Here is a 72,089-nt window from a genome sequence, read left to right as displayed (position 1 = left end):
CACATAAAACATTTATTATTCCTCATAACTAAAATAATATTGACAAATTATTTTGATATTAAAATTCTGGAGTTAACTGCTTTCTGTTAAGAATGGATCAAATAATACTTTTGGCACCCTGCATTAATGAGATTAGTGTGTATCTGATCTGGCAGTGTTGTTTAACAGATATGAAATTAAAATTAATTCTTATCCAACACCGACTCCTAATATAACTCAGGTGATATTCTACACTTTTATGCTTGCATACTTGAGTAGCTACTTTACACTATCAATTCCTTCTATCAGCATAGCCTAGCCTAACATAGCATATTCAGTGGTTTCATTACACTCCTTCGATGATAATGGCTCTGAAAGTAATAAGTCAAACATCAATCTTGACAAAGACCCAACCTGATCCTAATTCTATCCTTATACTTCTTCTATTCTGAAGCTAACCGTTATCGTGATTGATATCTATTTATCAATACATGTAAGAGAAATAATAGTAACCTACATATCCTCATGTAAATACAAGCTGACCGGGTTTCAGTTTTGTGTTCAATGTGATATAATCTCCTATGGTTATAGCACATTTCCATACTGAAAATAAATATAAATATTCTTCATTAATCTAAACTATACAAAACCAATGTTAATGAGTTTAAAAAGAAAAAAATGTTATTTCAATTTTCGAGTAAATTTCCATTCAAATCATGAACACGTAATGGTCAATGAACTTTGTTTTATTTTATCAATCAACTCCATGATACGGCATACTCAAAAGTCCCTGATGACGATCAGATCAACCAATCAACTTTCTCATTACTACCCCGCCTTTGTGACGATAATTGCTACCCTTGCCATTTAATTAATAACTCTCAAACCATTTCTAAGCAGAACAGAAACCATTCTTTTGTATGAATGATACTAATTCCAATTGATTTTATATCCCCTTAATAGTCAAACTGCATGCTCCTCCCCCATTGCATGTAATATTTCCATTTAACATGAAAGAAGACAACTCAAAGGATTACTGACCGTGAATTTCTCATTCACCGAAGCATGAAATGGGAAACAGAGAATGGTCAATGAACTTCGCAGGGTCAATCAATATACGTTACAGCTATCGGTGTTACCACTAGCCACTATCAAATTGGCAACTATTTATCTACAAGCCGTGAGAACTTGAACATGTGTGTAACAAGCTTGGTTGACATATACAGAGAAGTGAACAAAATGGAAGGTACTAAAGGGTTTAATAAGACAAATTGATTTTCAAAATGAGGACATGGTCAAGATTTTCCCACTGCAAGTGTCATTTTCTTTATCAAAAGTGCACCTCTTTCTCTTTACCCTTCTAAACTCTGCACCCCCCCCCCCCCCCTCCTTTCTCTCTCTCTCTTTCTCTCTCCTTTCACTTTCTCACTACTTATCTCTCCCCTCTCTTTCACTAATCTTTTATTAAAAGAGAATGTCATAATGTAACTACATCCATCACAAAATGCACCACTCATCAATTGAAAGACTACATGATATTAACACAAGGCAAAAGCGGTTTTGTGTCTCCCCCACTTATGAAAATAACCAGAAATATCGTGATTTGCAAGGGCATGCAACAGAATTGTATCGAAACTTCATTGTGAAATGATTGGGATGGAATAACACTTGTCATAAGAGCCTTGCATGTAAACTTTAATGTTGACCTGAAAATGACCTTTGACCTTACCATGTGACCTCCCACTGCAGCAAAACATGCAGGTCGCCCAAGTACATCTACCATCCAAGTTTTGTTGAAAAGTGACTTATGGTTGCGGAGTTAAGGCCTGGTCACACCGCCCGAGCGTTGTTGGAGCGGTTGTGGAGCAGAGAGAAAAAAATCATCACTGCTCGCTACCGTTCACCATTTTCGATTTCGATTGGGTTTTTTTTTCTATTTTTCCCCCCAATTTTGTGAGCGAAATTCGACTCTCTTTCCCTTCCACTCCACGACCGCTCCAACAACGCTCGGGCGGTGTGACCAGGCCTTTAGGTGTCATAAGAGAGTCTTGTTTAACATTGACCTGAACATGACCTTTGAACTTACCATGTGACCTCCGACTGAAGCATCACATGCAGGTCCCCCAAGTCCATCTACCATCTAAGTTTTGTTGAAAAGTGACTTACGGTTGCGGAGTTAGGTGCCATAAGAGAGTCTTGCATGTAAACTTTAACGTTGACCTGAAAATGACCTTTGACCTTACCATGTGACCTTTGACTGCAGCATAACATGCAGGTCCCCCAAGTCCATCTACCATCCAAGTTTGGTTGAAAAGTGACTTACGGTTGCGGAGTTAGGTGTCATAAGAGAGTCTTGCATGTAAACTTTAACGTTGACCTGAAAATGACCTTTGACCTTACCATGTGACCTCCCACTGCAGCAAAACATGCAAGTCCCCCAAGTCCATCTACCATCCAAGTTTTGTTGAAAAGCGACTTACGGTTGTGGAGTTATGTGTCATTAGATTTGTGACGGACGACATTTGGATCCCTAAGTCTTGCCTTCACCTCTGGTGGGTGAGACAAAAAAAACTGAAGCTAAATACTATCCTACATGTACCATAAATGAAAATGCAAAAAGAAAAGACTTCTACCATCTACCATGCATATCTGTATGAATACCAACACTAATAGTGACTATCATTCTATATTCGAATACAGAAAACAGGAAAATGCACTGGGGAAGAATCAGGAAAGAATTTCATGAAACAAATAGTGATTTTCAGTGGCTACATGTTATAAGCTACTGAAATCCTTGCATCTGATTGGCTTAGAGCAATTTTGTCAGAGAAAATCACTGACAAGATGCTTGATGAAACACTCCAGAGAACTCTACAGTGAATGTCCATCAAGTGCTTGAGCTATTGTATTCTCAAATCATCTTTCAACAACTACTAAATCTATCTACAGTGTGTATGTAAAATCATATATAAAACTATGAATCTAGACAAATGTACAAGAACAAAAATATAGTAACTACATGTACTCTTTTCTCAGAGCAATAAAGACATTAAACCAGAGTTAATGGCTTTCTGACATTCAGCAGGTGAACAAAGAAGGCTGTCTACACATAAAGAGCAGCTGTACCTCAACATGTTTCTTTTTTCGTCTTCTTCTCCTGCGGTATCTAACAAGTTTAGCTGCGTTCACATCTTCATCGGATGACTTCTCAAAGTACTACAAGAAACAAACATGTCCATACTTTACTTTAGACACAAACACACATGGATTCATTCATCCTGAGCCAGGGATAACAGAAGCTGCAGAGTTTAACTTACTGCATCTCTATAATTTTCCATTCCAAAATTTTACAAAAATATTGACATAATAAACATTAAAAAGAACATGATGTGTAACACTCTACAACAGTAGGCGTACATGTAATTGTTTCGAAAGAGATATTTATTCAATCATGATATGAAATTGTTGGTAAATAGATCCAGTCAATCAATACTGCTTGATCACTACATTGTAAGCACAGAAAATTGATGAAAGCATATGATTTCCCAATGTTCATTGCAAAGCGGCCGGTTTTTACATTATACCATTGATAATTTTTTCATGCATGCAGCATTGTCAGTTGTCATACACCATATGTATTAGTGTTTTTATAAGAAATGAAAAAAGCATATGAAATACAGGCAAAAACAGGTAAGCAATACATTGTGTGTGTTTTTTATTGACTGGCAATTATTGAGAAACTTTAATCTTTGCAATAGAAGGATAAACATGACCTGAAATGGGAAATGTCCCATATCCTAAGTGTACGTCCAGGGCGGAATTTCATATTTGCTCTTTGTAAAATTACGTTTTGACTTTTATATTCATGGCTAGAATATGAAGTCCCAAATAATGAGCTGAAAGTGAAGTTTCTATCAAACTACTTTGACAGTATTTCTTTTATTTTTTTATATATTACTAAGAAAATAATAAAATTTGCCTTGAAATTGAATTTAAACCCATAATGATATAAATATCAATCAATACAGATTGGTATTTCAATTTCAGCAACTGGGATTGAGACACACAATTGGCTTACCATACTTCACGTCATGGCACAAGTTTACAAACAGCTTTATGAAGCAGCCACTGTGTGATAATCATCACATCAAGTCTTTCCTAGTAATGTCCCCTATAATAATATGAAGAATATATGTTACCTGTAGATGGGGTGTAGCACAGTGTTGATTATCAGCGGGATGAGGCAGTCGACAAAACGACAGAAGATACGACCAGTATGCTGTATCATCAGGATACTCCGCCATTCCACAAGTCTAACTTCATCTCGCCAAATACTCACTTTGACAAAGTTTTTCCACAATGTATACCGACATTTTGAAACAAGAATCTAGCAAAGCACTTCACAGGAAGAATTGAGGATCCATCATTTATGGAGAAACATGGTGTCAAGTTAGACAAGTTACCATGGCAACATCACAAGCCCTATGGGAAAGTCACTTCCATGAATAAAATGTGTCTGATGGTGATTTTGCTCACATTAAGCTGGGAAGAAACTCGTCATAAAATTTGATTCTTGTTACTTTCAATGAATAAGGTTATAAGACAAACCAATATCCATGTGAGAAAAATCAGATTATGTGAAGAGATTGGAAGCCATAGAAAGTTTTAATTCCTTCTTTGAAACCATGACAACCGTATCATTCATCTCCTTTCCAGCTTGCTCTTCTACAAATCACATAGAATGATCTTGGATACATTTACTGCTCAACATTACTACGGAACATCAATGCACCAACACCATTCACTATAGACGGGACTGCATCGATCGTTTGCACAATCTCCAATTATTGGATGGTAAGCTAATCAAACTTCAGCACAATTTCCTCAAAATTGTTTACTGAATAGGCAGCTCTGGTCCTTTGTTCGTTCAGCGATGGAGGCTGAGGCAATGGCAATGAGGGTGAGAGGAGAATGGTCGATGATGAGGAAGGGGAGGGGGGAAATGGTTGAATGCTGCGACCTGGTTAATTGTCACCTGACGAAGTAGATATAATCACCTTTGTGCTTGCTAACCTGGTATCATCATCATGTTTTTGTCTTTGTATGAAATTCTTATTTCTTTTGCAGATATTTTGTCTTCCCTGCAGAGTTCCTTCTTGATGATTGTGTGCTGATGGAAGCAATTGTGATTTCTGATGAAAAATTAAATGAAATGGTGACACACTTCCCCTATGCTTCTCATTCAACTAAAATTGTCAAGAAACTGTAATACAATATGAGTATAAAGCCATCATTTTCCTAGTTTACAAATAAAATTATTTCTCCTTTTAAATTTGCCTGGGTTTAAAGTTTCAGAAAAGTGTTGCAGAAGGAAACAAAATCCAAGTTAATTCCCATTCCATTGTGTCCTTCAAACACCTAGGAAATATAAAATTGCAATTTATTTATCCAGCAATGAACCATTGATGAAAAAGATGAAAGAAGTAATTATCAGTGTGACCAGAAAATGAATGAAATATGACGTCATTCCTCTCAAAACTATCTTGGTTAAAACAGGATCAATCCATCAGATGAGATATGAGGAGTGAGTCAGAACTTCTTAATGAACTCCAAGAATCCTCATCTGACCTATTGGTAGGAATCTCCAAGAATATCACACATTTCTTTGTCTCCAAACATCTTCCATTGCAGGAATCCCAGCCAGACGGAAATATGCTATTCAGAAAATAGTGGAACTTTTATCAATTCAATGATGACTGGATCAAAATGGCCAAAATGATCCACAAGCAAAGTGAATTGTATCTGGAAAGAACTACTCCATCATCCAGTACCGTTTTTCTAATAGTTGAAGTCTGAGATGAATCGCAGGGGAATGAAAGAAACCTACAAAGCCTTCTCTAGGATTGATGGGATAATAAGCATTTATCTCACAATGACCAGTAATTTCCAAATCATCTCCATTTTGGGGCAGAATTCTGGCAATGATAGATTACCCTCCTGTTCAATCAGTACCTATTTAGGCAAAGTGCATCTCCAGGTCTTCTCTTGCAACCAAAATAAACAATCAGGCGTCCAGTCCCCGCAGAGAGAATGGGAACGCATCAATTTGTGTCTTTGACCTCAATTTCAGGACATGAAGGAGATATCGCTTACAACAACAAGATACTACTGAAAAGATAAAACTCAAATATCATATCATTCTCTACAGAATACAAAAGTTGATAGTTAATGTTGAAGTGCTCTGCCTGACTAAGACCCCTGATTACATATTTCAAGTGGTATTACCAGAAATTATCAAACTTGATACCAGGTAGATTTAATTGGATGAGACACGATGTCCTTCATTCATCATCTCTTACTCACACCATCGAGGGAGGGGGAGGAGGAGGGGGGTAAAGTACTGACCAGCATCCATCCAATCATCTCTTATCATTACCCTTGTGTTTAATCAATATCATATTTACGATGGAGGAGGAAATTGAAGGCTACAACCAGACCAATAATCCAACCCTTCCTCCTCCACCAATCACACCGAGCCCTCCTACTCCACTTCATTTAAATGACAAAGCCATCGGCCATCCTCCACTCGTGACGATATTTATCTAGGGTCGGCCGGTCTGCGTTACCGGGGTGACTCCTCTTTGTCACCTAGTAAGTCGTTTGCTCAGTTGGAAGGCGGCTTTTCATCCTCAAACGATCTCTTCTACTCTACTGGGAATTGGGGGCATGCATGAGTGAAGCAAAGCCAATAATTTGATTATGAAGCCATATTTCTATTCTCACTTTTCGTTCTCATTTTATCTATCATAGCTCTCTCATTGACCATCTCACTCCCTCTCTCTCTCTCTCTCTGCCCCTTACATGTACCTCTAACGTTCTCCCCCCCCCTCTTTATCCCCTGACTCACTCAATCTCATATCAATTCTAAGAAGAGGAGAATCCGCTATCATCTTTTCAATCCTATTAAACCTAACAGAGCAAATCAAAATGTTTTACACACACTAATACCCTCAAACATTCCAATATGAATAATCCTATTTACCTATTTACAAGTCATGTGACACAAATCTTCCTTTCCTATTGATTTTACCATGAAACCATGTTTGACCGTCTGGTTATTAAATGCATATTTCTGTAATTTATTCTGCAATATTACAATTCAATGACCACCACCGGTCTTTCAATAACATTCCTAAAATGACATTTAGAATAAAAGCTGCAATCATCGTAGATGTATGTAAAAATAGAACCAACAAAATTTAGTGATATGCATATCATTGAGCCAGATATAAAATGAAAAAGAAGCAAAAGTATCCATTTTTATTTGGAACAGGCCTACTTTAATCTCATTGTAGCAGAAAAGTAACTCATGTCAGACAAAAATATAATCTGACTAACTCAACAAAATCACTTCATAAACATTGACACATGTACACATTTATCTTGTCCTGTATTCCATAAACCAACAACTGCATTCATGAGCATATCCAGTTAGCCTAATTGTTTGGGGTAAATTTCGGATTAATGAAACGGTCCTCAGATCAGATGACCTTTAACAACAGATTAGCTGACCACTTTCACAAATTGAATTTTGCAGGTTTTAATTAGTCTGACAACAAGCAGTTGGTATCCTGATCACTTATCACATCAAACCAACCATACACTGTTCAAACTACAGGACATAATGGATCATTCACACACAGAGAAATCAAGGTATTAGACATTTGATCTACGTGTATTAATACTACAGCATGCAGGCCTCATAGGGGGGGGGGCATAAACAATAATTACACAATTTTATTAAAATAGAAGAAAAATTAAATTGGTGACGACTGCAAAAGGACTGAAATGTCTCACCAGAAATATTGAAAGTCAGCAAAGACTCAGCATACTATATATCTCTGATTCTATAGCATTTAAATTTTAGGAAATATTATACAGCTGAACAAACAAAACATCACACAAACAGAAACTTCAATTTCATCAGAAATAATGTATGCTTTTAAAATAGATGCAAATCCCTCCAGCATAACAGGTATTTGTTTAAAAACTTTATCATCTTTATCTTCCCACTTTTAAAAGGAATTCCTTTTTGCAAAGTTTTGCAAATTTTAGGATAAATTCTACAGCTGGACAAACAAACATCACACAAACAGAAACTCCATTAATTTCAGTTTGAAATGTCATCAGAAATAATGTATGCTTTTAAAAAAAGATGCAAATCCCTCCAGTATAACAGGTATTTGTTTAAAAACTTAATCATCTTTATCTTCCCACTTTTAAAAGGAATTCCTTCTTGCAAAGTTTAGACAGAATAAATGGCAATTCCAATGTTGATTGAAATAATTATGTAAGTTTTTTACTCTGTACTCAGATACACAGTGTACAGGATAGTATGAACATGGACAGCTCTAAAACCACCATCCCTAATCAGATTTTATTCTCTCCACCTTTGCAAAAGGAGGAGGGAAAGTTCCTATGACTCATACACTCAGTCTGACATAAATTCATCATTAAACTTCATACTTAGAGGAAAAGAAAATTTACTCCAGAAAGAATCTCTGAGGCCAAACTTGTAGATACCATATTTGGCCTTCTCATATAGTGGGTAATATTTGGTTACAAATCAAATCAATTAGCCAATGAACCATGCAGACCAGAACTGCCTAATATTTCCTTTCCTCTGAAATGTCATCTTAATTTCATAATTCAATTAGAAAGAAATCTACCTACATCAACACAAGTATGGACTGCCATGTATTGGAATTTGCTTCATTAAAATATCATGATTAAAAAATCCTCACATGGACGTATGTTTGTAAATGCTGTACTTCTACGTAGTACACACATTTTAATTGGAAAGTAATTATACTCAAGTAAATAGCCTACATGTATAAACAATATACATATGAATGAAAATTGATTTCTGTTAATTATGTTTAGCCCATATTCAGAATATATCCACTTCATTAATTTCCCTGTATATAATTTGTTATTTTGTATCAACTGTACAATTGTAATTTTCAATATTTACAAATCTTTTATTTATTCCTAAAAGATTGGCATTTTTCTACAGTATGTTAAATAAATGAATTTGAATTTGTATAATTTAAACAATTATTATCTCCTTGGTCACTCCGACCTTGACATGAAAAAAACAAGAGTAAGATACTCTAAAGTAAAAACCACATGTAGGCCTACATGTAGACAAAAAAGTAGTCTCAGAGCAGACACTAAAATTTAGGGTATACTTCAACAGGAATCTATTCAAATCTACATGCATGCCCGAATGATGAACTGCTTCGGCCTCAGTAACATCGTTAGCAATGGTAAAATTCAAACACAAGATGGCAGCATACAACTCTCATCTGCAATAATTTTCACTTTCACCTACACTGAAGTAACCATCTAAACTAAGGCACTCTCTTCTGCTTTTATTGTGATATCACTCAGATGGAAAATTATCAAGATACCTTGGTAACTAGAGATATCAGATCATGTGATCAACGGGTTGGGGAATCCTGTCATTAGTTATTGTGTCACATGATTCAAGGTTTTTATACCAACACACATGGTGGCGAAGCATTAATTCACGTTATGTGCCACTCTCCACCCAGGTACATTATCACAAGGTATATACAAAAATTATTTACCTACATGTATCCAGGTTTTTACTTGCATATTGCACTCTCCTTTTATTGTAAAATAGAGATCTTCACTATTACACCAATCTTTCACAACATATTGCAAAGTTCATTCCAGTTGAGCTGTTTGGAGCTGCAAGAGGAATTATCGCATCAAGTATCAAGTAATTGAACAAACTGGGAAGAAGCCTGGAAAAAGACTGGGAATGTAAATATTATGGTAGTGTGCAAATATATCCCAAACATGGCTTCCAGGGCTTTAAGCAGTGGGTCTACATGTATATGTATTAAAGGGGAATCCAGCCTTGGTTATAAAATGTTGTGTTGGGAAGGAGAAAAACAATAAGGAATGGTGAAAGTTTGAAAGAAATTGGACAAGCATTATGGCTGCTTTAAAATTGAGATCACTAAGACTATGTACATTTCAAATTGGCAATTGGGTAAGTAGCTTATGACAAGGGACTAGGACAACTTTCCCCAGTAGGCCATGCACAGGTAGGCCTACCATACTAAATTATCAGGGATTTGTGGTTTTCTCCTTAGTACCCATTCCCCTGGGGCAGTAATCTGTATATAACCCATATACTTTATTGTTTTGTCCTCATAAAAGAGTAGTCCCTGCCTTACATCACCATGACATCATATGCAGCCAATTTGAAGTCTCCATGGGTAAAGTGACTACCAATATTTACAACTTTTAAAAATTTAAATCTATCTTATTGTTTGTCCGATATTGTTCAAACTTTCATAACTTTAATCAACTTGAACGATTTTTCTTTTTCCTCTAAAAACAAGTTTTTATTTGGGTTGGATTTCCCTTAAAGGTCAAGTCCACCCCAGAAAAATGCTTTAAATGATTTATTAAATAAATAAATATCAATGAGCGTAATGATAAAAATTTCATCAAAATCGGATGAAAAAATAAGAAAATCAGTTATATGACATCTTAAAGTTTCGCTTAGATCTATTTTCCACAAATCAGTTATATGCACAACTTGGTGAAATGCAAATGTGACAGTCGATGACGTCCCTCACTCACTATTGCTTTTATTTTACATTATGAGAATAATAAACAATATTTCATTTTTTTTTACAGATTTGACAATAAGTGCCAACTCGATTAAACATATATTGAATATATATAGTATTAGAATAATTTAAATTCCAGGTGTACTTCAAGTGAGGAATTAGGGCCTAATCTGTTTCACTTGAAAATGAGGAGGAAATTAGAATATTTCAAATTTTTATATAATAAAATACAAAAGAAATAGTGAGTGGATGACATCATCAGTCTCCTCATTTGCATACCATCCAGGATGTGCATTTCTTGATCGGCCATTTTGTTATGATTCATAACAAAAATGGCCGATCGAGACTGGGGTAGGAGAGAACTTTTTCGTTTTTTTAGATTCCAGTCTGAGCCCCGATGTCAGGAAACTGCCACTCGTTAGACCTTCATCTATATAATCGTGGTAAGTGCATAATTTTCACAATTGCTTTGGAGAAATATTTAGACCATAAATCACGCTAGTCCCATGGTCGTGAGTATGGTCAAATACATGGTAAGCCCCTGGGCAGGCGGTAACCCAGGGAACTCCCGCCTGCTAAAACGAAAAGTCCTCTCCTTCTACCCCTGTCTCGATCGGCCATTTTGTTACAATTCATAACAAAAATGGCCGATCAAGACGGGGGTAGGAGAGAACTTTTCGTTTTTTGAGGTTCCAGTCTGTGCCCAGATGTCAGAAAAACTGCCACTCGTTAGACCATCATCCATATAATCGTGGTAAGTGCTTGATTTTTGTTATAAGTATATATTCGGAGAATTATTTTGACCATACTTCACGCTTCTCCGTGAGGTATGGTAAAATGCACGTACGATCCTGGGCTCCCGACCGCTACGCGGCCGGGAGCCCCCTGGGTTAGGCGGGCGGGAGCTCCAGTCCTTCCTTGGGCTTGGGCATGCCGGACGCTGAGAGCTCCAGAAACATTATTTAAATCAATAACTTTGCCTAAATTGAACTGATGTTACCTGACCAATAACGTCTACTCAGGATAGAGATCACTTGTTTCCTTATCTGGCTTCATCATGAGAGTCTTGTGACATTAAAAGCTGGATAAACTTCGAAGATATAGATTAGATCTAGTCTAAAGTCTGGTTCACGCAAATTTTACACGGGGGCCGGATTGTTGTCAACATAACAAAACACACGTGTATCTCGATTTCTATTTTTTATTTTCATCTTTCCAAACAATAAATGATGTACCCCATCTACGGTGACTGTCAGTATAGCTATTTTTTACGTTTCTCCACGATCGATTTTTTCTTTCTTCAGTAGTTAGTGTGGTTTGTATACATGTGTAGAACATTTGACCCTCGTAATTAATTATTACTTACTTATTACATATAACTCTAAAAAAAATGGAGTAACATGATTATTTTGCTGGCCTTAATCAAAGTTACCACTCTCATTATCAATTGAGGCGTCTTTCTAGAATTATTAAAGGGCATGGAAAAACATAGGCCTATTTACATCTAGGCATCATCGGTGTGTACAAGACTCTATCCTGTATTTTGTCAAATAAAGTCAATCTACATAATCTATTTCACCTTTCTAGTCTTATAGAAAATATCATGTCACACATCGTTACCCCCAGCTCCCCCCCCCCCCTTAATATTCTTGATATACCATGCAGTGGTGACGAACGCCGAATGTCTGGTGTTCCCGCTCGCATTTGACTACGCAATGTAATTTCCTTGGATCATTAGTTCTTCTTGCATTCTTAAACGCTCATCCAAACATAACGATGGGCTTAGCAGAGATCATTAATGTCACCTAGAGGAAGTAGTATTAACATGATATGGTACACGACTGGATGGTCGAGATAATTACTGATAGGGTCTACCATCGCATATGAGAGTTCACGATGAGTGCATAAAACAATCCTCATGTGAACCTGAAATGGATCCCTATTGATTAGATTAAACGGATTGTGAGAAATTAAATGTGTTCGCAACTTACAAACTATATAATACATGTACGTTATAATGGCAATGAAAACTATGAAATTGATATTACATCACCCAAATTATTCTGAGACGTTGTAATGTTTAATAATACGTAATTAAAAACGAGAACAAACAAACAGTTAAACAAAAATATAAATATAAACTTTATTGCAGGGAAGCCAAATCTTATGATAGTCAGCTTTGAATTTGCGAAAAAAGTGGTTATAATGTCAAGACTGTAATTTTAAAAGGTGTTTATTTTAAATCTCATAAAATCCCAAATAAAACACAAATGGATGAGCGGATGATAAAAAGTTAAATGTTATGGAAAATGATAATGGGACAAACAAAAAAAATATTTGAAAATATTGTGCCCTTTTTTAAAATCAATAAATAGGCGTATAAATAAACCGTTTTGTAGAGGGAGCTGGTCCGATAAATAATGATCGCTTATTCCCCCCCCCCCCAAAAAAAAAAGGAGTGGTCTTTTGGCACTTTGTTAGAGACCATTATATATATTTTTTGTAAAGATGGAGAAGTAAAGATTTGAGTGGGAAATTGGGAACAAATATAATTTATACTACTTTTGGTAAGGGTACGAAGTTATACTATACAATGTCGATCATGACGTCATAATCATTGATTTGACCTGGGAAGCCAGGGCAATCCTTTCCTGACGATCAATCATTGAAATTAAAAGGAGCAGAGAAAGAATCGTCATTCATAAAAACTGCGCTCAGTAATGTGTGGTTTCTTTTAAAGTCTTCAAACTGAGGAGGCGGACAGAGCAGAGAAAACGACCTTTTGTATACGTTTACATATTTTAAAAAGATGAGGAAAAACATGAGAAAATGATGACATTCCAAACCATATCTTGTCGCATTTCGGTCTGAGAAAGTTTGACAAGTAATAATTAGAATGGTAATGAATTTATGTATTTCACTGTTGCCATGCTGGGCCGTTGCAGTTATGGGGACATGGACAATAATAGACAAGATATAGTAAAACGGCAATATTTTGAGGTACACAACAAATATTTGATAATAAAGTATCATTTTTAGATGGGTTTCTAATTATGTTACATTGCATGAATGATTATTGTTAAAGGTCAAGTTCACTCCAACAATAGAGAAAAACGAAACGTGCGCAACGCTGAAAATAAGAAAGTTAAGACATTTTATATTTTCATTTATTTAAAAAAAGTTTATAGATTCTTAGTCATTATATGAAGTATAGAAAATTTAAATTTTAGCAGATTTGTTAAGAAGCAATATGGAAGATCATCTTCAATTCATCCCAATTTATGTCGTACAATGGCAATCCAATATGTTCAACGACGAATCAAATCTGGTATCACATAAAACATTTTCATTAAACAAATGAACTTCACCCAATATCATCCTTGCATGGTAAGATTTAAAAAAATAAGCAGCTTTTACTTAAGAATGGGCAAAGAAATTCATCACACTAGATAAATAAAAATGCGCAAAAGAAATGCCCAATGTTGGTTGGACACATAATTACCCTTCTGGAGCAATTTTACAGAATCATTTTATAGTGTATATTATCATCGCTCCTTATTGGGTAACTTTACTATGGAAATCATCGTTGTCATGGTAACCCATTCAATGCGTACACGTACAAGCCGCAATCACATAAGATAGATTCGAAACACGAAGTAAGGGGAAGAGGGCAAAATATTCAGATATTTTGAATTTTAATTTTGAATTTCCCTGGAATTGAGCATGTTGCAGATCCGACGTCTGTTTTTCCCTTTAAATCTTTCGTTGCAGCTTTGAAAGCTCCATGTTTTCAGACCCCCATGTCTAAATCATTGATGTCAATTTGGTAAATTTAGGGGAGAACTAAACCAAACATCAAGGATGTTGAAATTATGCATTGGCACTATTTATTTGGGGCTAGCTCAAGCATTTTGCTATTATGTTTGCTCCAATTACCAAATGTTTTTTAGTAAAAAAAAGAAGATGTCATATACTTTTATTGTAAATGTATTTGACAATACGATATGGTCATTCAATTTAATAAAATTTATTTCTGTTTTGTAAGTGACACCCATTCCTACATGGGGGTACGCTTTTACCCCTCCCAATCATTATTGACCCAAATCCCCACCCCTTTGATAGAATAACTCACCCCTGTGAAGGCAGCACGACTCTGTTGGTAGGTGGATGAGAAAGGGCCTACTGTGGTATGTAATCGAGACATGATGATACCTTTTTTTTTCTTGGCGGGAAGTTAAGAAATCAAGTTAAATGATTACTCCAGATAGAACAAAGACCAAGTGATGGTATCTCCAAGAATCTGACGATTTCACGGAACGAGGAAACGTTGGTGGTAAAGCAAATGCAACCAACATCAGCTTGTTGTGTTATGTGCGCATTGTTCGTTGAACGTTGACGCTGTGGCATGCGGAGACCTAGTTCACAATTCTATAAAGTTATGATTTCATTATTGATGAATAAACATGTTTGTTGTCAAAAGACCAAAGATTTGCCTAAAGACATAGGTCTCGTTTTAATGATTTCCTGTTAACAACCATCACCGGTCACCACTAGATTGGAGCAGAAAATATTCCCTGATTGGAAAATACTCATGAAAGTCAGGCATCGCACATCCGACTTTAGCAGATTAATAGATTGTAGGATCCCCCCCCCCCCTCAAAAAAAAGGAGAGAAGAACGAGTATATAGCATCCGTCAGGATATTATTTCAGAACTTCTATTAATCCACTGATCATTTCTGTCATAAAAAAGGGTTGATGAGATTGCGTAACGAATTAATTCCGTTTGTAAAATCAAACTTTCTGAAAGTATCTCAAAGAGTTATGCACCTCTCGGCATTACAGGCATCCACTACCAATTATTCGAAGCGCGGAGAAAGATTACGGAACAGTTCATGGGCGAGGTCTATCCAATATTAATAAGCATCGATGAAAAACAATAAGAGATTCTGGATGTATCCATTCAATATCACAGTTCTGATGAGGAGTTCCAACGTTCCACATCCCCTTCTCTTCCTGTCTGCATCTCACGAAGGTACACTCACTGGACAGCATCATACACGAGACATCTCACCAGCAACCCTTCTCACACGGACCATGATGAAAAATAATCATCCCTATTACACTCCAATCCATCCTTACCAACATCAGCATTCCAATTGACTAAATAATCCTCTCCTGTTTCTTAGATCAACTCCGAAAAATATAGGCCTTGTATTATAAGCCCTTGGTCGATTATTACACAGGCGACAAGCTACCTCTCTTCAAAGTGAAAAACGAAATAGTTGGGAGTGTAATCTACTACACGTGTACTGTATTCATATCACACCCATGCTCGGTAAGTCGCTACTCGCACCCACAGTAATAAAGGCCGAGTATGTTATTACTTTGGTTGTTCAGTCTCGATTCGAAACCAAGTTCACAAGGGCAAATAGTACTACAAGCCCTTTGCACATTATAGAGACTGCTATAGGCATGCAAACATCCGCCAACAGTGATGTGAGAATGGGAGAGAGGGAGTAAGGAGCCCCTTGGGGGAGTGATTGGTGTTAACACTGCATACAACCAAAAATAAAAAATAAAATATCTGACATGCAACTTGTGGTCTGTCATGATAATTAATATTTTTAAAGAGATATCCTCTGAAACTATTTCGTTCGGTGTTATCCCCCCTGAGGCCCCAAAACAATTAATTTGAATAACTGAAAATATACAAAATCATTTCACCAGCCCATTTTCTCTTATACCTATATGATTGGTCAGTATTTGTGCATAGCAATTCAATGACATGACGCCACCGCTCTCTTAAGACTTTCTCTATAAGTTACCATAGCATGTAAAAACATATATGCCAATATTTATTGTAGATTTTGCTTTTTAAAAGTCCTATAAATTATGAAATATTGTATGTTGGGAAATTCCTATACCTGTATGTATTCACACATTAGCTAGTTTCATGTTACCATAGTCTTTTATCATGGTTAAACAAATAAAAAAACAATGTGCCTAGATGTGAATCATTTATCAAACTTTTAAACGTGATCTACTTTAAAGATATTGACAGTATCTTCAATATTCGGTTTTCATGGCGCGCGCAAACTAAAATCGTTTTCGCGCGCTTTTCTTTAACCTGGTCTTGAGCTATCAGTCGTTTCAACATTTCCTCTCTCAAGACGTTTCTTATTGAAGGCATTAACCTCTGGAGGCTCTAACAGGGCTCCATTACAATCACAGCATTCCATAGTTAAAGATAAACGAGGCCCTTCGGCTATTACTACACACATGAGGAAACAGGGGTGTTTGGATGGAAAGGGGTCCGGGAAAGGAGCCCGGGAAAGGAGTCAAGGGGCGGGGCACCAGTGGGAGTGATGTATGGCACGGTATGGGGTGAGGTTCACGTTCATGGTAGTATGAAGTGGATGGATGGGGTATGGAATCGTCATCGGTTAAAGATGATGGTGGGAACGAAGTAGTCGGGAAAGATTGGGGATGCGTTTAGGGTGTGGTATGGGAGTGCTCTACCAATACAATGACGGGATGCGTGTACTGTTGCCGGGTCGGGCAAACCAAACAGAGTAATCATGGTAGTCCCCAAATCGAATATTTTTTTCTCCATGTTTCCCAATTTCATTTTGTTTTCAATTGATTTTGCATCCACTTGTATCGATCAAATCAAACAGGGCTAGACCATGAATAAATAATTGAAAGTATAAGGCACCAGCGTACCTGGGGCAGGGGGGGGGCAGACTGCCCCCAACGAGTCACAACCCATGCGAGGGTCCTATCCCTGCCCCCCCCCCCCGCCCCCCCCCCCTGACGAGAATTTGAAGACCTTTTTTTTTTGCTCGTCAATTTTTTTTCTGACACGAAATCCTTTATTTGTGGTTGTAGGCCTTTTTTTGTCAATTTTTTGGGGGACGATTTTGCCCCCTGTGGAAAATCATAGGTACGCTACTGGTATAAGTTGATAATGAATACTACATGTACATAATATTCTAGAGTATATTCTCACCGATATGTTCAATGTATCCTTGTTATCCCTCTATCTATCTTATACTTGCCCTCGGACGACCCCATCCACCAGCTTTATCTAACTCTTTGCCATGTCTCTGAAACCAGGACATTATGATAATAACATTATGTATGTGATATCTAGGCCATCAGCTGTGCCATGTTTTGCGACACGCTAAGGATTGTAATCAAGATACTCAGAAAACATTGATATTACACCGAGGCTATAAGCATCCTCTATCATGCCTATGTTATCGAGGCATCCATGGCGTATCGTGAATACTTTTTTGCACGGTGCAATTTATATAGCACCACTAAAGAGTTAACTATTGTACTATAATGACAATTTGCCTTCTACTCTGGGCTGTGATTATTTTTCTAAAGTAATGATAACTGGTGTTAGATTTCAATGATAGAATCATTGTTTCAATAATTCATTACGAGTAGGTGTCGTACTTGCATTTATCCTATAGTCATTAAACAAATATTGTTAAAGTCAATTAGTAAGAAATAAATGAAAAACTCAACTATAAAGTAAGAAAGAAATCAAGAATAGACACGATTATTGAGGAAGAGAGAAAGAGAAAGAGTTTTAAAAGACAAGGCGAGTGGAAGTAATTAAAGAAAAATACGAAAGAAAGAAGAAAAGGAATAAAGCAATATGAGAGAAAATGGTAAAGGGAAAAGAAAGAATAAAAAAGGAGAAGAAAGTTAGAAGGGAATATATAGGCCTAAAGACAGAAATGTAGTAATAGGACAGTAACATTTTGCAATCTGGTTTCAGTGGTCTTCAATAAACTTGTCCCCCAGTACCAATGGTGTCAGGTCTGTTGACTTTGGTCAGTGACCATCACTCTATTGGACAGTCTGATATATCGTCTTGTTGAAACACTCCCTTTTCTGGTTCAAGTCCAATCCGAGTGCAAGAGTGCTATAGAGATGCATCCTCAATCCAATTAGGACATCGTGACATTTCTAGAAAAGAGACTGTTACATGAGATAGAAAAGACAATAATAAGAACTGGTGACTCATCTTGTCATCGGAGGAGGAGAGGTGGGAGGCGATGTGGAAGATACGTCGGTGGAGGGATGAAAAATGAGGGAGGGGGGGGAACAATAATTGGTAATACTCGAAGAATCGTAAAGGGCGCTATTAAATAATAATGATATTGGTAGAAAATATGTTACATTTTGGTTCAGCCCAGTGACCCCTCACATAAATCCTCACTCATCAAAGGAGGCTAGAAGTTTTGAGACGGGGAGATACTTCCAAATGATATACCATCAACCGGGACCGCCACCCCTTGCTATTTTAACATACCTTATCGAGTGGTGTTTAAATAACAAAATCGTGCTCAAATTGAAGTAGATGTCAATCTGATATACTTTTGTATTTATCATGTTTATATTGGTTAGCTAAATTGTTGAATATTGGTTCGGGATATGGGTGCCACAATATTTTAGTTAGACCAGCAAATTCTGAGTTTTCTCGTTAAACTGTCAATGTGCGATTCAAGAGATTTTTGGATTGAGTTTTTTTTTCTTTCTTCAGACAGTGGTATCCATGGCAACAAGGTATACTATTGTTATGAAACACACTCCTTTTGGGTTTGGACTGTTTGCATGTCTGGCAATGGTGGAGAAAAGTCGAAACTGTATACCCATAAGGGTCAACTCATCTATGATGAGAATGATAATTATCTTAGCCGATGTCGTGAGTAATTAAGGATTAAAGAGGATGATCAATACATGGCCTGTTGACCGGTAGAAAGGTCAATGAAGAGAGAGGTTTGTGGTGTGATGATGGATAGGGATAAGGATAGGAGCTGATACCAGAGAGGGGGTAAGGAAAGTTTGGTGGTATTGGTAGGAGCGGAATGGAGATACCAGAGGAGGGGTTGGATACCGAGATGACGTGGAGGAGGACAGATCGAGAGTTTATTAAGGCTATTTTAGGATAATTGTTATGAGTAGGTTTGCACATGGAGCAGAGACAGGTAGGGGGGACAGAGACGAGAAGGGGGGGGGGGTCGCGACGGAGAGGGAGGGGGGGGGTGAGATAGGGTGTGGTTAAGATCAAGCAGAAGCAGTACAAGAAAGGCAAGTGCCTTTTGAGGTCTTTCTCATTCAAACGTACATGCGTCGATTTGTCCATGGAGATATAATGCAAAAGAGCTTACCTGGTCCCTGATCATCGTATACTCTCAGAGTGAGACGAGGGACCAGTGATTTTAGAGTGGGATTTAATCTTTTGAGAGTGCGCTATAGCTCCTTCTGGAGTGAACAGTGTATATTTTGAGACATTTTCACTCCGGAAGGAGCTACAGTGCACTCTCGAAAGATCTAAATCCCACTCTAAAATGACTGGTCCCTCGATCGTCTCACTCTGAGGGAAGTGTGATTAGAGAGTTATTTTGCTTTATAGTGATCCTTAATCGATGCATGGCTGTAACTTTACACAGGTAATGAAAATCATGTTATCAATCTAGATGATTGATGTTCTTGTTTTTTTTTTCCAAAGCAAAAAATGTTTAGCAAAAATGGTTGATGCAAATTGGTTCTACATTGCTCAGTATTCATGATGCCATCCTGATTTCCATGCTCCATATGAATTGTGACCATGACTGTGATTGTCCGTGTTGAACTGTACGATGAGGTGATATCTGAGAGCTGATGTAATCCTGCATGGTTACAACGTTTGGAATGTTAGTAGACCCGGCGGGAATAACATCCAGGGGCCCCTTTAATTAGCACATATTGATACATGATGATATGTTTTCATATCGACTTACATCACATGAAGCCCTGTAGCTGCACTGTGTATACTCAGCATGCTTTACATATACATGTAGATCGAGCGGAAGAACAAACTTGTGTTATTGGAAGAAAGCATTATTGATATCATAATTAAGAGTCTCAATCCGGGGGGGGGGGGCACTCAGTATATAATGCATAGGGGGTATGTGCCGCGGAGGGGACCCTCATTTTTACACCCAAATTTCCCTTACAAGGCATAGCATTTTTGTCTTATTGAGAAAAAAACAAAACAAAATAAGAAAGCCGCTCCAAGGCATAGAATTTTGTTCTTATCGAGAAAAAAGAAGAAAGAAATCCGCTCCAAAGCTTCGCATAGCCTGTTTTTCGTTACGCCGTTCCGGTCGCATTGATCTGCTGCACTTTTGGTGAAAAGCGGCCGCCGGCGCCGACCGCCGAGTGCTGTCCGACCATCGTCTCTGCGCGAGCGCACCCGGCGGAGGCCGCGCTAGCTGCATCATGCACGCATGCCCGTTCCATAGGGTGCTTACGCACGTATTCACACGCTGGCGATCCGTTCCAAGGACCCCCGTTTTCTCAAAATTGTAGTTCCGAAGCCCGTTCCGAGGACCCTCCTTTTTACAATAAGCCCGCTCCAAGGCCCCCGCTTTTTGTCCGATTGCCCGCGGCACACCCCTACCACTTTTTTGGTCGAGTGCCCCCCCCCCCCGGGGTCTCAATACACAACACACCAATGTAGTGGCGTATCTGGGCAAGTTGCACCCCATGGCCCGTATTCTGAACTCGGGTTTAAATTAAAGTTGTGGTTTAACTATGGAGAGCCAATTGGGGCACAAATCCTTAACAGTACACATCTAATTTATTAACTCATATGACACCCAAATTGTCTGGGAATGATAACTGTAAAAGTATTTTTCATCATTATGAAAGCAAAAGGAAACAAAATAGTAAACATAAAGAAATATACAATATAAACAGAATGTTAGAATATTTGGCTCCCCATAATTTTAGCACAGAGTTAGACCATGGTCTAAGTTAAACCTGACTTCAGAATACGGGCCCATGCCTTCACAATATCAATATACGAGTCTCTATTTTGGTATCAACAAGGGGGTCAAATAGCGACTAAAATTAGAAATTAAATTCAAATTGAATCCCTAAAACTTTTTTTGAGGGGGCAAATTTTGCACAAGAAGTAAAAACACCTGAAATGGAGAGAGAGGATCATTATTTTCATGGGGGGGGGGGGTATTGAATCAGAATTGATTTCTAACAAACGTAATTGTATGTTTTAATAAGAGATAAAAATCAAATAATTGTCATTGATGGTCCGTTTTCTTACTTTTACTTAGTTTAAAACATCGGGAGTTAAAAAAATACGAAATCCTTGACAAACGGTCAAGATCTAATCCGTTTTACCAACAGTAACAAAAAAAAAACGCGTTACGAATTGTGTAAAATATTACGACATCCTGCAAGGGAAATGTTTGTACGAGAAGGCGAAGTTACAGAGCTCCAGAATATTGTGAAATTCTCACGCCTCTAACTTCATTTTTGGTGTATTTAACTTGTGTATTAATAAGCACATTCTTAATTTCCCATTTCCCTTTTCCCTTTTTTCAACTGCGCCATATCGGAATCCTTTTTTAAATGAATGTGTATCTTTGCCATGTTTTATGAAGTCTGCAATCTCTAGACCCCTATAATGCTACTGGATAAGGTAAATTCAGAATTATCATAGAGACGAGAAATTCGCAATTATTTTAGTTGGGCAACACATCTCCTTTGATATGTTTGGGAGGGTGATGGACATTAAAGCTTCATGTGTGAGTATTGTTAGAGACATTGAATTATCATCTTAAATTGTTGTAACCAAAATATATAGCCAAAAAAATGAAAAAAAGAAAACCGAGTGTGAAATTGTGATAACAGAATATACTTTTATTGTTTGCTCTGCCTTTTCATCCTAACATTATAATGGTTTTGTCGTAGATGGCGCCTCAAAAATGACTGCCTGAGCTGACAGTTGCATGGTCGACATGGTCGATGATGTCCAGGGGACCCGGTGGTATTCTGAGATCCATTTTATCTCTTGTATTTTATTCCCCACCCCCTAAAAGTGTCAGTGGGTCTAAACCATAGAGATATATTACTAGTTTGTACTTCTTCACATTTGACTAGGCAATGATAAGGCTATTGATCATTGTTTTGCTGCCCATGCAGGGACTAAAATGGGTGGGGGAAATTAATTTAGATCTCTCATAATAATTCAAATTTTGATACAAATATACTGTGTTAAAAATAATTAACTGTTTTTGGACGCATGTTTTATACATGGCTACTTCTATTCTAGAAACTGCAGAGGCTGACTATAGCAAGAAAATGCCTGTTTTCTGGGGCAGTTTGCTGTACGGCGAAATTATTTGACCGTTTTTCATCATAATACCCCACCCCCGGTGCCAAAAAGAATAAGTTATCCAGTATTGTTATTGAAACATATTTTGTGCACTTTAGGTTCGGAAGCCAGTCATGTATTGCATTATTTCAGCGTACATAATTATAAAAGGCGTTTTTTGTCCTTCCAGTCTTAAAGATGGTGTCGATAATGATGATGAAGTTTTTGATGATAACGATGATGGTGGTCAAGATGTAGATGATAATTATTGTGATGATAATTGATGATAATGATAAAGATTGATGAAGAAGAAGATGATGATGGTAATGGTGATGATGACGACGACGATGATGATGGTGATGATGATGACGATGATGATGATGGTGATAATGATGACGATGATGATGGTGATGATGATGACGATGATGGTGATGATGATGATGGTGATGATGATGACGATGGTGATGATGATGATGGTGATGATGATGATGATGATGATGACGGTGATGGTGATGGTAGAGGAGGTGATGATGATGATTATGAAGTTACCCTGTGGTAATCGAGATGATATTCTTAACAATAATTTTTTGTATGTAGTTTTCCCCTCTACTGTTCATTCACCTTATTAAGTCAAACATAAAGATTAAAGACAAACCACATCAGGGCATCGTAACTCAAAGGTTATCGATTGATCGCGAATCTTTGTGTTACTGTACCCAGGAGATGGAAATTAATTATGTTGTATGAGAAAATAGTTCGTCATTTTTAAAATTTATAATCAATTACGTATGCATGGTTAAGTGTTTGCATGTTGAGTGACAAAAAGGCCATGAATTGCTATTAACGAAATTTTTGCAAAACTTTCCTGAGCATAGTTTGTTTACTCTATTCAGACCGATTTGAACATCCTCTTGTGACACAACGGTAAAATCACTTACAATTTTTTTGTGTTGAATTACTGATATAAATTATCCTAATAAAGTTCTTTAGTTTGTGTCAAACTTTGAAAAGGTGCGTCAGACAAAATTCAGTATAGCGCCATCTAGTGCTTACAAAAAAACAAATTCGAGGACTTCCGAATGCCATGAAAAAATTCTGGGGGAAGACAATAGTTTCGATATTCATTATGTTAATTCTCCCTCTCATCTTTTCTTTTTATTCTTCATCACTTAGTAAAATACCCTTCTTCATTCAATCAAACTCTTTCTCTTCTCCTCCTGACCTCTTATCACTTTTGTTGGTTATGTTCGTGTTGTAAATTATTAGACGGCTATCAGAGGAAAATGCTTTCTTTGGTTACTTGCAGGAATATTTTAATCATATCATATGTGTATTCTTTTGGTGCCTGTTGGCCTGACATAGCAGCAATATGGGTTCCATTAACACAAAGGTTAGCAATTAAGCGTACGCTCAACTTTCATAATTGAAGATGGTTGCCAAGCTTTGTGTTACCGGCCCCAGGTTTAACCAAGGATTCTGCAGACAAATACATGATCACTGGGGGATCCAGGGGGGGGGGGGCACAGTCGGCCCATGCCCCATCCACCCCCCTTTGAGAGGCACAATTAAAATTTGTAATGTAAAAATGCTGTTAAAACAGAAGTATGCCCCCTTTCGAAAGTGAAGACCTTTTTTATTTATTTTCCAAAACAATTATTTACTTGTCAATTTTTTTTTTTTTTGACGAAATCCCCTTAATTTTGGGGCTTTTTTTCCCTCGGGAAAATGTGCCTTTCCCCTTTCAAAATCCTGGATCCGCCCCTGTACATGATCAAGACATCCATCATTCACATTCAATATATTCAACTGAAACAAAAAAAAAACACAGAGAAAGCAGACAAATGTGATCTAAAGCCTCATTTTATTTTAAGACTGCTGGACAAAAATCTCACAGACCACTACATATCTACACAAATAAAAAAAAGATAGAGAGGCAGAAAGAGAAAGAGAGTGAGAGAGAAAGGGATTTACAACCGACTATTTGTAATGAGACTAATATTTTTTTAGATATTAAGTAAGACTCATTAAAAAATGTCACAATTTTCTCACACATTAGTCTACAAATATTTTCATTAAAAACTAACCAATGGTATTAGAATCTAATATACAGATACAAAAGCGGCAAGTTGATTTATTCACCAATACCTAGTGTTTTTTTAAACAAAAGTTCATTTGCCTTACTTCAGCAAATGACAAGTATCACATTTATCATTTCTTACAAGTTTCATGATTCATCATTGGGTACAATGAAAAAAAAAGAAGAAAAATTATGAATAACTTTTTTTTTCAAAGGTATACATGATTAAAAATGACTCGTCAGTCATTTTTACAAATACAAATGAAAATAATTAAGTTTTCTACCATAAGGAATGTGAAACGGTGATTGTCAAGAATTTAACGACTTGAATATATTAACTGATAAAGAGTATATTTAACTAACATGTGCATTATTTATTTAGTGCAATTTATAAACATACTTTTAAACCTGAATTCAAGCTCATTAAAGAGATTTATCAATCATGACCAAAATTTATGATAACAAATTATACATTTGTTTTGATGCATTTTTTTTTCATTAGTATTTTAGTGTAATCAGAAAAGGCCAACATAACAAGAGTTTTTTTTTTTAGTATACCTTTGACAATAACTGCTAGGTGATGAGGATCCACAACACCTCTCATGATCATATGTATGTTAAAACACCTAACAGCAATACAAGAGAATGAACAAACTCCATTACAATACTTGTTCTATTTATTTTCTTGAAGACCAAAATACTTGGGGCATTTTTTTTAGGGGTACTATATTGAGATGATTGCACATCTTCAAGGAGCATTTTATGCTATATTTTTATGCAATGTCAAATGAAAATGCCAAAAATAAACTGAATTCAGAAAAGTTTTGGCAATTTACTACTGCAAAGGTATTCAACAAATATTGAGTTGAGACAGCATAGTCACAGCTAGGGCTGCTATTAGATCATGATTCATATAATTTATCATCTAAAATTTAAATGGACAATTTATTATATCTAAATGATAAACCTGAAGTTTGAAAAATAAGACATTGTAATTCATTTCAACCTTTGCAGCAAAAAAAAATATTTCAAATACAATAAGTAACCCAACAACTTGAAATAAAAGAGTGATACAGTTTAAAAATTCTCATCTTAAAGTTATTCAATGAATGAATTAATTTACAAACATGTTTAACAAACAATGACATTGATTGATCTACAATAATGTAAACAGCACATCACACTGGAGAAGTTTAAATTGGGGGAGAAACATTTACACACCAACATCAAATCACAAGATACAGCCAAGCTCATATACAAACATAGTAAAACACTAAAAAGTGCAACAGATTACAGAAAGTAACAGTAAGTTTTGCATTTCTGTATGTTTTAACAAAGAGATTACTCTGAGTTTTACCACTTTGTTGACACCACTTGGCATTCAATGATAGGTTAACAGCCTTAAAAACATACAAAAACAAAACCAAGTGTTTTGTATTTGCAGAGTTTATGCAGCACTTAAGTGTCAAATTGTGAATGCAATAATAAGTTTTTGGAGGACAGTTCGAACTAGAGATGACCAGGAGAATGCCATATCATGTTATGTAATTTGTACAAAAATATCACTTGGAATTGAAGAAAAGGTAGAAAATCATCTAGAATGGGCCATTTTGTACAAGCACCCACAAAACATATTTCAATTGCTGAAAGTATATCGAAATAGTAGAAATGCTGGCATTGTCTGAAAAGTCACATCGCTAAAAACACAGAATGCAATTGATTCATAGATAACTTTCATTCGGTAAAAACCCAAGCGGCATATTAGCCTGTCCAATTAAAGATGAAATTGCAAATACAATAAGAAGAGCGCCTCTGGCAGTCTCACCTGCATCACGTGATTCAATATAGCAGCAGTGTTGACTTTGAAAACTACTATGAAATAATTATTCACAAAAAACACCATTCATATGATACAGTACTACATTCATTGACAATAAATGACATTTGACCTTGATCATATGACCTAAGACTTGTCAGTGATACTTGATTACCCCCTTTATCCACATTTTATACTACAGAGCGTATCAAAAAAAGTTTACACTTTGAAAAAGCCCTGGGGATTGAAAAATATACAACATGTGGGTATTTTTTTCACATATAATTATGGGTTTGGGTCTCATCTATCAAATGAAAGTAAAATTTTTGACAGAATGTTACACTTGAGTGAGCACTGTCCATTTTTGTAAAGCTCGAAGAAATCTGTTTGTTTTCACGCTGTGTCAAGGGGAAAGGGCGAAATCAAACTTACCCTGCAAAGCATTTCTCATAAATTTCCCTAGCACTATTAGCCAATTGAAATAAAACGGATACATTCAAGCATTTTGTAACAATTTTGCCACCCAAATTTGAAATTTCAACAATTAGTAAGCACAACCTTCACCCTTTCTGTGCCAGCTGGATCTGAGGACATAACTGAATTTGAACAAAAGTTTATATCAGACATCTCCAGCATTTTTCACTAAGTTTTTATCATTTAAAGTTGGTTTACATTTCATTTTTCATTTAATACTTGTTTCTCCACACTTTTCCCAAGCTTGGCAATGATTACCAAAATGAAAATCAAGCCGAAGCCATTTCATGTAAATCACAGCTCAGTGTAAAGCAAATATCGTCACGATGGACTCGGTGTGTGGGGGAGTGGGGTGGGGCGCAATGCACTCTTCGAAGTGTTTTGGGCAAGGAAACAAGTTTAAAAAGGTAAAAGATATCTTCAAATCAATTTTACTAGCTAATTTCCACGTGTCCTTCATGATTAAGGTCTACTTTTATTCGCATAACTATTTCAAAGTTCTGCGCAAATCATTTTTCACCAACTTTTCAAAAGTAAGTGGTGCTCACTAAGCGGAAATATTTTTCGACAGTTATATCGTCATTTGCTTAAATGGATCTGTACCAATGCTAAAATGTGGAAAAATCGTCAGGATATTACAAATATATAATTTTACAGGATTTTTTCTAAGTGTAAACTTTTTTTTGATACGCACTTTATATGTATAAACTTTGAAAGTTATGGCAGCAATCTAATAATTACCCCTAACATGGCCAAAGTCCATTGACCTTTGTCATGTGATCTGAAACTTGCACAGGATGTTCAGTGCTACTAAATCATATACTTTCTAAGTTATGCTGTCATTTCAAAAACTTAACCTTTGGTTAAGATTTGGTGTTGACGCCGCCGTCGGAAAAGCGGCGTCTATAGTCTCACTCTGCTATGCATATGAGACAAAACCTACATTAAATTGATTCATAACACACCCATTTATCTGTAGCAACACTTCACATTATTATAACACATACATGTAGAGACACGGGCAAATTGTTGATGGAAATGTTTTCTAACAAAGAATTGGCATATTAGAGTAACTGAAGTAGTATGCAATATACGATTCAAATTTGATCTGTAGCAACACTTCACATTATTATAACACATACATGTAGAGACACGGGCAAATTGTTGATGGAAATGTTTTCTAACAAAGAATTGGCATATTAGAGTAACTGAAGTAGTATGCAATATACGATTCAAATTTGATCAGAATTTAAAAACTATATAATACTACCAACGTAAAGCAGCCTACTTATTGTAAACATAGAAAAGCAGAGCAATCTATTCATTGAAAATTAAGCTTACTTTTAATAAATGCATAATGAGCTAAATTCAAAACTATGTCACCTATTGCTTAATTTTATTCTGACTTGTGCAGTAATGTAGAGAGAACAAAAGTTGATGAGATATTTGGTATAAAGCCCAGAGAAACAATTACAATTTACATATATACAATGAGATTTTCAATATCATGAATATCACCTCTACACTGATGAACAAAAAAAATAAAAAGAGCAAGAAAAAGTATTTATAATTAAAAGCAGTCGACACAGTCCTGAATACATAAAATGAAATGATAATGTGTAAATCAATAGCTTAGATATCACACAGATTTGCATTTGACTTTGATTAGGTATATATATACAAGAGATACAATATTCTTTGCCCAACAGTGTAAGATACACTATTCAAGGAGTCCCCAGTGTTGATACACGTACGGCTGTATTAACAATTTCAAAAGAAACATGTCCTGTGTTTAGTAACAAAGGATGATGAATGCACTGGAATCCTTAGCCCAAAGGCACAGAACTTAGGAAAAGTAATTTATTGATAAAACAAATATAAACTCTGATAAAGTTTCCATTCCACCAACCACTGGTACTTCCACATAGAATGCTCATGTTAACAATCGGCTGTATCATTTTCATGAACTCATGATGTTCTATTGTCTCTCACAGTTCATCTTGGTATCACTAGAAAACTATTTGACTTCTCATATAAAACAACAAATCTGAGTGCAAAAAAAATGTCAGATAACCACTATTGTAAAAAACGTGTGGAAGATTTTCAAAAATGTGCTTCGTTTGAGCAAAGAATACCTGTGATGTGTATCTGATATCCATTGAGCCAGACTTTGACATCTGGGTTTGAATAACTATCCATGAATCACAATGATTTCTTATCATCCAAATGAAACATATAAAAAGCCTATTTATCAGTAATTACAAGTATATCAAGTGCGGAAATCGTTGAAAAAGAAATTGAATTGACCATTTTCTTGATAAAAATTTCAGAGCTAATATTATATGAAGTAGATGCAATCATGATACAGAGGTTATACCATGGACCGGGGAGCCCATCTGCGTCAGGACTTTGTCCAACCATTGTAACGGACCATTGAGGTGCATCTCTATCCAGCATGGGGTTGAGGTGACATCCTGACGATGGTACTCGGCGCCCCATCCCTTGACGAAGCTCATACGGATGGTACACATCTTGGTGAGCTCGTAGACCATCTCAAAGCCATGGTTGACGTACTGGGAGAGGAGGGCAGCAAACTCCTGGTTGTTGAATATCTTCAGAGAGCATCCTGGAGGGATCTTGCAGACTGTGGTCGGGTGGAAGCCGTGCCGATGGTTACAGTTGCGGCTTTGGACAAAGATACTGCTATCACTCAGACATTCAGCATAGACCTCGCCTCCAACATAGTACAGATGGACACCTACATCACAAAGAAAAAAGATGGACACACAGTCAAAGTCATATCATTCTTAGTTTGTTCCTGATGGTGGGTATTTCTTAATGAAAATAAAAAAAGATTGTATCCCTTTTACAAGAAAGTAAATACCAACTGAAATCTATTACAATTTTGCAATTTGCAATAAATAGGAACAGTGATTTTTCGTTTCAAAATATGGCCTTTTCCATTTCTGAAAATCTTAAATTCTGTTTCAGCATGTCAGAAAACGGAAATTATCTTTCCCCATAAACTTTGTGTACATGAAAGAGTGACAATTCTGTTTACACAGAAAATCAATACGCATTGAGTAGCTATGTCAAAACACTTGTGCTGGTCAAAATTTGTATCTGCCACTGTACCAACAACGCAGTAGAATCCGTTCATATCGGATCTATACAGGTACACAAAATATTTTAACACATTTTAACATGAATACATCCTCAACTTTCACATGATTAGCATTATTTTACCGTTGAATGAAATTTTATCGATAATTTGGGGTTTTTTAACATCATTTTGAAAAGTCTACGATTTTCGCCTATTCGCCATTTTAGATTTAAAGACCGCGCTATCGTGCTGTTACATCTTCGAACATAGAGGGCAGCAACACACAGCCATGTTGTTAAAATTAAACAATGTGTGTGTGAATGTTTTTGGTACGGACAATCAACCCCGCCAGCAGAGGGCAGGGGCGAGGGGTACAATCAAGTGTAACGGAGTGGAGTGCAGTCACGACGTGTAAATTGTCATGATTGTAGCGAAGTGACATAATTTTTTCGTGGGGTTTCGTGGGGTTTTGTGGCCATTTAATATTTATATTTTCTTGAGATTTTGGAGTAATTTCTGTTACTGTTCTGTGTATTTTGAGGAAAAAAATGTTTTTCATGATTTTGCATCTGAAATGCCACTTTCCGTTTCAAAAAAACATTTTTGTGAATTCCGATCGTGTTCCGCGATTGCGGAAAATCACTGTTCTTAAGTATGGCTTATCTGCAAGTTCAGGTGGAGTCATGCATAATTTTTTATTATCTAATATAATAAAAATATATACAGTAAGATATGACACTAATGGTTTCCTTATTTGTAAGCCCAATATGTTGTACAGTTTGTAACAATAAGCAAAAAATACTAAATAATTAAGCAATCTTGTACTATCTATTATTTATAATTCTGTTTGGATGAAGTTTTCAGCTTTACATTTCTCTGATTCTCTTCTGTCATTAAAAATCAACTTATTAGGTGGAGTTGGGCTTTGATTATTTTGTCCATAAAAAAAAATTATTTCAAAAAATTGAAGGCATGAGGTCCTTTCCTTTTTATGGAATTTGAGGATCTCTTGGATAATTACCCCAAACAGGGCAATCAAACCCACCTTTTCCGATGTGTCTTCTTGTATTCTCAATAGTGGAATTGCGGTTGACATTGGAGAGAAGACCCAGACAGAAACGATCATGGTTATTAGATGGATCAGTGAAACCGTCCACGATGACGCTGGTTGTAGTAGCATGGAAGGCCTCCCCCACTCTGTTGTTGAGCTCATAGTAAGCGATAGAACACCAAGATGGGGGGTCTTGGTATGTGATTGAGGCTACATCACCACGTTCTACAGCTGTTACAAATACAAAACAAGAAATGAAAGAGTTTGAAGTAACAGTTATTAAAATACCCTTTGTTTCAATTTCTAACTTCCCTGAAGTTTCAAATTCTAATTATTCAGAATGAGAGAATGCAGTTGAATTCAAGTCTAAAATTCTCTATGATTAAAAGGACTACAGACCCAGACACTTAAACCACACCGTATGTTATACATTTACCTTAACATAGGTTCAATTCAAAGGAAAACATAACCACACACAAAATAGGTTCAACCAGATGTATAGAGGAAAAAGAAGAGAGAGGAAAAAAGAAAACATTGACATTCATTTTCATTGGTTCTGTCATTTCCATAATATTTATTTGATCATTACCCAGATATTCACCCTCATTGAATTCAGAATACATGTAGGCTACCAGTATGTTTTAAGAAGCTGACAATGATATGACATTTTTGTTGCACAATTTATGTAGAAAGTTGATCACATTGAAGAATAGAGTGCAACCCTTAGTAACATGTTATGCATGTAGCATCCAGCGTCCGTGCTTGAATACAAAGGAAATATCCTGGTAACATGAGACGATCCTGCAAACATGTAGGAATCTATGAATTTCTACTGACCCCGGAGGTGCGATCTACATGGTCATTTGCCAACAGAAAAGATTAGAAGTACATGTAGTTTGATATCCTTGTTTTACACAACAAGATCACGTCAATAGGCTCTGTCTTGTACATGTATACTCATGTTGGGCCTACATTACTTGACTGTTTATCTTTTTTTTTATAGGGAAAAAACAATATTCTTGCACAATCATGAAAAAAGTGATCTAAAATGCCATAATACACACTATTCCATATATCACCGTACAGTTTATAAATTGACCTTTTCTACCTGTGATGCATACTACACGCTGGTTGGTCAATCATACCAATGAAAAAAATATAATTTGAACTATGAAAATTAAATGATAGAAAATCTTTGCAAAAAGCAATCAAACCAAGTATGGAACAATCAAAGGTTTGTTGGAATGATATAAGTGATTCACAATATCTTACCTTCCCTATAAAATGGTTCGGTAAAGAGCAGGAAGGTACTTTTTATTCATTTCTAACTCCAGGGACCAGTCAACAAAGAGAATACATGTAAACACAGTATTGACAGTCTCTATTGTAGCAACTGTTTGACTGGTCATGTTTACCAGGAAAGTGGAACTACATGTAATGTATAATGATACCAACAATGTCATATATACCACACGTCAATGTCATCGACAGTGATATTGACAATGCCATGATGCATAGCAAGAAATATGACGGCCCTTTTCATGTAAGTCATAGATATCGGATATGTGGATCAAAGCATTAAGTACATGTACAGGAAGAAATAATATTTGTGATCACAATTAAAACCAATTTAATCTGAAAGATATTAGCTTTGTCTAATGTAGAAATTAATTTAATGCCATCCATCATCCACCAGTCATAATGAGAGATGTTCAAACTTGGATTAGTGCTCTGCTTTAAAATCATTCTCTGTTCCATCACATCACATGTCTTATTCAATTTACATCAAGGAATGTTCACTTATTGGCAAGGTAGGGGGTCCGTTGGCGAAGGGGGGGGGTGTCTGAATATTCAAAAGCCAATCGTAAAGCCATATCAATATGCAGTTGAGACATTGCTGCCCGTAAATATTCACTGCCAGACAACACCTCATGCCAACTGCTCTGCCAATCATCCCCTCAATAACATTAACCAAGGAGGTTAGAATTGTTTTGTCTGGGGGCATGTAACCCCGTTCACATGTGAAAAATACATGCCTGTGTATATGGTACAATGCAGTAGCTCTAAATTTATGCTTGGATGTAGGCCTAAATACATGTAACTGGAAATTTTGTTTAGGTACAAGATTGGGCCGTTTTCATCTAAACATATGTCCACAAAAAATACTTTTAGCTGACTTCAGCAGGTTGAATAATAAAAAGTGAATTCCCGTAAAAAAAAAATCTTGATAATCTGACTCTTGCTACATTCTGTATACATTTAGAATGTCAGGTTTAGCTGTTACATGTAGGTGTGAAAGGGTCCTAGTGTATATACTGCAGGTGCAATGTTTGGCGTGCATCCATTTCATGGGGAATAAATGTGTCAGCAATGTTTTAACAAGCCCTGTCTGGATCCCTTCATAACATGAATCATGCTTTAATTATCAACCAGTGAAAATACTATCAAGAGCACCTCCTCTTCATATGCAAGATGTTGGCTATACAGTGCGTATCAAAAAAAGTTTACACTTTGAAAAAGCCCTGGGAATTAAAAAATATACAACATGTGGGTAATTTTTTCACATATAATCTTTGGTTTGGGTCTCATTTATCCAATGAAAATAAAAGTTTTGACAGAATGTTACACTTGAGTGAGCACTGTCCATTTTTGTAAAGCTCGCAGAAATCTCTTTGCGCAGATATGCTCGTTTTCACGACGTGTCAAGGGGAAATGGCGAAATCAAACTTACCCTGCGAAACATTTCTCATACATTTCCCAATGCACTTTTTGTCAATTGTAATAAGTGGATACATTCAAGCATTTTGTAACATTTTTTGCCACCAAAATTGAAATTTAAACACTTAGTAAGCAAAACCTTTACCTTTTTTGTGCCAACTGGATCTGAGGACATAACTAAATCTGAACAAAAGTTTATATCAGACATCTCCAGCATTTTTTCACTAAGTTTTCATCATTTAAAGTGGGTTCACATTTCATTTTTCATTTAATTATTGTTTCTCCACACTTTTTCCAAGCTTGACAATATTTCACAAAATGAAAATCGAGCCTAAGCCATTTCATGTAAATCACAGCTCAGTGTATGGCAAATATCGTCACGATGGCCTCTGTGTTTGGGGGAGTTAAGTGGGGCGCAATGCACTCTTCGAAGTGTTTCGGGCAAGGAAACAAGCTAAAAATGTAAAAGATATCTTCAAATCAATTGTACTAGCTAAATTCAACGTGTTCTTCATGATTAATGTCTACTTATAATCGCATAACTATTTCAAAGTTCTGCGCAAATCATTTTTCACCAACTTTTCAAAAGTAAGTGGTGCTCACTGAAGCGGAACTATTTTCGACAGTTATATCGTCATTTGTTTAAATGGATCTGTACCAAAGTTAAAATGTGGAAAAAATCTTCAGAATATTACAAATGTATAATGTTACAGGATTTTTTCAAAGTGTAAACTTTTTTTTGATACGCACTGTAGAACTGAGAGAAAATAAATTGGTAGATTTTTAGTTCATGCATGAGAGGACAATTCTAAAAATTTTACTTGCTAAAAAGTGTTCAATTAAAGCAGCAATAGTCGGATTAAGACACCTTTAAGACATAAAAGTTCTATAATGGAAACGGTTGAACCATGGAAAAAGAACTTAATACAAATTTATAAACAATTGACTACAAAAATATAACCCTATAATTACACCGCAAATATGCTCTTAAATAGTCTTTTGAAAATATCCATGTCATTTGTTAATATTGTTTTTTCTTTTAAAAGACTTCTTCCCTATCAAAATGAATGTTCTTTCTAAATTCTAGTTTATTAATCTCATTACGGTATATTGTACCTCTGAAAACTAAATTGGGCAAAGATCTCTCCTGATTTTGTAGTGTTGTCCAAGATGCAATGTTGTTGCAAAGGTTACTGCTAGTCTTTGAGTTCAGGAAGTCAATAGATACTTTAGCGGAATATGACTGTCTGACACTCTTCCTTCAGACATAACATCTTGACTTTTAATACTACATGTATATCATAGCATGATAATTGATTGACACATCATTCTCAACACCTTTCACAATTACCATCATTAGCACCTTGTTTTACACCCTTTTGAACACCTAACATAATCACTTAACACCTCTACTGTTACATACAATGTACCATATTCATTCCAGACAAAATCAGGGATTTTACTATAGACTGTATTTAATTGACCCCCATAACAAAAGTTCATTTTCCATCTACCTATGTATTAGTCTCACCTTATAAAGAAACACCAAAAGATATAGAGAATGAGTTGTGATTTCCTAGAATATGTACATGTTACATTGTGCTCTACCGATATGTAAAAATAGTAATGAGGGATAATCAAAACTGATATCAGAGTAAAGAATATGTACCTGTCATTTTAGAACACAGCTTCTTTTATTTGTAATAATGCTGGAATTTTGATAAGATCTGATGAATTTTCTCTGAAAAAAAAGAAGCTTGTAAGCCATGCAGGTCAGAGAAGTTCACTTTGCTGATTTCCGACAAAACACAAAGAATTGTACTTAGTTTCAATTGCCACTAGTCCTTGATTAACTGTCAAGTGCCCCTTCCTTCCTCTACTCATCAGAATTTTAAGTACATGTACTTGTCTACAAAACTAAAATTCCTCTACTCTTTTTTATAAAGTATTACGAGATGACTAATCCTACTACTTCCTAATTGCACAGATTGCACGAACTTGAGTTGAAAGAAAAAAAAAGCTGTTACAAATCCAAAATATGCATGCACATGTACATGTACTCCCGGAAAATATTAATTAGTTTTTCTTTTATGAAGCTGAGTCAGAGAGACAGTATGACCTAAATATATCTATGAAATAAATATACAGACAATGGGCTTTGTATTGTTTGTGATTTCCTTTAAGCAGTTAATGGCTTTTGTTATTCAAATTCCTTTCTGTAATCATTTGTCTTTGTCTCTGAAATGAACTCATGTACAATATAAATCTATCTGCACATACTGTTGACTTCAAGTCATTAATATCAAGTGATAATTAAAAATGATTTTATACATTATAGTTCAAGAAAAGACATTAAAATTTTGAGTAAAAATGTGCTTGGTAATAAAAACATTACATGTAGCATGTATTTGTACATTAAATATGTACATTATCTTCAAATTTTCCAGTGTTTAAAAAGTAAAATTCATTTCAGAATCAAATATGTTTGCAAGCAATTTAGAATCTTTAATGCTATCACTAACAAATATTAAGTAGACAAGACTATCAGTATTTTCTGACCCTGCACTATAAAATTACCTATTAATTTGCCTGTTATGTACCTACATTCAGAAATAATGATTTTGCAGTGAAGACAGGGTGATGGAACAATCTTTAACCAATATCACCTGTTTGTATTGAAATAAAATGGCGCCTTGAGGCCATGCATCAACACCTAAAGTGTGGGTTTGTTGTATGAGTCATTGCTATAATAGAGAGACACAGCGAGAATCACAAACACCTAAAATAATACTAAGGTGACCATGAACTTTAGATTGGAATAGATGGAGAATCAATACACTCATGCACACACAGACAAAAAACATGATTTACATGTATAACAGGATTCTTATCTCTCAAGGATATTAATTCAGAAGGCAAAGTTACTTGCCAGTAAATGTATGGAAAGGATTATAATCCTTTAATGTCTTCATAGAGTTAAAAAATAGCAAACCATATTTGAATCAAAATCATGTAGTACATAAACATGAACAAATGCCCTTTCCATTTTTTTATTATGTCTCAGATGTGTTAATACTTTTTTTTTTAAATTACATTGTATATACTTTTTTTAAAATTACATTGTATATACCAGTAATCATACAGTGTAATTTGTTTACTTGTGAAAGTTGATGGTAAAAAGATCTGTTGATCAATATATTTCTCAGAAATTTACAAAGGTCTATAAAAATATAAGGAATATATCTATATGCCTTCCTAGATTTATGCTATTTTATGGGACTGTGTGATAAAAAACTGGCCATACATGTACATTTAAATTCTGAGTTAATACATGTATGTCAAGCACAATGAAATGTATCTAGTCATCAATTAAAATTTAGTATCCTCTATCGCAATTCAATACCTTAGGTAAATCATAGGCATTTGATACTCCATGGCCTCATAAACAAGATCTTTATTACAACTCAAAATGTTTCACCATGGTCAAGTTATATATCAAATAATAATAATAAAAAAACTGTTGGCCTCCAAGTGCAATTAAAATCATTTTCAAAAGTTATATTTTGTTTTATATCAGACACAGAAACGTTGGACTGGGGTGTGTGTGAGTGAACTGGTCTGGGAAAGGTTACAGGCTGGCTGTGCTGAAGGAACATTCTGTTTGAACATATGCTTCAATCTTTATAGACTCATATGCTTTTCACACTGCATTTCCTTAACCCCATACCATCCTTAACCCCGGACTATCCTTAACCCCATACTATTTGCTTAACCCCAGACTATCACACTGCTCATGAATATTGATGATTTTACCATACAGAGTGCGATTAACGTGCAATTTAGACTTCTGTGATTGGCTAATGCTTAGCCCCACTTTTCCTTAGCCCTGTTTCGTTTCACACTGCAACTCTTAGCACCGCACCACAATAAGCCAGCTAACCCTGCTTTTTTGCAGGGTCAGATAGTACTGTACTACTTTGCGAAAACGTAGACTAGTGTGAAAATGAAGTGGGCTAAGCTTAACCCCAAGAAATTGGTGGAGCTACATGTACATGAAAGACCCCTCCCCCCATAGCCTCACCAATTTCCAGGGGTTAAGGAAAAAAGTGCAGTGTGAAAAACATATCAGACTGTTTGCTTGCTATGTACTCACAGTAAGGTATTCCAAGAATGCACAAAGGAAACTTGAAATTATTAAAGGAAGGTGAGCCAAGTTTTCAAGGCGTGGTTCACCATGTAACATTACAAACAAGCAAGGTGAAACAAATAATGAGAAATAAATGTAGTTTCATTTTCAACTTAAGTTGTGTTACATTTAAAACTATTGTTTCCCCTCATTTTTACACTGCCAATATGAAATGGTTCTGTTAAAGAACTGATGTGGGATGGGAGAAAAATCAAGAAATCTCCCAACTACATGTACATGTATATCATGCAGTGCATGAAATGAATCAGTAGCTCATTGATTTCAACCTTATGCCTTTAAACTGGATTTTCAATTTATTTATTAAAGGTGTTTTGCTCTATTTCTTTAATTATTTTCAAATCACATAAAATATTGAATTATAGTTCATCACATAAAGATGCATGATAATAAAATCATACCGTACATAATAGCTTATTTAACGGGCCCTACCTTGTTTTCTTCAACATGAATAGATACTTGTAATTGAATTTATGTCCTGCCATCTCTAAACAAGAGAGAATATCAAGTACTTCCTTGGCTGGCTGAATCAACAGCATCCTTGTCTCTTATACCTAGTAGAATCTCTATCTACTTTACATGCACACCCACAAGTGGGACTATCGTATTTTGACAAAAATCACATACAGGTAGTGGTGTGTTGACAGAGGATTTCCCGTCCTTCCGTCAAAGAGTTTATTTTGTGCATCCTGTAGTGACACCCTAATGACCTCTACCCACCTTGCTCAGAGTATCTTTATCAATACACCAACCTGGCTTCTACATATTAACATCTTCTTCTATCTCATCATCATACAAGCAACAAGTGCAAAAATGAAACAAAGTCTGGAATTAAATAACACAATCCCTGTCAAAAAACAAATATAACAAATAAAAAAAAATAAAAAGATAAAATCAGAGTTCATGACAATCCATGACTTCTGCACAAAATATCTTTCTATTTCAAATCATAAGCAACAAGTATGACAATGAAAAGTAAAATATGGAATGAAATAACCAAATATCCTTCAAATGTTTGTTTTTTTTTAAATCAGAAAAACACTGACAAATTTTTCAGAGTTCTCATACCTTGTTTAAAAGGTACAATCCGCATGGGTAGATAATGTAAACCAGCTGAAACTATTCATCATTTTTTTCAAACAATAGAATAAGATGTCTTATGGTTGATTAATAGGCTCAGGAGAAAGTGTAATCAGTTTTTCACCAAGTAAATAAATCAAGACTTTATGACTTGTAATCTGCACAATCTAAAATGCAGTAAATATTGCATTGTAGACTTGTCCACACGTGACCTATAACGTGTGATGGGGAAAGACATGTCTCTTAAAGTGAAAAACAGTTGCCAAGTTGGGATTTTCCCCAATATACAGCTGTTTTCAAGACAAACACAGAAAACAAAATACAGCTGCTCTGGTAAGAAATTAGATTAAAAACAAAGAAAGACAGAAGAGAAAACAGAAAAAAAGAAAATGTAGCACACATAGCAGAGAACGTGTAGGTTACAAATCCATGGAAGTATATTTCTAAAAAGATCACTGACCTACATGTACATGTAATCCAGATTTAAAATATGCCTCATTGTCTTACTAACATATGCACTTTTTGAAGGGCAACACGATAGGACATTACTCTATACTTGTTAAAATATAATGCACCCAAGAACCTCCCTGCTAGTCAACCTATTCTATTTTCACTGGACTTTCCCCTCAGCATTTGAAAATAGGCATAAGCTACACTTCAAACATTACATAGCTATCTTCTACAACTTTCAATTGAAGACCTCTGACCTTTGGCCTCATGACTTTCTAACTTATCAGATCAGAACTTGCCCCTTGTACATGAGCCAAATTTGATCAATTCCTCAAATGATCATTTGGTTACTGTATTGTGAGAATAAGATGTTTTCATGCATGTTGTGAGCACTAAATATCAACAGATCACCCCCGGGGGGGGGGGGGGGGGCACTCAGTATTGGGTATGTGCCGCGGAGGGGACCCCCATTTTCACACTCAAATTTCCGTTCCGAGGCATAGCATTTTTGCCTTGTTGAGAAAAAGAACAAAGAAAGCCGCTCCAAGGCATAGCATTTTCTTCTTATCAAGAAAAAAGAAGAGAGAAATCCGCTCCAAAGCTTCGCATATTTTCGTTACGCCGCTCCGATCGCATTGAATGAGCTGCAATTTGGGTGAAAAGCAGCCGCAGAGCTCCCCCGGCTGAGGCCGCGCTAGCTGCATCATGCACGCATGACCGTTCCATAGGGATGCATACGCACTCACACGCTGGCGATTCGTTCCAAGGATCCCCGTTTTCACAAACATTTGTCGTTCCGAAGCCCGTTCCGAGGACCCTCCTCTTTACAGTAAGCCCACTCCAAGGCCCCCGTTTTTTGTCTCGCCCGCAGCACACCCCCATCACTTTTTTGGTCGAGTGCCCCCCCCTCCCCCGGGAGATCACCACCACTCACAAGGTTCTTTAGTTATTGTGAGAATCTGATATTTTCAAGTACAGAAAATCTAATAGACCCCTGGAATCAAAATTACAAACACTCCAATGCCCCTGTAATATGAAACATGCATTAGTTTTGATATTGGTTCCTCAAACGATTCTAAAGTTTTACCTATAGTTAAAACAACACTAGCGTATCCAGCATCAACTATGACAAAGAAATGTATAGGCCCATGCACAAGCATAATAGAGTAACTATTGTCCCCAGAAATTGGGACCATGAATGCTTTGTAGGATCTGAGGCTGGGTATGCGCCTGAACAGCATAATGAAATGCACATAACATACCTCTGTGACCTTTGGAATTTGACCTTGATATCCCCTAACGGATAGGTTGACAGGTATTTGATCTATCAAACAATTTTTACATTATCAGGAGAACTACAACAAGATGAACAACTAAAAAACATAGTGCATCCAGCAACCATCTCTGAGAGGCACACACACAAAAAAGGTTGACTGGACATGATAAAGCAAAGTCTCCTAGATGGTTCTTTAGCCCATCTAAGGCCGTGTTTATGCTTCCACTTTTGAGGCCAGAATCAGCGTTTCCAAGCGTGATTAGTCCAAAACAGGGTTACGTCCATGCTTACTTTCATTTAACGCCGATCGTAAACTCACAAAAAGGTGCGTTTGTAAACGTCGTTTGACCAGAATCAGGCTTTCTGGGGAAGTATAAACAGCACCACGATCCATGTTATCTCCACGTAATAACAACACTCGGAAAAAAAAACTTTCGAAAAAAGGCGCGCCCGATTTGACCTCGCTTTCCTGCGAAGCCAGCTGGAGATTGTGATTTCGCCTCAAAAAATTTAAGCATAAACAGCACTCCGAGAAACTTGTTTATGATCGGCGTTTTGAATGGACGTTTGAAAACACAGATTCTGTCCTCGCAATGGAAGAATAAACACACCCATAATTGAACAACAATTTCCACTCACAGACTCAGACGAGCAAATGAAATGTCTCAAATTGAACTTGAAACTGTCCTTAAAGATATTTACCAATGATTTGATTTGGTTGCACACATGATGGTGGATTGGTATCCATAGGAGTTGAGCTGTTGTCATTCTGGTTTGGTCCTCCTTCATCAGGTGGCCTGTATGCAGGAGGGGGTGTGTCAGCTGAAACATAAATAACAGTACAACAAATAATGCATTAGATATGGGAATGTTCAGGTCAATTTCTAATAGAGAAATACAGAGAGTGGTAAATTGCCAATTCATGTACTGCCAACTCGTCCATTCACCACATGGTCTACTTTCATTTAGTCTAATGCCATTCCGTCCATCAACATTTTGTCTGACAATGAACCATTTGGTCCAAATATCACTACATCTAATCACCGTTTCGTCTCTGACCATTTTGTTTCATAACCAGTAGGTCTAATACAGGTATCTATTTTGTTTTCATTCATTTTGCACAACTAAAAATTAGTCCAATTAGACCAAATGGTATATGGACTAAATGGCTATATTGCATCAACTGGTTATTACACGAAATAGCGAGTGGAAAAATTGGCAATTAGACCATGTGATAGACGAGTTGACAATTGGACGAATTGGCATTAGACGAATTGAAAATAAACCCAGCAAGTAGATCATTTGTCAATTTCTAAACTAGTTTGTGCTTCATCAAAATGTATGATGGTAGTCACACATGTACAACAGAACACAATGTAAATTACATACATGTATCAATTTATCTATCAATATCATTCATCAATTTCAATGTTTATACAAGATTGATATAACTTTGAGTTACTGTCAAAGCCTTTCCAAGAGGTTGTCCAGCTACTAAGTATGCAGGATGTAGAATTCAGTGGAAACCTGGAAGTCCCAACCTAGGTCTGTGTGGTAAAGGTCTCCAACAAAAGCTTGCTAATGTTTTCCGGTTGCAATAATATTCAATCTCGATTTCTAGCCTAGCCAGTCAATTATAGAGGCAAAGCGTAATCAGATTTCTCAGAAAATTAATGGGGCAGTCTTTGTTCATTAACTCTGTTTGGAAGGACATACCAATGACAGTAACATGGCCTTTCAGTACTTACAAAGAACATCTCAACCCGTGACTGAGACTCGCTCATTAGATTAATGCCCCGTTGATCTCGTTATTTTCATAAGGGTCTTTGCATTATCGTGTAATCCTTTACATTGCCATTCTCAAGTGAGAGAGGATTTGAAATTTGCTCATTATCGACACAGAGCTGGGGACTAGCAGCCACTGAAGGTGTCGTATCACTCATTCCTTAGAGTGGATTTCATGTGACCTAGGACAGGATTTCGGTTGTTTTAATTGAATGTGACGGTAATTAAGGTACTCTTATTGCAAGATACATCTGGTTATGAGACACTAGATATGAAATGTGAGATATGATATGCACCTCAATACAATTATAGGAATTAAAATGTCATTCAATACAACATGCACTTGCTTAAGCTGAATACTTCTCATTGCACAAATAATTAGCCATTGCTCGTTCCTAACCAACTACAATGTATGTATATTTTTCTAAAATATACTAAATAGGCAAGTATGCATCAAACTGGCATACAGGAAAGAATGAAATTTTTTATCTTGAATAGAATTTTCATTCATATTATCAAAGAAAAACTAGAGAAGATACAGCAAGCAATAATTCAATGACAAAGTCAAACGTGCAAGGAGGTATTAATGTAATAGCATTACTCCCCCAAAAAAATGTCACCCAAAGGGAATGACATGATCATTTTGTGCATTTATCAGCAATTATATGTATCCATTTTCTCTCAGAATCATCTGAAACATATTCTTTCTAGTTGAAATTTTTTGTCTACACCAACATAGTATGACCACTCTTCAACCGACCCTGTTCATACGTCAAAATGTTGAGGACTTTTCTGGTTGGTGCCATTTCATAAAAGATATAGGGGAGCCCTGTTGCACTATATCTAGCCTCATTTGCATTGCATTCCAATACGTACCAGGTACATGTAACCCATAAGGGCTATTTGGATTGGAGCTGGCAGGGGAAGGCTGTGGAGCCCCATGGGGTGATCCAGGGTGAGTTGATGGTGGAGGAGAGTTCTGCTGCTGAAAGCTCTGAGGAAACGTAGCATTGTGTGGGTATGCTGGATTAGTTGAGTGAGCTGGATTACTTGGGTGAGCTGGATTACTTGGGTGACCTGGGTATGCTGGATTATTTGAGTGATCTCCTCGGTATGGCAGCAGACTGTGAGAAGGTATAGACTCACTGTGACGTGGTACAAGCACTGGAGGAAGAACTGAAAAAATAACACACAAAACAAAGAAATATGGTAAAGAATGCATATGCTTTCATACACAAGATCCTGATAAAGAAGACAAAACAGGAATTAAATGACACCATTTTATATAATTGTACAGTACAAAATTCTTACTTTCAAAACAAGTAGCAACTCAAAGGGACATTTGTTTGGAATAAAGAAGGAAATCATTAGCCATGAAATTACAAACAAAAACAACTACTGTATATGTACAATCTAAATGACAAAATTGTACCACTAGGCTTCCAATACAGGTATGTGTACATCGTGTTCCATGGTACTGGACTAAAGACAAGATGAGACAGTTTTTCACATCATATGATTTCATTATGGACATTTCTAAAGCAGCATCCCAACCCTGCATGATTGTGAAAGTGAAACAGAAAATATACACGGGGCTCAAGATAATTTTGCCTCCAAATGATCAAAAGAGCCATTGAAAATCCCAATTCACTACAAAGTAAAGAGTCCAATATCGCAGATATCAGGAAAGATTGTAAAAAGTAGCCCCCCCCCATTTTTGTTATGCCAAAAGTGAAAAGTTACAGGTTTTAGATAATTTTGTATAATGATTCACATCAACGTGTGAACCATAACAAGAGTGTTACAAAGGCGAGCACATAATACGCACACCTGTAACAAGAAAAAAGGAAGAAAAAGTGGAAGGTGGCGACTTCACCTTTGACCTCAAAATCAATAGAATTCCTGGGATCCATGCTAGAATCATAGACACCAAATTATCTGAGCCTAGGTGAAGTTAAACTGAAGTTATCGCATTTACAAGGACTACAGAAGGGTAAGATGAAAACATGTCACTATGACCTTGACCTTTTGACCTCAAAATCAATAGGCTTCCTGGGATCCATGCTAATATCATACACACCAAGTTAAACGTATATGAGCCTAGGTTAAGTTAAACAGAAGTTATTGCTTTAACAAGGACTGCAGAAGGGTAAGATGAAAACATGTCACTGTGACCTTGAATTTTGACCTTTTGACCTAAAATCATTAGGCTTTCAGGGCTCCAAGCTAGAATTAAACACACCATATTATATGAGCCTAGGTTAAGTTAAATTGAAGTTATCGCGTTCACAAGGAAAAGTTAACAGATGGATGGACACCGAGCGTGATACCATAATACATGTACATTGTACGTCCCGGGCATATAAAAAAAAAGCAGCTAAAATATACAGTGCTCTCTGCATCCAAAAATAAACTATATACAGGACTGGATCAATGGTGATTCACAACCAGGTCACTGTTTTCATAAATCTTGTCAGCTCTATCAAGTTGTTATTCTGACAGTTACCATAGTACTCGCAGACAAGAGCTTCTCGGCCAATCATAACCAAGTATTTCACTCACATGTCAGTTGTCAGAGCTGAAAACTCTCATGAAATATCTACATGTAGGTATCGACTTATTATTACTCTTTTTTAGAAGTGGTGAAGTGACTAAAATCATTATAAAGCAGAAGTTTTGAGGATCCCAATTAGCAGTGTCATGGTTATGTCGGGACTGAAGCGGCGACATGATGATTCACTACCAGGTGCCATAACCACAGCACCAGGGCACCTATAAACCACACCAATGTTTTCATCTCTGCTTGATGTAATCACACAAGATGCTAATCCAAATTGAATCAATGTATTTGAGATGAAAGAAGATGTGCAGAGCTCTACATGTAAACATGTTTCTATAGAACCACATTTCAGAAAATCAATGAAATTATATGTGCAATTACATGTATATTCAAATGCCTTCATCAGATTTGAAGTGTATGTAATAATGGTCTTTCCCTTTAGTCTTTTTTTTGTCACTGGCATAGTTTTGGGCATCTGTCCCCTTACCCCCCCCCCCCCCACTCCCACTACATTGGTAAAATTTTATAAATGCTCATAATGAATCAAACTTCAATTATTTTCCTCATAATCATTAACTCAGTTCATTTCAATGAGTCAGATTCTACTACAGTACATGCACAGACAGAATGATGTTAATAAACAATCAATATGAGTCAAAATATGATAATGAACAACACATTAGTTCCAAACAGAGGCAACCATAATTTGAACATACAATGTATGCATATTTTGTAACATTCAACAACACAAGTTTACTACTACAATGTACATGCAAAAAAAGGCAGTTTGTCAAACAAATGACAATACAATTAGTACCATTAGTTTCATGGTACCTTGGCATGGTGTATTGAAGTATCCACGCTGGAAGTCTACATACAGATGACATACCATCATGTTTTGACATGTGCGTGTGAACTCAATTTGATTATGTTTGAAAGGAGAGCCCAAAGAATGACCTATAGTACCATCATATCTCTCCTCCATACTGTGAATGGGGGTCAGTTTACACTCAACACAGACAAACAATGACCAACTGGGACATCCTGGGTTCAGCTGAGGTCAATCATCAACTTGTTTACTTGCTTCTCAAATCCCTAACCAGTGATTGATTACTTCAATTGTAGCATGTACTGAGTTAAGTGATGATCATAAAAGCTTCCAAGTTCATGGACACAGTTGTTATTCTATTTTATTTAAAGACATGGTACAAGTCTGAGAGGTGATATGAAAGGGAAATTGGGGAAGTGAGAGAAGACATTTTCAAATAAAGATACGCTCAACTGTGAATGTAGGCCCAAGGAGTGATATCTCCTTGGTAGCCCTACATGTACACTATAGAAGGCTTTCATATTCTGATTCTAAAAACAAGGGAAACTGCAACATGAAGCCATTGACTGAGAGCTGCCAGATTTAAAACCAAGTAGATTTTTTTTCAAATAAAAGAAAAAAATCAAATAAAGTTGTTGCCGCTTTTGTCAAAGTGCGCCAAATGGTTGCCTACATTGTACGCTATTTTATCAACGAGTCCACTTTTTTAAAGAGTGGTCTCATTAATTCATAACACTAAACATGTAACAGTGGACTCATGAATAAAATAGCATGGGTAACCGCAGCAACAGTTTTATGCACTGTGACAAAAGCGTGCATCAGTATTGAACATTTTTAAAATACATGTATTTGTATTGAATTATGCATAATTTATACAGGAAAATCAGCATGAACCATGGGTTCATCCATACGGTTTGCAAATCACCTAAAAGTTGGGGCTAAATACCCATGTACATGTACAATGTATGCGTCTACTCGATTAAAATTCATGGATGGGTAAAGACTATTTCTAAACTAAAGCTTATGTACAGTATGAAGAGGACCAGTTCTTTCCCACACTATGATAAGTTGAAGACAGATGCAATTGAGTGGCCATGGGTTTGCTATGCATGTATGTACACACTTTACAATGTACCAGCCATGACCTTCTCCTATTCAACCCTCCCTGAACAAATCAAGAACCGAATTCCTACAACCCAGTCATGTTGCCGAGACCACTAATGCAGTTTGCAGATTTTTATACTCGCTTTTCTCTTGTGATTATAGGGCAATGGCAGGGTAGAACTAAATTTTGCTCACACCTACTGAATTATCTTACAATATAATTCTATTCAATGCACTCAACAGTGTAGAATCTAAACATAAAGCAATCTAATCTCTCTAATTCAGTTTGGGTATTGAGTCCAATATAACTTTATAATTAAATAAATAAGAATCTACTTAAAAACATGTCCCCAGAGAAATGCTTTACATGTGAGATGACGCTATACAAGCAATTAAATAAGTGGGACTACTGGTTGGCATACTGTAGATTTACAAAGCCTCTGTAAAAGTGCCTGCTTCATGCAGCATCGTCATGGCAAGTACCCATATTAACATTTTTATTAGGGCAGATGCCATGTGTTTGTATGGCGTCTCTGCCGGCACATTATGCCAGGCAACACACTGCGAAATCAAGGCATGGATTTGCAGGCTAAGGCAGGAATAAGAGAGGACTGAGGGGTTTCCTAATTCAATAAAACATTTCCATGGAGCAGTGTTTAGCTTGATCTAGCTTAGCTAGCAAGCTGTACAGGCAGCCAAGAAGCTAGGCACCTACCTAGTATGCAGGCAAGCAGGTAGCCTGGGGGCAATGATGAGCTGTCACTAGTCAGTACGGAGAATAAAACCTATCTACAGTACATTGGTGCTCATTCAAAATCAAATTGTGATGAAGGGAGGGTATGCCGGTATTCATTGAAAAAAGAACGGTTTGTCACATGTTTAATGGTAAAAAATTTATACCATTATTACATATAGGTCCACAGTAAAAGCAAAGCGAATTAAGTTTGCTGGGTACTTTTCAAATATTATTCAACAAAGCCATGTCAATAGATGAGAAAACTACATGCATATGTACATGCAACAGTGTTTTGGCAAGAGAATGTACACTTCAAATGCACATGTATGAAGGCCAACAAATAAATAAGGCCTACAGTATATTACAAACTACAAAGACAGGTACTATCATTTTCCATAAAATCATTCAAAAAGTATGTACATGTAGGCCTAAATGCAGAAAATGGGAGACACAGCCATCTGACGAAATAGAAAGAAAACACAGTGAATTAAAAAAAAACCCAGGTAAAATACTAAAAGAGAAGATGAAAAAAGTGGAGAAGAAAGACAGGAGATGATGGAGAGAGAGAGAGCTGGTGATATGAGATGGTACACAGTATGAGTCATTTTGGGCTTGAGGATTGGTTTTCACTCAGTTGGATTCACACAGTCATTCTAGAGGAGCTCCCTGCATGTATTTTATAATTTACCTGTCTTTAGATACATCCCGCCAATCAATATAGAATTCATGTACATTTGCATTTAACATCACAATCTATCTGTTAATACATGTATGTACATATACATGTACATGTAGTATAGTACATGTATACGGTATGCCTACACGTAGATACATGTATATGTGATTTAAGCAGTCTACACATACATTAGGCCTGGGACTTTTTTTTCTCTTCGGGTACCCGTGGTAATTTTCGGGCGGGTCCCGGGTACCTGAAAATCATGCCGCTCGAAATATGACTGGTGGAAAAACCCCATTGGTGACGTCATCAAGCCAATGCGATGCAGGCCAATTTATGAATGAAAATATACTAAGCATGCGCATTGCAAGCCTCCCGTGCGTCACGCAGTATTCCATCGAAACAAGTCTGCAATACTCTGTCACCTCATACCAAAATCGACCTACAATTCCACTTTTCTATATTTTATATGAATCATAAAAGGTATTCTCAGAGGATCTGTTTTCTCACCGATACCGCACAGGTAAGCAAATGTTTATTACTTCTTGCTTTTCCGTCAAAATCGTACGAAGTAGCGTCGATTACATCGTGTTCGTGAGTTTGTAGAATCTATCGCTACGTGAACAAAGTCAATTGATTTCCGGGTTTCGGAGCGTCAAATGCGCCAGCCAATCACGATCGTGTTACCATTTTCGGTTTATGATGAACTGAAAATGGTATCAAGAACGTGATTGGCTGGCGCCTCGTATGCTCCGAAACCCGGAAATCAATTGACTTTGTTCACGTAGTGATAGATTCTACAAACTCACAAACACGATGCAACATCGACGCTACTTCGTAAGATTTTGACGGAAAAGCAAGAAGTAATAAAATTTGCTTACCTGCGTGGTATCGGTGAGAAAACAGATCCTCTGATAATACCTTTCATAATTCATATGAAATAAAGGAAAGTGGAATTCTAGGTCGATTTTGGTACGAGGTGACAGAGTATTGCAGACTTGTTTTGACGGAATACTGCGTGGGCTGGGCTTGCAATGCGCATGCTTACTATATTTTCATTCATAAATTGGCTTGCGTCGCAGTGGCTGGATGACGTCACTGCGCTCCAAAGAAACATGGCGACGATTGAACGATCTCAGTCACATCATCATCACTTGAAAAACTAGTATATTTATGGATATTTCGAGGAGAATTGGTGAGATTCAAAATGAGACTTGTGTACTTTAGTGATGAGTTTACAATCATGTCTTACACTACGCAATACAAATCAAATGTACGTTATACTGGTGAGCAATTTTCCGGTATCGGGTATTGATTTTTCTACCCGGGTACCCGAGGCTTCCGGGCGGGACCCGGGTACCTGGGTTTTAGTCCCAGCCCTAACATACATACACATCTAGTCTACTGTAGATCCATTAGATGTATGTAGAGAAGACCAACATTATCCATTAGAAATGTTTATAAGCCGAATTTGCATATTAGTGAACCATAAATTTTTTTGTTGGGTGGCGTTATTTGCCCCAACGAAATGGGATAAATGAGGCCACTTGATTAAAATCTATTTTATGTTGCTGAATTCGAATTAAAATAGTTCAGTTGGTTTGATACAATCATTTAACATTTACTAGTAACAATCAAACAATCATAGTAACATTTATTCATTTACCAAAACACCAACCTTTTAGGACTTACATGTATTATATCCAATATTATGGGGAAAAAAGATTCTCAGGACTCATTGTTTTCTACTGTAACAGTGGTATTATTGTGTACCTAACTTTGGTAGTGGACATATACATGTACACTATATTCAATCAAGTGATAATCAAGTGATATCAACACTGCATTTTAGTTTAACAGATGTGACCATAGAGTTTTAATTATTACTGTGTTTAATCGGCATTTGAATCGGCTCACCTTTCACATAGTGAAAGGCAAATTCAAAACTATTTGAACATAAACCTCTTTGAAGGAAAATCACTAGGCAACAAATAGCACACTTGATTCCCATTTTAAAACCTTTCCTTGAGAAGATCTGAAGGTATTCAGTATAATGAGATCAATACCACTTATTCAGGATATAAACATATAAAGTACAATGCTCCCTCTTCACCCCTACACTATACTACATCATCCACCCACTCAGGATGCTTTCAATTCAGTGTGTACAGTATTATAATAGAAATGGACTTCCATTGTTTCCTAGAAGCCTTATGTTGATGTGCACTCACCTATAAAACATAGGCACAAAAGAGATTTTATGCCAAACACACATACTCATGAAGTCCACTGTAATTACTCATTACTTTCTATGAGGCTATCACATCAATAACAAAGGTGTTCATAACTGTGGGTGTAAATCTTGGAAGGCCCTTTTTTTTCTTTGAACGTAAACAGGATATACTGTAACACATGCTGCAAGTTGAAATTCTTCAGACCAAATTATGTAGATCTATTAGAATCAAATGATTCTTATTGACAAGAGCAAGAGGATATCTTTGTATGGAGACAGGAAGGTGTTTGTATTGATTATTGTTGATATTCTATTCATTGCTCATCCATTAATCATCGACAGTATACATGTATGTGCATGGACTAACAAAAGAAAAGGTGTTAAAAGCACACTTGCTTCCAAATGAAAGTAAAAATGCAACAAATGCATTAATGTATGACTCATACATGTACATTCTCACTGCCAGGTGGCAACAAAGCAGTGGCAAAACTGAGGTGGCAACTTTTCATTAGTACCTTATTATTGCACCATTTATCATAAGAAAACATCTATCCCATAAATTACCATATAAGTTCCTTATTACATGAAGTCCTCTTTGATTTGGTAATGATTTAATTGTTTTCAGCTGTATTAAAGAGAACAAATTTAGCAACTACATGTAGGCCAATTTGTAATGATAAATTGTTTGGATTCAGAAGCAAGTTAAAAAAAAATGTTTCTAAACAAAATATCACCTGGTATTGAATATAAACAGCACACCAGAAGTTAAATATTTTCTCAAAGATACAGAGTCAAATTATGCATAATAGGTTTTTAAAAACATAATAATATAATGTAAAAACAGGTAAGGGCCTATACTAAAGATGATAATACATGTAGTTTCAATATTCTAAATTAAAAGTGGCCTGAATGAAATGTGTTAGATGGTCATTGTACTAGTCATTAGACTCGTTTAAAGTTACAAGCAATGTGTTATTTTTATGATAAACAAGTAAATGCACAAGAAAGAAGCGAAGAAATTACAACTGTGTTCACCTGATGACTAACTTCATCTTCAATGAATCATCCGCTTATGGAAGGTCATGTATGGTCAAGTATACTTATTCATATAAATGACATGCACAAACATCATTGTCTTGATTTTAAATGCTCACCAACATGTTAATTAACTTTAAAATAACATTGATGACCTAACACGACCCTACTACAGGTAGCCAATCGGTGTCTATGCATGATCCTACTGTGGTTTGGGAAAGTTCTCAGAAATGAGACATCTGCATGCATCTTCAACAGAGGAGAGTGAATAGATAAGGTATCTTTCGAGATACCACACTGAGCTTATCATTCATGTACAATTGTACATGTATTATTACAGAAATTCCGTTACAATATTTGTAACGGAATTTCTGTTTTTCAGACATGCTGAAACGGAATTGAAGGTTTTCTGAAATGGAAAAGCAAATTTTTAAAACAAAAAATCCCTATCCGTACTTGCAGTTTACAGATAAATAACTTCTTTTAATTATGCAACAAGTTAAAGAATTGATTATTTTACAGATGAATGAAATTTTATCGATAATTTTTGTTGTTTTTTTACATCGTTTCGAGCAGTCAATGATTTTCGCCTATCCATCATTTTGGATTTCAAGAGTACAGCGATATTGTGCTGTTACATCTTTGAGCGTAGAGGGTAGCAACACACAGCCGTGTTGTTAAAATCTAATGATGTGTGCATGTGAGTGTTTTTGATACGGTCGACACCGAGGGCCCGGGCAAGTGGTACAATTGAGTGTGATGGAGTTGAGTACAGTCACGATGTGTGGATTGTCATAATTGTAGCGTGGTGAGATCGTGTTTTGTGGCCATTTAATGTTTGTATTTTGTTGAGATTTTGAGGTAATTTTGTTGCTGTTCTGTGTATTTTGAGGAAAAAAAATGTTTTCCATGATTTTCCATTTGAAATGCCACTTGCCATTTCAAAAGGCCGTTTCTGTGGATTCCGTTCGTTTTCAGAAATCGCGAAAAATCACTGTTCCTACATGTAAATGTACATTACAAACATACAAAAATAAAATGCAAAAAGATTACATACCTGGACTTTCAACTCTCTTGTAGTGGTAGGGATTAATGCAGACCTCTTTTTGTTTTTTACCAAAGGCATAATCACAGCAGTCCAATGCTTTTAGTTCATGATGGCTTTGTAGATCTGGCCAACGCCAAACCCTGCAATATATAACATGTGGAAGTCCTTTCCTATGAGAAACCTGCAACCTGCCATCCAGAGACCTGGGGATAGTTACACACTTGCTCAGTTCACCAGGACGTGAAAGGGCTCGTTCCAACTCTTCCATGGCACCCTTCTTCTTCTTGAGTTTCTTTACGAGAGAGTCCACAGCCTTCTCTGCCCATTTTTCTTCCTCATCTCCCTGCTTCCAGCCCAGCAGCCGCTTCACTACTGGGCTCGTAAAAGAAAAGAGGCTCGCCATCGACATTATGAAGCAAGCTTCTTGAAGAGGTGGCTTGCTAGTAGAAGATGTCTTCTAAATGACAGTGTTGCTCACTTGCTCTTACTAAGAGCACACTGTTGGTCCAGATGGGATAGTGACTGATTAAGAGATGAGTCAATGCTGACTTGAAATCCTATTTGCTTCTTGATGTATTCTTGTCTTGTTGAAGAGAGCATGCCCAGCACCTAGGTGAAGGAAGAAAACAAATGAAAAGGAAAATGACAATGAATCATGATGACAGTGATACACTTATCTGTAACTCAAAAAGTTCAACACTTCAGCATATGACAAGTGTTGTGAAGGCTCTGAAAATGACACCAACTACTGAGATAAACTGTAAACCAGTACATGCTTTTCAAAAGGAAAGGGGGGGGGTACATGTAATACAATTTATTCAGCGTACATGTACACATCTTTCTGTCACGTCAATGAACACTACAGCAGTGGTCATTTCCGACAGAGACCTTCATTGGAAATTGTGATAGCTATTAGCTGCAAAGTAACAGACATGATGTTCAAATTGCTGATTGAATTAGCAGGCTTCAGAGTGATACACAGGGAATGAAGAGACACGAGAACCACACTCAGAACGAATCTGATGAATGAAAAACATGACAAGTCATGCAAGGTAAACAGACCAACAATGTACAACATGATTACAGAAAAGCATTTTCTGTCTCATTTCACAATTTTCCTGAGTTTTTTATACAAATATTTCAATCTTATTATTTTGGTTGATGTTGAATATTCTTACAGACACCTTTTCAATGATTGTTAAATGTATATGAGAAATATTAATGCATGGCATTCCATCAATGAGGCATCTTTTTGTGCTTTGTTAGATTCATGGCATTTGCTTTATAATTTCAGGGTTAAAAAAAAAAACACTGCCAATGTCAGGGAATTCCCCTTCTTTGACTCCATTTAATTGGTACATTTAAAAAATTTTAAGGACCATAAGTCCTTCTTCAACTTCAACTTAATCATCAATTAAATCTTATTCAATAGCCCAATATTTCTACAAATTACCAATTTATACATGTTTATAGTATCAAAACATTTCTTGAATGAGTTTGCCATGTTTGAATAAGAAACAAGAAAATACACTCACACCAGATTCTTAATGTTTTTGCAGTCTTTGCTGAATTATATATTCACTGAATGAATTGACGAGACCATCAAGTTGACATCAACCACTTTTTTATAAGTGTTTTTACCCCCCCCCCAAAAAAAAAAAAATTACAGCAATATGACAAATATCTTACCTCAATGAAGAAATTATCATGGTTATAAGATGTTGGTGATATTAGGATTCTATCAGAATGATCAAACAATAAGGACTTCACATGGTGAGACCTACACTGTACAAACAGGTCAGCAAATATTTTCAGTATATATGTTGCAACTTGCAAGTGAATTACAGTAGGTAAGCTATACTACATGTATATCAGTAAAAATATCACAAAATTAATCATAAAATTACATTTCACATTATGACATCCTTTTAAAATATTTCAAAAGGATGTATTTCCTATTTCAAATCCTTGTTTTCATGTACATTCTACATTTTGATAAGTCAAGTTATTTTTCTATTTTTTTTATTGAGATAAGGATGTGTGCAATAAAACACATTCACAAATCACAATAATAAAATTGGCATTACTTTATGCAATAGAACAACTTGAAATGACAAACTTGGATTTTCTTCTTCATCAAAATCAAGACAAATGCCTAGTAATATTTTACAATAAATAAATTATAATTTTTTGAGACATAACATCACCCAGAAACTATGGTGAAACAAACTCCCCACTCAAGCCATCACTATGTATGGATTTATTCTTCTTCGTATGTTATCATTTCTGACCGCTCACAAGATTTAGCGAAAAACTTGGTAAATCTGGACATTCCTGTCCTGATTTTAATGAAGTAGGCCTATAAATTGAAACTGTACATTGCATGGCCTAGGACTAGGCCTTCTACCGCTTCATGTTTAGGCCTAGAACAAATTGAACAAAAATCCACCAATTTTTTGTGAGAAAGTTTCAACTGACAGACAGTTCTTACTTCACTATATAACAAAGCCACATCAAGCCGACTACCGTCTGTTAATAATGGGGAATAATAAAAATGTCAGAGAAATAATGACCTACGCAACAGTAAAGAGATGACACACAAATGATTACAAGATTCTGTCAGTGACCTTCCTGAATGAGAACTAAAGGCAAAACACCTAAATTTTCATTGCTCTAGCCTTTTTGATCTGTTTTGAAGATACAGTATTACATTAACACTTTTGTTTAATTCAGTTCACCCTCGGCCATCCATCGCAAGTATGCACTGCAATGAAAACAGGCATGTGATGAATGTCATGCATGTTCATAAATGAAAAAGTTTAGTGTCTCATACATGAACTTTAATAATTAATATCATGAAGATTCGTACTGACCATCACTCTTATACAGCACAGCCATTTGGAAAAGTTAACAAGCAAAGTTTTAAGTTTTATTACAAAGTATTATTAGGCAATATTATAGCGAAAATGTAATTCAAGATGCATTACAAGATCTAGTACATGTACAACCAGATCTACAAATGTATTTGAATTCAAACATCGTATATTTTGTAGGGTCTTAGAAGACCAAAAATAAAGTGTCCAGATACCCCTCCCTCATCCTACAGTGTACCTGTTATTACCATGGTGAATCTTATAAATGAGACTGGATGCTGATCTTCATCTGTTTTTTTTTTATAGAAAAAACTTGGATTAAAGATTTGATTAGCCTTGTCAGATGGCTCTAGAACTTTTAACTTAGAAATAGAAGAGAATAATAATTATTTATAATCGTGTATTAAATTTTAGTATTATTTCACAAATACTAACATTTAATATGTGATTATAAATAATAATTAGTTTATACTAATTATTTATAATTATGTATTACATTTTAGAATTTGTGAAATAATAACTTTTATCTATAAATTGTTCTTCAAATGGCATCACTAGTCCGAAGTATGTCATCACGAAGTGGTTCAAGGGTCAGGTCTATTGTCTGCTTTGTTGACAAACAGATCGAGGGATCTACAGGAGATCGGGTCTGGTAAGAAACATCTCATCTTTAACATTTAGGTATAGTGAAATAATTTTTATACCTTTATACACATTAGGCACCTGAAGGTTCATAGATAAATAAAATTCTACCCTACAAAGCAATTTCACCCTCTAACTATGGATTTCCTAGGGAACTCCATCTTACATGTGTCTCTTATACATATGGGAGGGGATTCAACTAGCCTCCAATGATGATGAAGTATGATCAGTTCCCCCATGTCTGCGCACCCGCGTATCTGTGCGATTCTATTAAAAGAAGATATGCAACGAGCACGAACTTTACACATGCAATACATAGACAGGTATTCATAAAAAAATTTGACTCAAAATGGGGAAAAATAATGAATTCAGGGAATTTTATGTGACAGCCTAAAAATGCAGCCTTTGTCATCATAATCCCCGAATGGTGTGCAAAGTGAATGAGTGCGCAGACATGGGGTACCATTTTTTTTTTCCAATCTGAAAATCCCTGCCCGAGGTTTTTTCAAGAAAATCCTATATTTTTTTATTTCTTAATGAGAAATTTCGTTCACTTACTCTTAATGATATAAGGAACATTATTAACCAAAAGATTTTGTGAAATAAGAAGAAATTCATGTTAAATCTGAACTCAAATTGTTAGATGCGCAGACCTGGGGCCCACCATCATACGGTATATATAGGGCCTAGGCCTGTGTCAAAGTTTTTTAAAAAGACATCATCATGGACTCCTTAATTAAGTCAGACTAGGCCTATTAAAGGCAAAGTTCCATTAACAATAAAAAATAATCAGTGCAGTCTTCTTAGCGCAATTGGATTTTCTGCACCTCAGCCTCCACCCAATTCAGTCTCAAGCAGTCATGGCAATGTTCTCCACAATCCTGAAATGAACATGTTGCGTTTATTTCAGCTTCACCGGGTTCCTACGTTTTGACATGCATACTTTGACAGAGAGCGACTAGCGAGTAGCAGCGCAGAGATGTCTTCTGCGCCGCATTCCCCCGCTGCCACAAACACTCAAAGCCTCATAATATACCCACACACGTCAACAGCAGTTTGTCTAGACTTCGAATTCAATCCTAAAACACGAGCATAATAATTTCCTTGATATATCATTAATATCTTACCCTCAATCAACGATGATCAACTAAAGAATGACGATGAGGAGAATTCGTTTGCCTTCTCAAATCGGTTGTGTGAAGTATTTTATCTATCCCAATCAATAAGATGAATCACCCGAATACCACATCGCGCGGATATCCACGCCGATACCGTGCATGCACACTACGAACGGCAAAGATCATTTCGCTAGTACACAAAAATTGGCGACAGCGAGACTACTCTAATGTGTATACAACGGGCATTGGGATATTCATCCGCGCTTTCTGAATCATCAAGTAACAATCGTATTTTCATAGAAAACGTAAATGATTATTGTCAGTGTCAGTCCATGTCAGTCTTGATTTAGTAACTTAATTATCTATGCTGTATTAATCACATTGCCATGTAAAATAGCATTAACTTTAGTTTTAGGAATAAAGATCATGAACTCGCTCTTTGCGGTCAATTGAGGTAGGTAGTGCTGTGGCCATAATATACATAGGGTTAATACATGACGTAGGCTTTTCCGGCGACAGTCAGTCGGAGTCGTACTCCCATACAAACACTGGGGTATCGGAGAGAGACCACCCCGCTGGGATTCCGGAGTTATCCTTTTGCAATACGAGGAAAACCACATCATGATCTTCTTGATGTTTTTTTTTGCAAGAGTTCAGAACAAGGCATGTACAGAATATTATCTAACACTACATGACTTGTGAAAACAAATCACTGCTACCAATCTAAATAAAACTTGTAAAAATGAAATCTGCGCAGCTATACGGTGGCAGCGGCAGGATACTTGATCTACATGTATAGGATTTTGTTAGGGAGCGGGGGCGATTTATTTCCAATTCGTCTAATTACCATCTCGTCTACTATCATTAGGTCTACCATCAGTTCGTCCACTCACCACATGATCTCCTTTCATTCAGTCTAATGCAATTCCGTGGGAAGTAGACCAACTGGTCATGAGACGAAATGGTCATAGACGAAATGGTGATTGGACGGAGTGATGATTGGACCAAATGGTTAATCAGTGGCGTAAATACCAGGGGGCACGTGCCCCCCCCCCCACATCGGCTGGCAAAGTAAAACGGGGGAAAAAGGAGAAAAAGAAGGAGAAGTAAGAGAAACGTAGAGGGTGATAAGAAATTATTGTATTTTATATAGCTATATGTATATGGAGGGCTAATGTGTTAATCATTCCTGGTGCTCGCATTGTCTGAGTAATATATACATATCTTACCCATATCTTATGGGTAAGAAGTAATTCTAACAGAATCAGCATGCGCTTGCATGGTGCTCGCATTAGATGACAATATGGTGAGATATGTATACTCTTCATGAATTCCTTAAAAAGTCCTTGAATTGCCCTGTTTCGGGACAATATATACAAAAAAAAATCAGCTCGCATTGTTTGTTTTGTGAGAAAGGTACGTATCATGATTACAAAACTTTGGTTATGATATCCTTTCTTAGGTCTGAATATCAAAAAATTTCAGCTAGGCGCGCTTAGCGCTCGTATTATTTGATAAGTGAGATACATATCCGTTTAATGGCACCGTCCTTTAAATGTCTCAATTAGGACATTATACCTGGCCATTCAGCGCGCTTCGCGCGCCCACTAATTTTTGCTGGTGCCCCCCATGTCATGACCCACGGTACGCCACTGGATGGCTGTTAGATGAAATGTTGATGGACGGAATGGCATAAGACTGAATGAAAGTAGACCATGTGGACGAATTTGCAGGAGGCGAGGGGCAGATGGATGATTTGTTTGATAATTTTTTTAACAAGACAGCAAGTTATGATATACAAAAACGAGCGCAGATAACAGGGCCTCGATCAGTGGAGAGAGGGTGGGGGTAGAGGCTACACAATATCCCATTATGTCATATATATATAATATAGGCGGATCCAGGGGGAGGGGCCCGCCCCCCCCCCCCCTAGAGAAAAAAAAGAAAGGGGGAGGGATATACAAAAAGAAGAGGAAAAATAAGAGGAGGAAGAATAAAATAAGGTGGGGGGAGACTTGGAAAATAAAACAAAATCCTTTGATTTGTACTACTCTATATTAATTCTGTAACAAGCCTACTTAAAATTCCCTTTTCATGACAGAGTAAAACAAATTTCTGCTCGAGATTTGCGCTTGCATTAATTGTTACAACTGAATGCATCCTATATAATTACAAAAGTGCTTGAAATGTCAAGTTTTTAAGCCTTGATATATCAACAAATTTCGTGCTCTCATTTAGGCGTTTTAGATTGATAAATAAGATCATAACATTTTCATGAATTCCATTACTGAATGTCCCATTGGGAATATCGACAAGTAAGTCACAAGTCTAGGAAGATAGTCATATTATAATAATACAATATCCTTAGAATGTCCCGGTCCTGGGTCAAAAAAAGTAATAAAAAAAATATCAGCTTGCACTTCGCGGTTGCATGATTATTAAGTGTAATCTACATCCACTTTACTATTTTCCTACATAGTGCTTGAAATAGTCCAAAATAGTGCTCAAATTGACCTTTTTTGATCGGAATATCAAATATTTTCAGCTCGCACTTCGTGCTCGCATTATTGATTTTAATTCATAATTAAGATATTGAATCAGAATGCCCAGATTCTTCGTCTAAATCCAAAACACACACACGCATGATTATTGAGATACGCAGCTTGTTCTTTAAAGGTCAAGTCCACCTCAGAAAAATTTTGATTTGAATCAATAGAGAAAAACCAGACAAGCACAATGCTGAAAATTTCATCAAAATCGGATGTAAAATAAAAAAGTTATGACATTTTAAAGTTTCGCTTATTTTGAACAAATAGTTATATGAACGAGCCCGTTACACCCAAATGAGAGAGTCGATGATGTCACTCACTCACTATTTCTTTTGTTTTTTATTGTTTGAATTATACAATATTTCAATTTTTGAGAATTTGATGATTAGGACCTCCTTGCCTGAAGCACAAAATGTTAAAATAATGGAATTCCACGTGTTCAGGGAGGAATGAAACTTCACTTCACATGACAATGACGAGAAAATCAAAATATTTCATATAATAAAATACAAAAGAAATAGTGAGTGATGTCATCAGTTCCCTCATTTGCATACCGACCGAATGTGTGCATATAACTTTTTGTGTAATGAAGCAAAACTTCGAAATGTCATAACTTTCTTATTTTACATCCCATTTTGATGAAATTTTCAGTGATATGCTTGTTGAATTTTTCTCTTTTTATTCAAATCAAGTTTTTGTTGGGGTGGACTTGTCCTTTAAAACGAGCTTCAATTATCCAGTTTTAAATCAGAATATCAAAATTTTTCTGTTCGCGCTTCACACTCGCATTATTAATGTTGCGTTGCTGCGACATTATGCGTTGGTGCGACATTATCGGTTGTAACAAAAGCTCGAAGTGCGATAAAGAATATGTACAAATTATGTGTAGGTTTCAAGTACTTCACCGAATTTTTTTCCCTTCCCCTCGTGCCTCGCTGTCTCCCGTGTTTTTTTTTTAACCAGCCTATTGGGGGGGGGGGCATGTCCGCACGTCCGTGCCTCCCAGCGGCCCTTCCCTGCAATTACATTACTAGGCACTAAATCCCAAACGTTTCACGACCAAGAAAAAAAGGAGAAAGGAAAGGAAAATGGCAAAAGATTTTTCATGTATTGTGTCAAAGTCCATCATAATTATATTTATTTTTTAAAAAAGCCTAGAGTTTCGCTCTTTAGAAACACTCCCTGTAAATATCCCAAACTTAATTAGGCCATAGAACCATTACGGACATCACAACATTGAATAGAAAACACATTGTATCTAGCGAAGTGGAAAACAACACAAGGATATAGCGTTCGAAGAAAAATCATCATGGAGGCAACGGGAATCGAACCCGGGACCATCCGATCTTAACTTCGAACGCTCTGCCTACTGAGCTATACCCCCATACTCATTTAGTAAACATTTCGGAAGAGTAATATCCGAAAATAATGTTATAATGATATAATGTTCGTTTGAACTTTGATCAATGGTAGGATAGGCCTATATATCGATTGTATAAAGTGGCGGATATTAAGCCAGGATCGAGTACAGTACCCAGCCCAGGATTTTTTGGGGGACATTTTCCTCTAAAAATATCTGGCAATCACGCAAGCACCCCACAAAAAATATAAAAAAAATCACCACAGGTTCCATGGGTTGGAGACCAATGCGTAATATAAACATTTTCTAGGCTCGTGCTACTACTTCTACTACTAACTACTACTACTACTACTACTACTACTACTACTACTACTACTACTACTACTACTACTACTACTACTACTACTACTACTACTACTACTACTATACTACTACTACTACTATACTACTACTACTACTACTACTACTACTACTACTACTACTACTACTATACTACTATCGAGCAAAAAAAAAACCACACACACACCGAGAAACATCAACAGTAATGACATAAATTTGGGCTTTAAAGCCCCAGTCACATATAGACCCCGGACCATCCCGGATCTGATCCGGGGTGGTCCGGGGAGAGATCCGTGTTGGCGCCTTGGGCATCCTTGGAGGTCCGGGGTGGTCCGTGTTGGTCCTTGAACGTCCGGGAGGCCAACACGGCAGTTTTTGACTGTCAAAAACATCCGGCGTCATCCGTGGACTGCCGGGTTGGCAAAGCCATCCGGGGTGGTCCGTGTATGTCCGTGTGGCTACCGTGTAGGTCAGTGTGGCTGCCGTGTAGGTCCGTGTAGCTGCCGTGTAGGTCCGTGTGGCTGCCTGGAGTATCCTTGGCAGTCCGTGTTCTTTTTTTCCCATCAAATATTTACAACGCTATTTACTTTATGAACTTTTCAGTAGTTGTTAAACAGTTGATACAAACATGCTTAATTTATTTATGATTAAATGGATGATTAAATGATTCAGGATATTTTCTTACGCTTTGGAGATTGGCCTCAACCTAATATTTGTAAACTTAGTGCATGTATGAATAATTCGTTTTCTCTTTTTTTCTAATATTTACCCCAACTTTGTCTGTTATTATTATTTCACATTTCATTTGTTATTAAATATGTTATATGTATATGTTATGTACCTGTTACATCGAAATTGTACATTAAGTTTTATACTACTGCCCTTCATCGACAGTTATGTGTCATGACCTGGGCCTATCTTAAGTTTTATTATGTTTTCAATTGAATTGGAAAATTTCTTTCCTTTATTGTGATTTCAATAAAGTGATATCAAATCAGTGGCGTAACTAGGATTTTCCACAGGGGGGGGGGGGCAAAATCGTCCGCCAAAAAATGACAAGCCAAAGTTTTTTTTATTTAATAAAAAAACGGTTTTCAATCACAAATAAAGGATTTCGTACCCGAAAAAAGATTGACAAGCAAAAAAAAAAGGTTTTCAATCACAAATTGGAAGTTTTGAGTTTTGATATCTTTTTTAAAAACATCATAAAATAATGTTGCGACAAGGATGAGAAAAAATGAATAAATAAGTATATCAGCTCATTATTATGAGCAGATTTAATTTGCCGTGCTGGTCAATATAGCTGCCGTGTTGATCCTTGAGCTGACGTGTTCATCCTTGAGCTGACGTGTTGGTCCGTGTAGCTGACGTGTTGATCCGTGTAGCTGACGTGTTGGTCCGTGTTGCTGACGTGTAGGTCCGTGTTGCTGACGTGTTGGTCCTTGTCGCTGACGTGTTGGTCCGTGTTGCTGACGTGTTGGTCCGTGTAGCTGACGTGTTGGTCCGTGTTGCTGACGTGTAGGTCCGTGTTGCTGACGTGTTGACGACGTGCTCTGCCGGCATGGTCCGTGTAGATCCGTGTGAAGCTGCCGTGTTGATGCCGTGTTTACAGTCATCCGGGGCAAAACTATCCCGGACCTCCCCGGATCATGCCGGCATTGCCGTGTTGATCCGTGAGGATCCGTGTCTATATGTGACTGGGGCTTAATCTGAAATAGATGCGGGTCTATCTTTAATTTTCTAGTAGGCTTATTTAGCATGTTTAGTGTTCAGAAAAAAAAATCCACGCGTTTACTGCATTGTGATTGTAGGAAGAATATTCAACAAATCTCATTATCAACCCAATTATGATGACCTTAATGTCTTTTGCAGTGATTGACGAGGAAAGTCATGAACGCAGATATGCAAGCGTGAGGAGCGATCATTTAATAAAGTTTTAAAGTTTCTGTGAATCTAATAGGTCGTGCCAGAAACATGGAGAAAAGAATAAAAACATCCACTCAAGGGCCCTGTCATCATTCAAAACAGACTCTACATGTTGTGTTATACTTCCGTATTCAAACACACACGGGATGATGTCCTTATTCATATCATATTAGTGACATAAGGAAACATATCCATTTCTCAATCAACCGAATTTCTATTATCATCATGAGAAGACCACTTTATTTTAATTCATAAACATATAGATAACAGCAATCTTCTGAGTATCCCAAGACACTCCTTTTGTAATTTTCATTTTATTCATTAGCTGAGGTAGCATGATTTTATCATCAAGCTTAATGATTTTGACAATCTTATTATCCAGTTTGATTACATCGTCAGTGATCGTTGTTTCATTATGTTAATATAAAAAAGATAAAGATCATTTAGTGGGCAACTCACATAATTGGATTAACTATAAAAACAAATTCAAAGGTGATAAAGTCCTAATGTACTAGTGGCGTCCATTAAAGTGAAAATGATTGAAATGTATATTTACCGGGATATAACTATCACAAAATTTTGCAAAAGTTTAATTATTCAATAATCCTAACTCTTAATTCAATTTAAAAAATATATTCGAATCGTCTTCAAAGAAATATTGAAAGAAAACCAGGGACTAACAGCGAATAATGGGATACGCCGAATTTGGCAGCCGACTTCCAGAACTGAAAGAAATGATTTCTGCATTGAAAAACATCAAAACTGTTAGTCATTTTGATTTGATGCCTTTTGAAAACATAGAAGGCACATTAAAATTCGCACGCAATTTGTAACATTCTAATAGTTAATTTAACTCAAGTGCCTAGGCTTGGAGAAAATGAATGCTAACCGTTGACTTTCAAGGGAATAAGGGAATTACCCCCATAAATATCAGCCCACGCAATTTTTCGAAAAAAAAATTTGTGTGAAATGAAACTAAGCTGTGTCATGGTAGTACCTCACTTTGAGGGAGAATTTTATCTTTCTGATGAAATCATTGTTCAGAAATCCACAAGAATTTGTTGCCAAGGTTTAAAAAGCTTGATTAGATTGATTTAAATCTGAGCAGGGAGGGATCCAGGATCTTATAATAGAGCGACGGACACGTAGTTATTTTTAAAATAATTTTCAACAAGATGAAAAAAATCTCACTCTATTCTTTATCGCAACCCCGAAAAAGTGAAAAGCGCATATTTACAATATTTACAATAATGCTTAAAAAGTTGGTTCTCAAAAAAAGGAGTGGGGGGGGGGCTCCACAAAAAGAGGAGTACTTCTGGGGCCCGTTGCATAAAACTTTTTACGTGAGAAAACTCTGGTAAAAACTGGAAACTGAGGTTAGTCTGATTTCTGCCATTGACTTTAACACAGGGCAAAAACTCAGGTAAAAACAACCTGAGTTTTCTCGGGTAAAAAATTTTATGCAACGGGCCCCTGGAAGTTGATTTGGGCAAATTTCCGGTAATCCTCTTGGTATTAACATGTATTCGAGTGCCGTATATTTACTTTCTTATATACTGTATATAAAAATATCTTCTTATAACTTTCTCCACCAAAATCTCATGTTAAATTCATTAAAAAAGCGCAAAATCTGAAATAGGATAAGGGATGTGCAAAGAGCATTTGGAAGACGCGGGAAAGCACATTCTTTCTTTGAAACATTCTGCATTTACCATCACGGTGGCGCCCCTCCCACACATTAGTTTGAATGTTAAGCCATCCTAAGAAATTTGACTAAATCAGACCGATTGCTTTTAATGTGTTTCGTGATTTGACGACAACACACGAGCTTTAATCTTCCTCAGTCTCCCGTTGCCATGGTCACGAGTTGGAATTTCTTGCTCAAATCTACAATGTTATTTTCTGGGATTAGCCAAGCCACCAGTAAACTTCTTATGATTCGATTTACTATGATCATGCTCAGTCAAGGCATAATGAATTGGGCCTTCTTTGATTAAATGATCAACACGCCATGCTATTTGCAAAAAGCAATAATTTAAAAAGTCAAACCATGGACCCTACAACCAACCCCAAAAACATTTTGAGCAAATCTTGTATCTATCCCGGAAGACGCTACTCCAAAATGAATCGATTTGAAAGGAGAAAGCATACAAGTTAACATTCTCATCAAAATCTGATTACAAAAATAATGAAGTAATTGAATATCAGAATATTTACTTGATTTATGAATAGATACAAAACCAGAGAGGCCATTGTATAAAACTTTCACCAAAACCCAAACTTTACTTCGGATGAAAAACAATTAAGTTGTGGCATTTGTAGGTTTTCCGTCATTATTGCTCAAAAGTTAGAAATGCAAGAAGAGATTTCTTACTTCACATCAGATTTTGATGTGATATTTTTGGCTTGTTTTATTTGACAATGATTCTATTTAAATAATATATTTTCTTCAGAATGGAGTACCATTTAAAGTTTGTCAGGTGATTGATATATCATTCATTTGTAGTTGATAGGCGTAACTCAAAAAGATGGAGTGGTCCTAAAGAGTAACATGATTAGGGACTATACAGACAAATTATTGTAAATCTTATTTAGTATATGTTCGTGCACTTACATTTGTAAAGAACAAATTCATTTAAGAATTTAAAGTAGTTCTCTTTTATCACAGATTATTATGGATTTATTTTCCAATTGGCATCCTTTATTTTTTGCAAATTCTTATTGTTACCCACACTATCGCCTTGATTGCAAAGTTGATATCTTTTAGATAACTATTTTGGGGAGCTTTTATAATTAATTTTAGTTTGTACTTAGGAATTTAGTTGTTTTTTAACTTGAAAATACATTTATCATATTGTCATGATAAAGATATTTGTATCTGTCATTGCCATTTGATTGTATGGCTTGTCTTACTACAAATTGGAAGTGAAACTCAAGAAGTGAAATACAGAAATACATTGTCAGTTTTGAAGTTATCAACGCAATCACCTCTTAAAATGACATTAGTAAAAAAGAAAAAACAATTAAAGTTCCAGTAAATTACACTAGAAATAATAATAAAATAATAATAAAAAAATTGGACACTAACCAACCAGAGATCCAATATTATTGTCTTTAATCCTCTTGAATTGTACATTTTATCATTTGAATGAGTCAAAAATAAATTTTGTACATGATTCTTGCAACACACATTCAATAATTTATCTATCAATCTATTTGGAGTATTGCTAGTCAGAATAAAGTGAAGTGTGAACAAAACAGGCTTTTTCTTATCATAACTGAGTCCATTGTACTCTTTGAATATAATCATGGAATCTCAAGTAACATAACAGTATTGCTCATAAGAAAATAAAAGCTTTGTTGATATTATTCATTGAGTGAATGTTATTACTTGTACAACTGGCAGCAGAATGATCAGAATGAATTTAACATAAAATGATACACTTTATGTTACACCCCTCTGATCATCAGACAAACTTTTGAACCAGTGAGTTACTATGTGTAATCTTTGTCCACACTAAGAAACATTTTGCAATTATTTCAAAATACCAGTATGTATACTTGCTTATGTGGTGCTTCATACCTCTTTATTCGAAGTCTCAAAGCGCTCTACAATAAATACAGCATAATTACCCTGGCTTTTGCAGAGTTGCTGTTATATGTTCAGCGTTTCAATGAAGAAATTCCTGCTGGGTCCCCATTTAACTCACCTGGGTCGAGTACATAGGCGGCGAAAGCGGGGGGGGGGGGAGGGGTCCCCCCCCCTAAAATTTTTTGATATCCTTTTTTTTTTTTTTGCTTGTCAAAAATTTTTGGTTAGCCACACCCAAAATTTAGGGTGATAACCTTTTTTGGGGGCGCTTGTCCAATTTTTTACCTGTGTCCATCCCAAAATTTCAGGTGGACACCCCCTAACTTTTTGGCTTCCGCCGCCAATGGTTGAGTATGGAAAAATATGAATTTCTTGCACAAGAAAATTAACCTCTTGAGTAGGAGTTGAATCCATGTCCCTTGCATTGGGAACAGGAGTCAGAACCATTACACCACGATGCTTCCATAAAGGTTTTTAAAGGTAATTTAAATTTAAACTGCATTGATGAGAAGAGAATGAAAAAGTATTTACCCCAAGGACTGGGGGCAATCTACTAAGTAGTCAAGAAACATCATACAACTGGGCAAGTTAAGTGATAGCCAATAATATTCTTGCAAAATAACCTCATTTTTTCATTATTAAACATTCCTTCCAAGATTGTAATTAAAGATTTCAGTCTCTCAAAATTTTTTACATCTCTTCTTTGGAATGCTAGTGTCATACTTGAACTTACAGAAAAATAATACATCAATATTTCTGCTGGCTTATCACTAAAAGGTCAGTTCTTAAAAAGAACATCAAATTAAAATACAATCTTCCAGGAAGGAGAATCAGTATCAAATAGAGTAAAAAAATATTGTCATGATACTCTAGATTATAATGCTCATTATCACATAATGGCAGTAAATAAAATGAATTTATGCACATATTTCCCCTACAAGAAGGATTTGAATATTATATTCCATATCTGGGATTAAGGCTTTCTTTAAGGTACCCACCAATTTGTTCTTCAGCCTTGAGATTTTAAAAGTTACACAGATTTTGAATAAAGAGAGAATTCCCTTGAAGCCAGAACGTTCATTTTAGAGGATGAAATAAATGTCAATCGAGATCTGAAATTATGATGAAGACCAGAATAATTAGAGAAGTAAAACATGAATTCAAATGAGCAAATTAGTTTTGATTTTGTTAGTGGACGGTCAGAGTTTCGGCAAATAACTTAATAAAAGTTCACTAAAACATGATTACTGTATGCGTAACACCTGTAATATATAATGAAGGGTAATCTATTGAGTATTTATAAAGTTTTTAATTTGCTCCTTTCATGAATATGCATTTGACACATCTCGATATTTTCAAATGAAAGCAATTTTACACAAAGAAAGGTCTTTGGTATATCTCCTACAATGCACTTCGAGTATACATCCTGAATATATCTTAATAATCCTTGTTCATTATATAATTATCAGCAACAAAAACATACACACCTCTCATAAAAATAATAAATCTCTTCAAATATTTTACATAACAACAGTTACCATGATCAGTAACTTCCCAGCTCTGTACCTCTGTATAAATAAATCGTGGCTGGGCTGATAAAACCTAATTTTGATGACAGCTCAGAAGAGGCTGGATTTTAGACTTATAAAGGCCACCGCACACCTTACGACCCGACCGGCTTGCAACTCGGTGAGAAGAGATGTGACGTCACAGCTCTTGTCAGCATGAGCGTCGCAGACCGATCAGAGTCAAGTCGCAAGGAAAATCGGAAGGATTTGACATGTCGAATCCTTGTGACTGGATCGCAAGCTCAATCCACCTCCAGCCAAGCAGACACAGAGTTGCATAACGCTTATTGTGTAAACAACGCGCATATGCAGCAGTAAGCGTAATTTCTCAGATGCTATCTATGCCAAAAAGCAAAAAGCACATGCGTGAGTCGCAGATCGGATCACAAGGTGTGCAAGTGTCAACGCTTATGACTGCCTTGCGATTCATCTCCCCTCACCCAGTCACAAGCCAGTCGGCGACCGGTCGGGTCGTAAGGTGTGCGGTGGCCTTAACATGGGTAGCAACATTCTTTTGCCTCGAAAGAGTTCTTCACAGGTGAGGCGGCTCCACAAGACCAAAAATTCAATCATTTTCCCATGAGGCCGATTTTTCTTATAGTGTATTTTCTTTCATCAGGATGTTTGTCTATATCAGCGGAAACATTTCCGCTTAGCATTTTCTCCGATGAAGTTGCAGATAACAGATATTAATGTGGTGAAGCTTTGATAAATCTGGTCTTGATTTATACTCGAGTATCATCTCAGTTACCCATCATTCAAGAATGTGGCCGTTGAATCCATTTTCAGCCGTTTATTCTTTGTAAAAATTTGAAAATCTAGTATTGAACATTTTCTTATTGTTATTATTTATCGGTTATGTTTTTTTTCTTGGAATGTACATTTTAATCCATATCACAACAGCAGGACATAGACAAATATAAGCTGATAAAAAATTAAGTATACCAAATTGGAAGAATGGTCAGGAGCTTAATATAAAAATGACCTTTGAACTGCCAAATTCTGGATAGATTATAGTTTCAAGAATTGAATATCAATTGTTTTATATTAGAAAGAAATTTATCTAAAATATTTAAATACAAATCGAATCGAGTTGGTTTATGATTAAACAGTAATGAATTTTTAACTTAAAATCTTCATAGCACGCCCGCAACTGTTAACAATGAAGACAAACGTCCTGATAAAATAAAATACGATTTGGACCCTCGGCCTCGTGGGAAGACCCCTCACAGGTATCAGGAGACTGTTTTCAGACAATATGAGATGGCAACCATTGCTATATTTATCAAATACAGCCTTTTCTAAGCTGCTCTCAACATTTTTAAATTTTGAGATATGAGGTTTATTAGCTCCACCACATTATATTTTTCAAACAGGTGGATTTCACTAACCTCTTCCAAGATTATCTTGCTATTTACTTTGGGTAAGAAATGAATCTTCATGTTTTTTAAATACTATAATTTCTTGAAATAGTGTGTCATCATTCACCTGCAGGTGGAAAAAAATGCAATACAGAAATCTGATGGCTGAAAAGGCTAAGTTTTGGCAGAAACACCCAATATTTTCCATGAAACCATAGGTATCTTTCAACAAACAACCCTGCACTAAACAATGTGGAAAAAGAAATAGTTGGCATCTCCCGGCGAAGCATAGAATGACATTTCTTATTCTGAATCTAGGTTTAAATCTTATTTGAATTTTGTATTTGGACAAAGAGAAGAAATAACATGGTTAAATTGTAATTTGTAAAATTATGAGGACCATGATGATATACTCATCTTACAAAAATATTTTTTATTTTGGAATATTAACAAGCAGTCTGCAGAATAAACTCAAGGGTTGGTGAAGCTATCAACCACATGTAAACAGAGAGAATCTTAACTTGTAAACCCATAAGATTTTATACCCTGTAAGACATGGCCTACATTGTTCAATTTCACAAAACCATCACAAGTCTGCAATTCATGGGCACCTCATAAAAACATGAGTAAATTCTACATGTTTCTATGGCTTATCAAAGATCCAAGTCTTATGACAGAGTTAGTGAAACTGGCCCCTTGGTCTTGCCGACATGCAAGGTATTTAGGACTACATCACTGATTTGAACCACCAAGGTTGAAACTAATCGGCTTTAGGTTTTGGGTCTATCTTCCAGAACCCACAGAGGTAGCGTAGCCTAATGAGGATCAGGTCTCGTCCCATCTGGGCCCAGCTGAAAAATGGAATCATCTTGGTACCTGAAAATAGGAGCAAAAAGTGATTTTTGTGTAACTGACAAAACAACATTTTTTTTAAGGAAAGACAACAAACTTAGATACAACTGAAAACAAACAAATTAATTCCAAAGCATTTCTTACATGACAATTGGACTGCTATCAAATTACTTATGGAAACTTCCCTGAAAATCAATTTTGTACTTCATAAACCAACTGAATGGTTGATTGATGTGATCTGTAGTGATGTCAAAGTAGACCTACAACAGGCTCCGATTTGAATCAAATTCTGCTTTAACTACAATGTAGAGGCTTGTAGACTATGCCAATGTTAGCAATTCCTATTTGTTCTCAATCTTGGTTAAGATAATTTTGCAATTGTTCCAAAATCATGTCATAGACCTGTTGCATATGGTGTGAAATGATAAAAAAGACTTACCTTCTATTTCTTCCCAGTTGACTGATACTTCTGATAATGACATACCAAGGTATTGTGCTATATATAACAATTCAACATCAAATGCCCTGTAATGGTGAATTAACAAAGAGAATAAGAGTATTAAGAAGGGGTAGGGAGAGTTATAAATATAATCTCATATTTATTTGTCTTTGATACACATAATGATACATGCATATTCATTACTTTCCCTCCTTTTTTCCCCCTTTTTGAAAATAAAGTTTCATCCATTTGTCTCTGATACAACGGCAACAAATAATATTGATCATATCCTTTTTTGAAGATATAGACAAAGTATTGCAGGAAAACATATCTCTTGGGAAAAATAAAACTGCAAAAATGAAGTAATGTTATATCAAACATAAA

At 36.2% G+C, this 72,089-nt stretch overlaps 2 protein-coding genes across 2 annotated transcripts in view; both read right to left on the bottom strand.

Annotated features, from left to right (window-relative positions):
- Positions 1–28,104: 28,104 nt before the first annotated feature.
- On the bottom strand, positions 28,105–57,822 carry LOC121408117 (mothers against decapentaplegic homolog 5-like). The gene is made up of 6 exons (XM_041599453.1): positions 57,729–57,822; positions 53,096–53,695; positions 43,742–44,041; positions 41,783–41,902; positions 31,347–31,583; positions 28,105–29,956 (listed from the first exon to the last, which is right to left on the bottom strand). The coding sequence occupies exons 2-6, from the start codon at positions 53,493–53,495 to the stop codon at positions 29,556–29,558; spliced, it is 1,458 nt and encodes a 485-aa protein (XP_041455387.1). The 5' UTR covers positions 53,496–53,695; positions 57,729–57,822; the 3' UTR covers positions 28,105–29,555.
- An 11,679-nt stretch (positions 57,823–69,501) lies between these two features.
- Positions 69,502–72,089, bottom strand: part of LOC121408104 (dolichyl-phosphate beta-glucosyltransferase-like) — a 2,868-nt gene continuing 280 nt past the window's right edge. The window contains exons 2-3 of the mRNA XM_041599445.1: positions 71,706–71,791; positions 69,502–71,290 (exon numbers count right to left, since the gene is read on the bottom strand). Of these exons, the coding sequence (XP_041455379.1) occupies positions 71,175–71,290; positions 71,706–71,791 (202 nt within the window). The 3' untranslated portion in view covers positions 69,502–71,174. The remainder of the gene's footprint in view (positions 71,291–71,705; positions 71,792–72,089) is intronic.

Source organism: Lytechinus variegatus, chromosome 1 (assembly GCF_018143015.1).
Source record: "Lytechinus variegatus isolate NC3 chromosome 1, Lvar_3.0, whole genome shotgun sequence".
In the NCBI taxonomy this organism is placed as follows: Eukaryota; Metazoa; Echinodermata; class Echinoidea; order Temnopleuroida; family Toxopneustidae; genus Lytechinus; species Lytechinus variegatus.
The sequence above is the reverse complement of the archived record's forward strand: the minus strand, read 5'-3'. Positions and strand labels throughout refer to the sequence as shown.

What these genes read in the sequence shown, in the direction of transcription:
- LOC121408117 (XM_041599453.1), bottom strand. Translation starts at nt 53,495, where the DNA reads ATGTCGATGGCGAGCCTCTTTTCTTTTACGAGCCCAGTAGTGAAGCGG. An exon ending in TTATGGGTTACATGTACCTG is followed by an intron (nt 41,903 to 43,741) that starts GTACGTATTGGA and finishes TTTATGTTTCAG; the next exon opens with CTGACACACCCCCTCCTGCA. An exon ending in GCAACCAAATCAAATCATTG is followed by an intron (nt 31,584 to 41,782) that starts GTAAATATCTTT and finishes TATTTGTAACAG; the next exon opens with CTGTAGAACGTGGTGATGTA.